The following is a 72,089-nucleotide window of genomic DNA, read 5'->3' on the forward strand; positions in this document are numbered from 1 at the left end:
AAAGAATTTATGGTAGAATGTTATAGAATACTGCCAACTCAATGCTACCAAGTGAGTTTTGTGAAAGTAAAAATAAAAAGAGTGGATAATGAAAGAGATATATGAATATGGAGATTGGTTTGGGAATGGGGGTAGTCAATAGATAATGTTTTTTTGTTTTTGTTTTTTTTTTAAGTGGTATCAACCACATATGAAAGTCTAAACATACTAGTTGTGGTTAAGGACTAGTGCATGTATTATAATTGCTATATCTTCCTTGTTTCATGCTAGTAATTAGCTTCTAGGGTGTGTTCTTGCACAATATTTCTCAATCTCATTACAATCCAAAAAATATGATTAAAAATAGAGATTTGTGAAGGTTTTACAATTTGTATATAGTTAGTCCTCTAGCTAGAAAAAAAATGACCAATTTGACTTAATAAAAAACAATCAAAATAGACAACGGTCAGTTAGTACCTCTACAATGCACAATAGGTCACATTTAGGTTATAAGCAAAATTGACCCTACCAAAATGGGAGAACTATTCATATTCACATAGTCACTTCGATGGTTTAACTTATCATCTCCATAGTGATAGGCCATTGGAATATTCTTACCCAAAGAATGAAATAAGACTAAAATTAGAATATTCATAATGCAGCTACATCATTGGGTGTTATTAGTAGAAAAATGCCATCAAAATTTTTTTAGTGTTTGCCAAGCTGGAGTGTTACATGCATGGAACCAAATGGGAGGTCCATTGGCCACTACACTCTTCTCAATTCTTTAAGAAAATGTGATTTGAAGATCCCTGAAGAGGATGGAACCCGGCCAAAGTCTTCGAAGCCAAGTCTGGCTAAACATTAACATCAATATCGACTATATATGTTAGTTATACAAAGTGAAGAAGGGAATTTAGCAGTTAGTGTGGCAATGCTTGATGGTCAATCTTGTAGAGAAGTTTAGTCACTCTTAATAGTTTGAGACTCACTAGCGACCTATAGTAGCCATTACTAGCTATGAGAATTTAGTGTTGGGTATGAGGTTGAAGAGATACAGTGATCATGAATCAATCACCCAAGTGAGATAGAGAGCATCTTTAAGTAGTTAAACATAAAAATACAATAGCAAGACTATTTCTTGGTTGATTACGTCTCTAAGATCTTCACTGACCTACTTGGTATGATTATGAAAATCGCTTGCATGCATTGTTCACTTCAATCTTGCAATTCTACTGAGCTCATAGCTTGTGAAGCACATCCTTCTATATAAGATATCATGCAAGAATAAGAAGTGCATTGAGGGTAGTTTTGCCTTTGTCATGCTTGTGAAGCTTCTTGTTGGGAAACACCTTCAACGGGGAGCCCTTGAGAGCCAGATGACCCATCTAAGAGAGCTCAATCACACGACTTACGTCTTGATTTGTCGTGAGTTGCACGAATGCCATTCTCGACCTACTAGCATCACGCTCTGTGGGCACAACCGGCACTATGCAACAGCATCCCTCCTAATTTTGACTCTAAAAATTTGACTAGCTCATCCGTCGAGTTGAGTGGGGGTAAATGAACCACGTAGATTTTCAAGTCATTGCGCATGGAGGATTTGATAACCTCAAGCTGTCCCTCAATTAGTTGTTGCAAGAAGCTTTAAAACCCACGTTCCACGAAGTTTGAGTTATGCATCATTTGTGTGTGTGTGTGTGTGTGTGTGTGTGTGTAGCGGTTGGTGTGGCGCTAGCTAGCTCGCTAGAGAGAGAGAGAGAGAGAGAGAGAGAGAGAGAGAGAGAGAGAGAGAGAGAGAGAGAGAGAGAGAGAGAGAGAGAGAGAGAGAGAGAGAGAGAGAGAGAGAGAGTTGAATTGCGTTGGCTACAAGTCACCAATCACAGACGAGGTAGAGGTGTTGGAGGTTGTTTAGAGTATTGTTAGAGAGAAGAGAAAGGAATATTGCTCATGCACAGATTAGGAAATTGAGAGAAAGAGTCAAAAAGAGAGAGCCTCTGTTCTTTTTCCCCCTTTTGCATGCCGCTACACCAGTAGTTTATGCATGCAAATTATTGGCTAAGGATGTTCATCATAGCGTGCAGTTGACGATGGTGGCTTGTGTGTGTGTGGCTGCTAGGTGTGTGAGCGTGTGGCCGAGAGATTGAAAAATTGCAATGTGCATTATTTTCTAGCTGCTCTGGCATGACAAGGGAGTTGAGTGGGCACGTTGCGCTAACTTAAGCTAAAAACAAGCGGGTAGAAAATCATAATAAAAATAAAGCGACCATGTCGTGGATTGAATGTGAGTTGTGCCAATGGCCACAATTGACTTGAGGGCGGCTGAGGTGGTCTATAAGTGGAGGTGCAAACTATATTCCAAAAGGAGCGGTAGTGGGTAGTTGGCATTAGTGTGTATGTGGTGGATAATGCTCAAGCATGCAAGCCACCGAAAGAGGTGAGAGTCAAAAGCGTTGGCGCGATTCCAAATCTACATGGAGGGTTACGTAATTGAAGAGAACTGCTTTGCGGTGAATTGGGGACAAAGTGGATTGCATGGTGCATGGTTCCTTATCTGCCCGGCGGCATGTAAACATGCACTGATGTGCACTACCATGTAGAGGTGGGTTGATGGGTGGGGGCAAAAGCGAGAGGGTTGGAAGCATGCATGAAGGGAGGGAAAGAGTGAGGGAGAAAGTCAGACTGCGACTCGAATCTGCGCTAAGTGAAGCGGAAAGGAGTGATATGCGTTAAAAAAATATATAAAGTTGTAATGGAAATGGCCTATGAACTTTGAGAGTAGCGGAAGTAAGAGAATTAGAGTGAGCATTTTTGTGAGATTACTTTGAGAACATAGAGGGTGAACTTAATTGATGGTAGCAACATGAACATAGTACTTATTTAACTTGGCATGAACAATACTTTTGCAAGAGAGAGAGTATTAGAGAACATGTCAATAGTCGAGGACCGGATTTACTTGGAGCTGGTCCCCCCTCCAAAAGGAGTTTGTATTATAGATTCTCCCATCAAGGGAGACTTGTTACAATACAATCTTTGTGTTCCTTGTGACCTTGGTGATGCTATGAAGATGGAAAGCTTCATGCATCACGAGCATAACATAAACTTTGCAAAAAGCATTAACTATCCCAAGCCTCAGTCCCAAGGCCTCAAACACCTTCGAAGGTGGAGAGAGCTAGCAGGGAATGAGGGTAGGGAAGAGGAAGAAGAATCATTCATAGGAGAAAGAAATAGTTCCTCACTTATGATCACTCTTCTTGCTTAGCATAACATAATAGCATAGTAATGAAGATGAAGAAGATGGCAAGCTTAAGCATTGAAGCATGGCTCTTGGTTGGATTTGCATTCCATAGCCGAGAGTGTTGGTGTAGGCTCTCCATTTCTCAACAAGCTTGGAGAAGCCTGATGGAGCTCTTGCACTTTGCACTCCACACAATGAGATAATGTGTGTGTGTGTGTGTGTGTGGGAGAGTATACCCCCCCTCTCATGCTTGGTCCACACCTCTCTCTCTCTCTCTCTCTCTCTCTCTCTCTCTCTCTCTCTCTCTCTCTCGCGTATTATTTAATTATTTCATTTGGGCATGTGTCCTCTTTTTCTTCTTTGAGAGAAACAACTTAATTATTTATTTTTATGTATCTAAATTCTCATTGAAGCCCTTTAAAGCCTATCCAATAGCATTCAAGCACAACATGAGGGTCACATGTGGAGGATCATTTGAACATGCGTCTTTTATGCTTATTAAGTCATTTGGTTTGAATTGAATACTTCAAGCACTTAGTCAATCAAACATGGAAAAGTTGATGCCTCTTGAGATTTTGTCTTTGAATTGAACACTTCAAGAACCTTAGTCATTTAAGCATGCGAGAAGCACCTCAAGCTTTTGGGCAAGGTTCCCACTAACACTTAGCAAGCCGACAAGCACCTCATGCTTGGGTAGGATTTCCACCTCAAAGTTAGTCCTAGCTTGCCTAAGATCAAAGGACTTTCTAACACTAAATTTTGGATGTCTTTAATGAAGATAACCCTAAGGTCTTTAAGCTCCATTAGGTAGCATTGCTCTTTAACATACCATCTCACATTTGGACCCCTTTAACCTTGGCTCCGTGTTGAGACAGATCCATAAGCACATGTCTATATTCTAACCCTTGGTTTCGTTTATTCTCCCACATTAAATGATCAGTTTAATATGAGAAAATCGGTTGGGTTGGTTAGATATTAGATTTTATGACATTACCTCTCTCTTGAAATCATAGTCATCCTCGGCTTTGAAGTAGAAGAGATAAACTTTTAGTCATTAGTCTATGTTTCTTAGCGGGTGGAGGATCCCTTTTTACCCTATGAAATCATTCCAGAATGGATGACTAATCCATTTGGTGCTCGAGAGACTTAGCTGCCGCAAGCATGTCTGCTCTTTAGTCCATATCATACTTTCAAAGTAGAGTGACAAGTTCTACTTGGTGTTTGGGAGACGTCATCACCACAAACATGATCCTAAGCATGCATACTTCTTAAATTTTGTGCACAATAAAAGAAAGAGAATGAGCCTTATAAGACAAAAACATTGTTCATTTAAAATGTATTTTCATTTGCTTACTCTAGTGTAGCATTGTAAGCATTGACAAGGTTCATAGTATCCTTAAGCTAGGTTCCTTGCATCCATCTAGCATCTTTAAAAGGATAATTCTTAAATTTAACAAGATATCATTGGATAATCTTACCGTTTCTTAGTATCTTGTCTTTGTGTTGAAGAATCGATTCGGGTTGCAACACCTCTTCTTGATCTTTGATCTCTGGCGGGTCCTCAATTATTGGTTCTTTTGGTGGTTCTCCTTTGTAAGGCTTGAGTAAGCTCACATGGTTAGCATTGTGAATGAGCCAATGATTGGGCAAATTTAACTAATAAGCCATCTCATTGATTGGCTTAAGAATTTTAAAAGAAAGGACCATAGCATCTTTTTGCTAGTTTAGCATAACACTCTTGGTGGCTCGTAGGATTCTTGCTCGTAGTATGCCTTAGATGAGCCTTGAGAAACTTTAGCAAGATCACCCAATCATTTTTCTTAAAGGCTAAGGCTCTTATGTGCTTATTTGTAGCAACCCTTTTTGCCTTTTCTGTGAGATGGATATAACCTTTTTAATCTTTGGAAAAGATTCTTGTAAGTCTTGGCTATATTCATCCAGCAGTGAAGATCTTCCCATGTATTTTAAGTGGTAAGGGACTTTTAGATCTTCCCTCTTTAACCCCGAAAGGCGCTTTTCCCATAGAAGTATGTACAATGTTATTGTACGCATACTCTATAAGAGGTAGGTACTTCTCTCATTGAGAACATTGATCTACTTCCATGACATAGGCTTTTAGTAGATTCAAGAATCGTTAGATTAGTTATTTCACTTTGGTCATCCGTTTATGGATGATAGGCTGCAAGAGAAATTTAATCTACTTCCTAGATTCTTAAAGAGGCCCTTCTAGAAATTACTGGTCATTCTAGGATCTTTGTTCGACACTATGGATGTTGGCAAGCTATGATACTTGAAAATTTGAGATCTAGAGAGAGTCGCCTTTTGATGTGCCTTAATAGTCTTTTTGACAGGCATAAAGTGTGTTTTCTTGCTAAGCCTATCGACTAAAACAATCCAAGTTGCTTCCCTCGATCAAATTTAAATTTTTGGTATACCACGCATTTTGAAACATACTCTTGTATGTTTACTTTTCATGGTAGACCAACAGAAATACATTTCTACTCCTCGAAGGGTAGAATATGGAATCCCTCTTTGCCCCGGATAAGAAGAAGCATGGGATTCATACTTGACTTTCTTATTGTATTGGTGAGTAACACATAGCCTATTTCCATTTGAAAGATAACCATCCTCCAAGGTGAATGGTTCTTTTTTTTCTTCCCTAATGCAAAAGCTGTAATTACCTACTTAAAGTCTTGGTCAGTAGCAAACTCATCTATCATAAAAGATAGATCATTGTGAGTTGCTATAGATACCACATTTACCCTTGGCCGTTGTGAAAGTGCATCGACTACTTGATTGTGCTTGCCAGCAATGCGCGCAATATGAAATTTAAAATATTGCGAAAGAAAATTTTCCCACCTCATTTGTTTGTCAGAGAGCTTGGTTTGCATCATGAGGCTTTGTGATCCATTCGGAGAATGAATGGAGCGCCCAAGAGATAGTGCTTCCATGTGTCTAGGGCATGTAGAACACTAAAAGCTCTTTTTTGTATATTCCCAAGACCCATTCATCGATATTGAGCCTTCGGCTCTCATATGCTATGGCATGCCCTTCTTGAAGCAAAACTGCTCCAAGGCAATCACCACAAGCATCACATTGGACCTCAAATGGATTTTGAGGGATCCGAACGCATGAGGACTGGTTGAGAGGTAAGCTTCTCTTTGAGCTTGTCAAAAGTATTTTGTTCTTTAGCAGTCCATGAGTACTTAACATTTTTCTTTGTTAAGTCATGCAATGGTCCTGTTATTTGAGAGAATTTTGCTATGAAGCATCTATAGTATGCAGACACACCAATAAAGCTTCTTAGCTTATGTAGATTCCTTGGATTAGGACATGATTTTATTTTGTTCTTTAGCAGTCCATGAGTACTTAACATTTTTCTTTGTCAAGTCATGCAATGGTCCTGTTATTTGAGAGAATTTTGCTATGAAGCATCTATAGTATGCAGACACACCAATAAAGCTTCTTAGCTTATGTAGATTCCTTGGATTAGGACATGATTTTATTACCTCCAACTTTGGTGGATTCATACATATACCATCTTGAAAGATAATGTGACCTAAATATTGAATCTGTTGTAGAAAAAAATTTCACTTTTCTTTTGATTATTGAGAAGCTTACTCTCTCTCACAACTTGAAAGATTACTTGGAGGTGTCACTTGTACTCCTTAAGAGAATTTGAGTGGCCTGAAGATTTTTGTCCACCATGAGTTTGACTATGGCTGGAGCATTTGTCAGGCCAAAACTTGTAACTTATCAAATAGATCTTCTACCCACAGCACGGATTTTTTTTTTTAATTTATAGTGATCCTATTTAGTGCTCTTTAGTTGACACACATGTGATATGTGCCATCTTTATTTTGCACTAAAAGTATTGGTGAACATAATGGAGAGGAGCTAGGCCTCACCATCCCTTTTTCCACCAATTCATGCACTTGCATCATGATCTCCTCTTGTTGAGCTTGTGAAACTCAATAAGGAGGTTTATTAGGCGGTGCGCTTCCTAGTAGAAGCTCTATTGCATGGTCATCGTCCCCTCGTTTCGGAGATAGCTCACTAGGGATGTCATCAATGAAAACATCTTGGAATCCATTTAAGACATTAGACAACTTTAATTCCTCTTGATTCCCTTTATTGCTACTTGTGAAAACATTAGAATCATTTACAGATTCTCTAACAAAAATCATATACGCAAAAAGCAAGCGTATTTACCAGGGATATGGTGTTCCCTGACTCATTAGCTTCTATATACATGCTCTTTTTCCTGTAGGTGAAGTAGATTCTCCTTTCAGGGAACTTCATGTTGGCAGCATGCGGTTGAACCATGGTGACCCTAGGATAACATCCTCATGTTGGAGAGGAGAGATAAAAAAAAGTCTTCTTTGTCGACATAGCTTTGGACATGAAGCCTCAACTTCCCAATCAAGGAAGTAACGGAGGCTTGCTATCCCTTGAAAGCTCCATTGGCAGTTACAGTATCTCCCATCTTGAAAGCTTGAATGCCCAACTTAGTGGCCAACTCCGTTGATATGAAGTTTTGAGTAGATCCAAGGTCAAAGAGAATAAGGGCATCATGCTCCCTTACTTTTCCCCAAGCATAGGAGAGGTATGAGCCTTTGCAATGAGTATCCTCTTTTGGAGCTTCAACCATGGAAGCTCGAGGAGTGTCATTGAGTACATTTTGAGCACTGCTCTTTCCTTTAGCTTCATTTTGATCCTTGTTTTCCATGGGCTTGAAATTTTTTCTCGCCCCTTGTTGGAAATTGATCCTTGAAGCAACCATAGTATGGTGGATGACTTCGCTGATAGTGCTAGGCCGTTGTGAGTTGACATACTTGGCCATTTATTCAGGTAATCTCGCACAAAATTGTTGCTTTTGTTCGACAAAGTCTATCTTTTGGAAGACACTAGCCTTGAGATGTAAATCCCAAAACTTGTCCACATATTTGTAAATAGACTCATGTGAGAGAAGCTTCAAACTGTGCCATTCGGTAAGTACTTTTTCCTTTGCATCGCTTGCAAGGAATTGCTTCATGATGGAAACTCGTAGAGTGGATTGTATTATGCTATTCTTGATATTTGTGGGGCTCTCCGCGCTCCTGTTTGTAGCAGGTTGTTATCAAGAGGTTCTTCAAGAAGACAAGCCTTTGTAGGGTAGTAATGGAGTTTTTAACACCATGGAAGCATTTGAAGTTGAAAAGATCAATAGGGTTACTGAAGATGATTGTATAGGTAAAGTTATATATATGGTAACTGATGAAGTGCAGGAGATTGTGGAACCAACACAAGATATGCATGAGAATACCAATGAGTTTATGTTTGATGCTAGAGTTTCCAAGATTTTATGGAATGAGGATACTGCACTATGTTTCAGACAAAGCTTTAGTCTATTGTGGGACTCATCAGTGCTATGTACTCTCAATGGTGTTTGATTCAATAGATACCACAAATCTTGAAAAGGAGGTTGAATATGGATGGTTGCTTTTTGCTATACAATATGGTTGCTCATTGTTTAAACCACGAATTGCATACTTGCACCAGGGATACTTGATATTAATTGATATACATAATGCATGGATATGTGGATATTACAATGCTCCAATGTTTGGGAAGTTCCTTCTTATTCCATTTGGTATGGGAGGGCTAGATGTTATCTATGGATTTGGTCAGGACATATCTATATGCTATGTCACAAGGGATATATGTGGTATAGATTACTTATATTTTAGTCATTATATTTTCCTTATTGTAGATGAATATATCCTTGTGAAGGCATAGATTCAAAGGTTTTTCAAAGCATAATTAAAGAGGGAAAATGATTGGGAGGGAGTATGTGTAAACCTTCAATTTCAGATAACAGTTGGCAAATGCCAAAGGATGTGAGGGTTCAAGGGGGGTATATGTCATGTTGCTACGCTTCCATGATAGAAAATGGGGATAAAGGATGCAGACTAGGTCAATTTGAAGAGCATGGAAAAATTGGTGTTCTCGGCACTACTTTGGTCATTATGTGGGCCAAGTATAGAGAATAGCATTGCTTTGGTCTATAACTATGTTAAGTACGAGATACTTTGAAGGTACAGACATTTCTTGAAGGGCACCCCATTTGGAGTGGTATCACTTGGATTTTCTTGATTTGGGTACAAGCCGGATGCAAAGGGAAGGCCATTCTTCATGTGTGATCCCCTACATCTTAGCTTGAGGGCATGTGGCCTTAATGAGGATCCTTGAGGGCATGTGATTGCCGGTCAAGGGCTTTTGGTAGAACATGTTGTGCCTCGCAATGCTTTGGATTGATATATATGCCCAAGGAAACAAGAATAAGTTCTTGGTGAGCTTTTCATCCGAAATGTCATCACATGGAATGCCTTGATTACAGAACCAAAGGAGTTGTTGAAGAAACATGTTATGCTAAGTGATGCTTTGATTGAAATGTAAGCCAAACCAGAGCTTTCGTTAAAACATGGAGATAGAAAGCATCACAAGGGTGGGAACCAAGGCTAAGCTAGGTTTTTTTAATAGATAAATTTCATTATATTGGAAAATAATGAGAATGAGCACAATGTTATTTGGGGGGGTTCACCTCTTAGACATGTAAGTTACCACATGAGTTTAAATTAATGGATTTTTTACTTGCCAACATTTTAAAGTTTTAACATGATTATATTAACAGAAGGAGTCCTTAATAGATTCTAGAGAAAAACCCGTAAGTTTTTGAAGAAAAAGGGGTCATTTTATTACCTTGAGCATGTAAGTAAAGTTTTTTTAATACCCTTTGAACGCACGTTATATAAATAGTTTCTTAAAGGTGCACCCCCCAAGACCGTTATCAGCATGTGTTGCATGAGGGTTGCCAGTTGGGTGAGCAGCCACCATGCATGATGAATGAAATTCCTTGACCTGGTTGTAGAAATTTTAGCTCTCTTAGCAGGGTTGCACTCCTTGCATTGTTGATCACGCTTCTTATGCGCCTAGTAGCCCCGCACAAATTCTAGGTGTTGTGACACGTTCATGAATGCACATGGTTCCCATTATAGTACCCTTTGTAAATGCAAGTATCCGTGACTCAATATTGTTGAAGGGATCACACTCAGCTTCCAACATTGTCTCTGTAGATATGGTATTGGCTTGAGCTGCCATGGAGGTAAAAAGCAAGAGAGAGAGAGAGCCACAAAATTTGAATTCCACCCACGTCAATCTGTTACGGGATGTTTCAAAAAAGAAGACTAAATTAAAAAACCTCCGAGAATTTTGCGTTTGATTTTTCTCCATTATTTTCCTTTTGCCCTATTTTACTTTAGTCTTGTTCTACTCGGGAAACCACCAAGCTTAGGTGGTGTCAAGGACAAAAATTTGTACCACCATCCCTTGCTTTCATCCATTCCCTGCATCTCAAGATGCTAGCAATTTTTTGCTAGTAGGTAGGCATTAATTGCAATCTACTCAAAGCAATGATGAGGGTGGATGTCACGCCAATGGACTTTTTGCTCTTCAATATTTTTTTTTTCCACTTAGCACCCACAATCTTGTTTGAGGGCCTATCTTGGCACTCATTTGAGCTGTTTTCTTTCCACTCTCTTGATTCCCACGTAGATTCCCATGTGGTTAGTCATTCCTCGATGGCTCGTATGAAGCAGACTGCTAGGAAGGTTTACCAAGGTGAAGGATTGTCTAGTAAGGCTCAATCTGATGTTGGTCAAGCATCAACGTCACGTGTTCCAGGAAAGAGTTTGCCTCATTTACGCGTGACCATGAGAAACAGGAGATATGAACAAAATTGAAGTGTTTTATTGGACCTTAGAAAGTTCCAAAATCATATTTTCCAATCTATACCAAAGCTACTTTTTCAAAGATTTCTTCGTGAAATATGCGACCAAAACAACCTTAATTTAAAATGGTCTCGCAGTGAGATGAGTTGCCTCAACAAAGAGACGGATGATTTTTTTTCAAGCTAGTTAAAGACAGCTATGTTACGATAGCTCACGCCCACAAATCAACACTCATGCCATGGGATTTGAACTCCCTTCTCTTCTCAAGTTTACCTATGACAAAACATTGGTGCATGTTGGGTATATCTGACAAAAAGATGGACAACATTTTGAGGATTCCGTCACTAGGAAAGGTCAAGGTGGTTGATACTTCTTCAGATATCCATCATTATAGCACCCGTCTATATATGGAACGTGAATTTCAAAGACAAGAGGTAGAGTGGGAACTGGACTTGTATGCAGAGGAAAAACCACAAATGATGACCTCCATGAGCAACAATTGGTAGTGGTGCAACACGGAAGCTAATGTCGATGCCCTAGAGTGTCTTCACCCACATTTTCACATTGCAATTGTGGTATGGGGATGCATCCTCTATTTTGGTTTTGGACCCCATGAGATCAAAATTTGGGGGATGCTGATAGGGAGCTACGGACTCAATTATTAACTGTTCGAGGATAGATTGGATAGTAAAGCATCTTACTTTTCTATCAGACATGAACCAAGGTAGGACCTTCTCATTCCCAACTTGAGTCACCAAGAGTTTCTTTCCGAGCCTGTTTGCAACCTCTAGTTTTATATGCAGGTGGGCTCTCGATGCTGCTGTGTTTGGACCAAAAGCATCAGTATAAGAAGCCGTAGAGTAGTATAGTGGGCGGATGTACTGTGGATCATTGGCCATGGCCTTTAATCTTGCAGAGATGTCCATAGTGGCAGCTTCAACCTTCATGCCCTCTAGTTTCTTTTCTGCATTAAAATGGAGATTGCTTTAGCTGGGATTGGTCACACTCACAAGAAGATTTAGAAATTTTCTAATGTAGGAAAATGGAGTCTTTTTCAGTGTTTTTCATACAATGCATAACATCATGAGCTTCTGCTTGAGAGGCACCACATACCTAGCTAGGCACGATTGGGGGCAGGGGACCACCCCCCCCCCCCCCCCCCCCCCACCGGGCCGGCGGTCCCCTGCCCCCAATCGTACCTAGCTAGGTATGTGGTGCCTCCCTCCCAGAAGCTCATGATGTTGAGGTAAGTCACAGTGTGAGAATTATTGTGAGAATCTGTCCAAAACTTCTTGTGACTATGAATAATTATGAGTCAATAACCGGTGCAATAGTATAGCTGTTTGCCTTATTGGAAACTATGCAAGTCTTTTCCCAACTATGCCGATTTTGGCAATATAGCTACTTGTGCACATTATAGATAGCATCAGACACCGCAAGGAGATTAGTTGAGTTGATAAAGGTTACACAAACACAAACACAGATTAGTTTTAGCCCCATGCATGTCAGAATGGTTTCAAAAAATGGAAAGAAGGGATCTCTGATCGGTGGAGAGAGCACACCTTAATGCGCCTTCATCCATTCTTCGTAATTCTTCATGAGATTGGTCTCAAAAATAATTGGATTGGAGTTCTTGTTAACAAGATTCGCTTCTTTTTTTTAGCAAAACTCACAATTGTGAGTGGATTCTATTGAGCAGCTCAAAAAATTACAAGGTTTTGTCATGCTCATGTTAAGCCATGACATCATCCAAGGATCATAATTACAATGAGGGCATCCACCCCTACCACCCCGCCTCATTCTGATATCTTTTATTTACCGATGGCCAAGATTTGCCCCCATCCTAGGCATTTCATCTGCTAACAACAAGGCACAAGTAGTCCTAGACCAATCCTCCGAGTGCTGCTTGCACCCGAGTGCCCATATTAGCACTTTGCTTTCTTGTATAATTTCTGCGAAGCTTGCCACCTCAAATCCTCCTTCAAACACTCTGCGATTCCTTGTCTGCCATACATTGTGAAAGAAGAAGTATCTGACGATCTGAGTGCTGAAGTGGAGTGCAGGACTACCTGAATTTTTTCCTCCAAGGCATAGGTCAGTCTTGAAAAAGCTAATTTTCCATGTTCTCTGGACCCACTTGCATACTTTCCTTGCGAGGCCTTTTATAGCTGGACATTCCATGAATAGGTGGGCCAGATCTTCACTAGCTAACCTGCACCCCAAGCATCGATCTGACCCAATCCCGCCCTGGGGGATTCACCATGGAAAACTTACCGCACCACGTAAGTGTAGGGGAGGGGGTTTTTTTTACAAGTGAAGTAAGTGTATAAGTTAGGGGCACGCCCCCAATAATTTATCTCCCAAGCTTAAAAATAAGGGAGGGGGTATCATATTTGTTGGGGGGGGGGGGGGGAGTGAGAAAAGGGAAAAATGAGAGGACGTTTTTGTGTTTCAAAATCATGTCTTCCCAAAAGAGTCTTCCCTTGAACTCGTGAGTCAATAGCTACAAAGATACATGCAAGATCTAACATTGCTTTATATCAACTGCTTGTTTTGTGATTATAGTTCATTTGTTGAGGGATGAAAGCTATAAAAGTTTGCATAGATGCAAATTTACACAGAGACCTAACACAACTTTATAACCATGTTTTTTGAGTAATTTAGATGGTTCATAATTGGACGAGGATAGCCAGAGTGCAGGCTGATCGAACACATAGTTTGAAACTCAAACTAAGACACATTAAGGGTACATCTAGTTATCATAAGAAGTGGTTCCTTAGTACGTTGCCATTCACTATGCTACACACTCTTTGACTAGTTTTACTTATTAGTTAGATCATCTGAGACCTAAGTTTTACATGTAAGATAGGGGTATGATAGTTTTTTTCATTGATTGTCATATAAGCGTAGAAAGGGGGGTGATATTCCCTAATATGAGTCGTATATAGGGATTTTATCAAGGTTGTCCGCTCGCAGGTGGCGTCCCATTTTATATATAGAGTGAATCCCGCGGGAATCCCTCTCTCCTGAATCTTCACCCCCGTTCGGTAAAGCACCTTAAACAACCTTCCATAAGAAAACCTTTATGTACTGCGGAACCTTTGGCTTCCAAATGTTCTCCATTACATGCTCCCACCTTTCCTCCGGCCATTGCTTTTTCCATATCTTGTTAAGGGGGCTAGACCAATTCTTCTTTTGCATCATTGTCTAATAAATGCTTTTAGTATGGTGTTTCCACAATAAACTACTTTTGGGCCATTTCCAGGCATTCCAGTCCAACTCCGAATCACAGATTGGCATCACTAGATTGTCAAGCTCTTTCATCACTTTGTGGACAAGCAAGACCTCCAAGCTATGACGGTGGTACGGGGCAACCATAAGGTCAATGGTTTTCCAACTCTTGTTGCCACTGTCCCAGAAGTGCTCAAGCCGGTTCAGACCCTTGTTATTCAGCTTCATGGCTGTCTTAATCCAATAGGGAGTTTGTGGCGGATCTACAACTTTGGAGAGCCAGGGGGACCAATGTAGGATGGAGTTCTTGAAGTATCTGGCTTCTTCCCCCCACTTTAAGACTCATGCTGCTCTATTGTATTTTCTTACCAATTCTCCTGAACTGCCCCCCAGTCTTAAGGTAGACCATGCCGGGGCTAATAGTTTGTCATGAATCTCCACCCCTCTCCACTTTCCACCCTTTGAGCCAAGTTTAGCTGCTTCTATCATATCTCTGATCATGAGAGCCCAAACTTGGTCCTGTTTAGCCAAGGAAACAACAAATTTGGCGCAACAAGCTTCACTTATGTCCTGAATGGTTCGTCACGTCCGAGCTGCTTGTCGCAACACTATGATTAATTTGGATTACTTTGTGTGTTGAAACTTGAAGGAGATTCTTGGCTTCGCGAATTTCCAAGGGGCTGTACTCTGATGGATGACGGGGACATTGTGATTGACTATCCCGATTCCCACCAATTCCCACGAGAGAGAGAGAGAGAGAGAGAGAGAGAGAGAGAGAGAGAGAGAGAGAGAGAGAGAGAGAGAGAGAGAGAGAGAGAGAGAGAGAGAGTATATCTATCGCTCATTATGCATGTGGGCCTAGAGGGGAGAGACAACATGCATGTGTTCCACATTGAAAAACATGATTTTGGAATATTTGGAAATTAAATTGGAATACTTTTGTGTATATGTATGTGTGTGTTTAGCGCTAGGACTAATTTTTGAAGGCTTCGACGCCCTTCGGAGGCACTTTTACCCTTCAATGAAGGGCAAAAATATTTTTACCCTTCAAAAAAAGGATAGAATATTGAAAAATCTTTGAGTAGCCCTTCTAATATTTACTTTAGTATAGCTTAACAAAGGCTAGCTAAACATTTACCCTTCAAATATATGATAAGGGTCACCCTTCCAAAACGAGCCTTGTTTAGAGCCCCTCCAACCACAGTGTTGAGCACAAGCACTCTTTGCACTACAAGAGAGAGTTCATTTGAATGAGCTCTTGTCTTTGCCTACTGGCTACGATTGATAAGAGAAGAAAACCAAATCCGAAATATCTCTGAAGTAGTTCCTTGATTGGCAGGTGTGAGTTACTTTTTGCAAATGCAAGCACAGCTCTGCAAGTATTTGCTATTTTTTTGGGGTGGGATGCAGTGCATACTCAAACCCCTGTAACTTGCAGCCATGATTACGTGTGACAATGAGATTTGCAGAGCTTTAGCCCCTCTAGCCCCACGTAAGCGGTAGGTGAGACGAGGCTCTTAGAGAGGGGAGAAAAGGCGAAGGGGGGGGGGGGGGGGGACACTCACCACTATATTCCAGAGGTCTTAAATTGAACCCCAAGCAATGGGATGGACGACGTTGAAGTGGGCACTATGATTCGTTTGATGGGTTCAAGTTTAGTTTTGTCTTGTTACTTGTATCAGTGCTCATCGCATAGGTATCTCGTGATGATCTACATAGCTTCACGATGCATGAAGCTAGTATCAATCATCACACGAATGACAATTCCAATTGTGAAAGCTCCCATTGTAGCTGATAGGTTCTCGACACTAAGGGGTCGTACATATGTGCCAGGGCAATGGTAGGACCAGGGAGAATGCATAGTCAAGGGGTTTCCTAAAAAGGGGGCCATGTGGATTATATAGGAATATGGCAGAGTGAAGATGAGCATGCGGTACTCCCTCTGGTCTCACACTGGTATCAGAGCAGTGAATATTTTGGGGAAGGAGGAGAGGTTGTGGATGTTGTTGAATGGGAAGTGCATGATCTCTCTCTCTCTCTCTCTCTCTCTCTCTCTCTCTCTCTCTCTCTCTCTCTCTCTCTCTCTCTCTCTCTCTCTCTCTCTCTCTCTCTCTCTCTCTCTCTCTCTCTCTCTCTCTCTCTCTCGTCTTCAAGCTTCTAGGCGTACTCCAATCGACCGTGGAAATTGACCCTAGACCATGGTGGAGCGGTGCAAAATGGTCAAGAGATAGCTTGATGAGGTCGCCCTGGGGAGGGGATGAAAGTTGGCTTGTGTCGCTCTGGTCAAAGTGTGTGTGTGTGTGTGTGTGTGTGTACGTCCTCAGACACTGCCACCATGGACGAGCTTCACCTTTCCACATTATTTTTTTAGGGGTTGGGAAACCCAAGGTACCCAAAGGGTCTCCAAGGGGCCAGTCCCACTAAAGGCACCCTCTTGCAATCTCACCTCTTGAATGCTTTGAAGCTTCAATAAGCATGTGAACACCCGTAGATGCCTTAAGCTACAACAAGAGAAAAAAAAACCCAAGAATTTTAGAAATTATGTTTGTTCTCAAGGAATTTGCATGCAAGGCATGCATGCCTCTTGGTTGAAGCAGCTAGAAAGCTTTCAAAAGTTTCACCCACACCAACAAAGGGTAGTAAGCCGAATAAAGTGAGTCTTTTGGAATTTAGCTCGGCAGAGAGATTGTCCAAGCTTAGTTTCTTTGCATCGCTAGCAAGGTAGTTTAGTATGTTACTGGAGGTACATACAAGGGTATGCATCATGGTGCTGGCACAATAGGTTAATGACCCGCTAATGACTATACGCAAGGATTTTCAAGGTGACAGGCACCAAGGTTGGAGTTATTGAATTTCTTTATTTTTTAGACTATATTTTGAGTTTTTTTTTGTAGCAATATGACCCACGCTTGCCACACTTAGCGGGGTTATTTATACAAGATGCTTACCATCATTGCCCATGCTAGTTTGGGCAAAGACATTCAAGAGTCTTCTGAAGATTGATTTCCCTTTGTGCCTTCACTTGGACTTACATGCTTTCATGGAAAGCTTTGCTTCTATGTCTATGGTGTGGGAAAGTCGACGAGGGTAAGAACAGGAAGGCCTAGATCCTTACACACATACTTAGGCCAAGGAAAATGCATGAAGTGCCCATCCAAGGTGCCATGAAATGTTATTTGTCCATCCATCTCAACAGAGTAGTGTCCATAAGGAAGGGGCCTAGGGCTACAATTCTTCAAGGGTTGTTTAGCTGATTATTTCTGTCAAAGGCAAGGCTAGGGATGTAGACAATGGGAACAAATTCTAGTCGAGAGTCACATCAACAACGGAGACCGATAAATACTGAGCCCAATTACTGCGGTAATTGCACAATGGAAAGTCTTTTAGAGGCCTAGTTCGACACCTATAAATAGGGCCCATTACTCATTTGATGAGCTCTATTGTATTGCCCATAGTCTAGAGTCACTCTTGAAGCTAGTCATTCTCTTCTACACATTTGGCATTAAGCTCAAATCATTTTGGCTCATGCTATTGTACTTATTACCAGTTGTACTCATCTGAATATACAATCCTATTTGAGTTGCAGTATCAGTCTCACATTTCCATTTCATTACCATTTCAATTCAGCCTTTGTCTTTGTATGATCTATTGTTTGAAGTCTGCTTGCTTGATCTGGTTTAACTGATTCTACTAATCCAACATGGAATAGTTGTTAAAAGTGACGATACTCATTCCATTTTGGCGATCACAATGGTGAGCTAAATTGCTCTTGATAGAGAATCTCTATCTCCCATTTGGATTTTGGAGTTAGCTTAAGTCATTAATGCCACCTGGACAAGTCGGCCATGGTCAAAATCCAAAAAACAAATTCATGGAGAATCCAGATCGGGTTAACACCATTCTAGAAGAGTCGAAGTGGGGCTCTAACACTGATACCGATCCTGGAAATGATACCGATATCAACCTAGACCAACAGGATACGGAGGAGAGGGACCACACTTAGCACTCTCACCAATCTAGGAGGAGACATTCAAAGAGAGCAAAGAGGCGATCTCGTTCCAATGGATCTCAGAACAAGGATAAGGGCTAGATATAAAAATCTCTCTTTGTACTCAACTCATGTGTCAGTTGTATCCATGTGCTCTTGGTATCTACCTAAATCAAATCCTGACATATGAGTCAAGACTTGATCTCTGTCCATGTGAGAGATAGGGAGGGTGCATGCAAGGAATACTGGAATGGAGGAAGTCTATCCATGTTGAAGCCATGCAACTGGAACCATGATGTCATCTACCCATACTAGCATGTTGAGTCCCCTTATAGCGCTAGCTGTAGAGACGATTCAAGAGCTAGCCGAGCATATTTGTCTCTAGGAGGTCCCATAATGAAATGAAATGTTATATTAAATTTCTTCAAAAGGCCAAAATGACCTATGAGACCAAACTGATACAATCTTGGTGGATTTAATCCAATGTCTGGGTACAAAAATGAAGTGAAGTAAAATGAAAGACTAAAATCATCATCATCATCAGTACCCTAGGATGCCAGGCATCGGGCGTTTTCGAAAAAGTACTGCATCAGCTAAAGTGCTTCGCCAATGTCCACCTCTGTAAATAGTCATACTAGGCATCTCACATGTCGTGCTAGAATAGTCTTGATCCTCTGATGAAGCCTCCGTCGATATTGTGATCGCCTCGCATGTAGACGTGGGAATCTAGCTCTTCCGAGCTCAATGGCTCTGTCAACTAATATACCTCTGGTATAAGTGTGCTCTAAAGTCTGATGTGAAATATGCTTATTTGGATGATGAGTCCTTACTCTAAAGTAGATGTGAGTTTTAGAATTGACACCCTTGCTGTTATTCAGTCACTTTACCTCAGAGCAAGTCCTAGTGGTGGGCACCTCCGAGTGCGACCATCAGAGTCCTATATGATATCCCATCCCGCTGCTCCCCTCACTGATTATAGAAGCCCTCACCTCACAGTGTCTGTCTTGGGGCGTCAATTCTCAGGAGTGATAGTGGATGGTGGATCTGGCATCAGCCTTATGCCCAAGTTCACTATGTTAGTTGTAGGTCTACAACCTACTCGCCTTGCTCCTTTCACAATTACATTGGCCAACCAGTGGAAAACAGTCTACCCACTGGGCATAGTGTTTATGCAGGTACAAGACTTTACCTTTAACTAGGATTTTGTTGTGGTTTGTCTTCCCTCGGTTGAGGGCGGATTTCTCTTTCTCATCGGTAGACCATGGCTGCGACACACTAAATCACTTCATGATTGGGGAAATGATGCCATGTAGATGCATATATCCTAGTTCCCCAATGCAGCCCATTCGCCTAGAAGGAGGCATGGATCCTGTCATACAACAAAGTTCTTTGTCCCTAGAGACCAGCCTTGAATTGGAACAACCTACTCCACCTGACGGGTCAGACGAAGATTTGTTGGAGTGGTTGGACGCTACCAAATCTATGCCTTGTTATGAGTCTCTATTCAATCTTTTCCTAAGGGTACACCCTCTTCCAATGTTTCCACGGTAAATCAACCCAATGAGCCACCTGAGTTAGCTCAAAGGGTGGAGGTCATAGCACCTACTCACCATGCACCCTTGGTGGAAGCCTTTGGATTGGGTGAGCCTACAAAGATTCATAGTAGCGGAAACATATCTCCTCTACAGGAGTTCACCCCCCTCGCATCATCAGCCCCATTGGTGAATAAGCTTTGCTTTGTGTCTAATGAATTCCCCTTCACCGAGATTCCTCAAGGCGGGATACAACAAAAAAATGTCGATTTCAAGATTCATGAGTTCACTACTCATGATGTCTCTCTACTCCTTGACGCAACAACCTCTTCACCTACAAGGAATTCTTTAGCAGTTCCAACTCGAGACCCAGTAAAAGGAAGACACTTCTGCAACCTTGTACACACCCCGTGCTCCTCGACAAGATGCAGAGTAGATTTCTATGGTATGTGTCATAAAAGATAAGGTTAGCCTCATTCAAGGTTAGAGAAGCATCCATCAATACTGATTTTGGAAGAGACTGGTGTGTAAAACCAGTGGGAAGACCAGTGGGTATATTGCTAGGTGGACCTTCTGTAAGGAATCAGACTACCACAAAATTCAGCTTTGAATGGGAGGCTATCTGTGCAAGTGCATGTGTACCCATCCCATCCCTCCCACCTCACCCCTATCTACCCCTTACTCGCCCCTACCCTCCTCCCCTGGCCCCTACCCACCCCCTCTCTCTCCCTGGCCCCTACCCACTTCCTACTTGCCCCTACCCAACCCACCTCGCCCCTATCTACCCCTCCTTGCCCCTACCCACCCCCTCTCTCTCCCTCGCCCCTACCCACCCCCTACTTGCCCCTACCCAGCCCACATTGCCCCTACCCTCCCCCTACTCACCACTACCCTCACCCCCTACCCACCCCATCTCTCCCTCACTCGCCCCTATCCAACCCCTTCTCCTTGCTCTCGCCCCTACCCTCCCTAGCCTAGGCCCTACCCTTTCCCTCTCTCTTCCCCTTACCTCATTGCAATGCCTCAACCTACCTCGTTCTTGAGTGTCGCTAAGCAAATTTTTTGGATTTTATGCAGTAAAGGTGGCCACCAAAAAATTATAGCACTAGCAATGTTGCTTCACGGCAGCTTTTGGAATGTGACAACTCTAGTGTCTTGCTTTCTCATGTAGAAAGATTCACATTATTGCCTTGTCCTTTGTGACGAACAGTCTTGGTAGCCACCTGACCTCGTCTTTTAAGTGCAATTACCCTAGCTTTTGTGACTTTCTGGGATTTTGTTTAGGCATGGGCCTTCTTCAGTTTTTTGCCCCCTACCTTCTGTACGGTTTATCTCATTGTGGTAGAGTTCATCATATTCTGCATTGGTCTCTTCCTCCTCGAGATTCAGTTTCTTTGTTCAACCTCAACCTCTTCAAACGAATTGAGCTGTATTTTCCTGTTAGTTTCAGAGTTTGACTCACTGAGACGGTGAGTGGTTTTGTGGCGGGCAACCTGTATAGCAGGGCTACAGTTTCACAGGCACTGGACAGACAGTTAGTTGCAATTGGGCTTGAGTTCACACTGGGCAGACTCTCACCTTGGCAGTGGCATGTGGCAAGTGTTACGGATGGTGGTCCAGTGGACACCGTGGCCAGACCACCACCACCTCATTTGGGAGATATGCTTAGCTGGACTGGGATATCTGTCAGCTATTTGTGGCTCTTTAGGAGATACATATGAATGGTTGGTTCCAGTCGTGGCTACAAATCATCATCTACTTTTGGGTGGTTAGTGGTCTAGAGTCTATCATCTTGAGCTGTACACAACACGTCTGCACCATCCCTGCACAGTTAAGCCTCGACACTCAGCTCCAGCCCAGGAATAGGAAATACCAGCATAGTTGCATGACAAAGCGCATATTTGGATGTGTGGAGCGTCCTAATCAAGGAGCCTGAGGAAGGAAAATTGCATCCTAGAGAACGTAGTAAAGGATAAGGACTACATTCGAGAACCATTCCCAAAAGATTTATTTGAACCTTTTGGTTGGGAAAAAATACTGCCTACTCTAGATGTGTGCGTAAACGAAATAACGCCCACGAAGTTTTGTGATGAGAATGGCTATGCATAACTCCCTATTTTATGATAAAGGTGTTGAAGGAAGCTAATGAACATTGTGAGTATGAAAGTGGAATAGGTGAAACAAACAATGTCATGAAGCATGGTGCAAAAGCACAAATGAAGGAAGAAGAGCAGCCACAAGAATCTGTCATCATTGACATACTTGAAGAATTGACAACAGTTGTTTCAAAGACGGATCTAGAAAAAGCGCAACTAAAAGCAGATGAAGAAGAAACGTTTCCAAGTTCCACATTAGATGTTCAACAAACTCAAGATCAAGAGAAGAATATGGAGAAGACAAAAGATCGAGTGTCTCCAACCGTGGTCAAAGTAAGCATACGGAGAAACAAAACTCAAAATCTCATGCTCAGTTGTGATAGATCCTTAAAATACAAAGAATATGATGTCTTATGAAACGTGGATAATGATGGGAAAGCCGCCAATCACTGAGCTAGAGGAGATAGTTTACACAAGTTCTAAAACAGTAAGTCCTAGCTTTGGAGTGGCAAAATCCATACTCAAGTTGAGTACTGGGGAGTTCAAGGACACTTTTGACATAACCGATTCCCATCACATCAAAGAGAGTCTAGTCCTAACAGAAAGCTAGAAGAGAATCTTCTTTCAACAACAAAAAAATCTTCAATAACAACAACGACAAGAGTCCCAAAAGCATCTCAAATCCATGCAGAGAAGAAGCAACCAATAATCATAAACAAATGTAAAGCTAAAGAAAACACTGAAGTAGATCAGCCTCGCAAGTCAACTTTACCTTCGATAATGCAATGGAAACCTAAGGAAAAATTTTATCAACCAAAGTTTCCATCACGACAAAGCCTCTAGAAGACAAAGAGAATCAACCAAGTGTTAATGTCCAAAGAGCACATCAAAATCAAAGATCCAACTAGGATACTGGAAGTGACAAGTTCAACCTCAACAACCAAAGGTGATCGGGTGGGTAGCATCAAATGAGTCAATCACTGCGCACATTGAGGTATGAGTGGAGAAGGATCTACATCAAAAAAACGTGGAAGCTATTGCGACGTCCTTTGATGTCACATGTGCTACATTTGTTTCTTGAAGCACCCATCAACTCCATCTTTCATACATGATCCTAGAAAGCACCTACATTGACAGAGCACTTTCAATGCTAAAGACCAGCCTACAAAGTTGAAGACAACCCTAGCAACAAGATTGCACATGGTCATGTCAAGGGAGAACACGAGCTAGGAAGAGAGGAATGTTGACAGACAAAGTAAATGGGCGCCCACCTGGCCGGACACCACATTTTATTGTCGAGCTAGCGTAGCTATACTGTGTGTAAATCCTGATTCCAGAGTAGCTTATCAATTCTCCGAGTTGTAATTTTATCATGATATGTGTAAAGGTCCATGTGAGTCGGCCACTGGCCATTTAGAAAGCCCTATCTATAAAAGGTAACGAGGTTAATGTGAAAGGGAGGTTTATTTTTGGGAGAAGAAAGAGCTCTGTTGTACATAAGCTCAAGTGACTGCGAAGCTCCAACTTGTAATCAACTTTTTTAATGATTGGGTAATCCGATTTCAATTTCGAAACTTGCATTGTGTTCCTCTCTCTTTGCTCTTTCATTCAAGTGTAAGCATTGTCAGATTTGTAGTGGTTCGTGACTACACATCTAAGAGCCTAATCTTTAGATTTGAGTGCTTAAATCATTGGTTTTTTGACGATTTGACCATAGGATAGTGTTCCTAGACCTTAGGGCGACCTTTGGAGATAATTCTATTGCAGTATTTAGGACCTTTGATCATGATGAATTGTGATTTTTGTACCTTACTGGATTGCGACCAGACTTGGTAGGATGTGTCCCTAGACCTCTTAGACCTCCTTCTAAATTTCGTTGCATGTCGAGTCCGTTCGAGTGCCGAAATGGCGTGATGACCTACAACAATGAGAAAGGACATAGGCAGATTTCCTATGATTGACTTGTTGTGATTCTCTTGTTGAGTTGATGTGTTTGCTTGTTAGGTTCACTTCTTGAGGACTGACAACCTCAAAGAGTCTCCATGCCCCATCCAAGTCACTTCCCTAAGTATTGACATTATGTTAGTGCTAGATAGCTATGCTACAAACGTCCGTCGCAGTGACCCGCTAACACGCGGCCAACTGGAAAACAATATCATATTGACAAGCCATTAGGGAATGATTATTCTTCACACTTGGCTACCATTAGCCTCTTGTGTGTAGAATAGAGTGCATGCATTGTTTTTCTTTGCATTTCTTGAACCTCCTTCTCTATTCCATGCATGTGCACTTGTAGTAAAGGGCGCATGTAGGTGGAATACCCATTTGCATGTGTGTTGAGAGTGATAGGTTGAGGTGAAGAGGGAAGGAAGCCCATGCAATAACTTCTCTTCTACCTTTTTCTTGCACCTTTCTTGCACACAAAGTCATGTTCCTCATTTTCATGGATAAAGATCTCTCAGTCAATTGAGGTGTTGATATGCCCTAGCCTGGTCATTACTATCCTTGGATTGAAAATTCAAGTTCTTCTTAATCTTGTGCATTTTGCTATGCTACAATTACATAGCAGCTATGGCACCAACCTTTGTCCTGTGTTTATTGCAGCTATGGTGATGGTGATCAACAATGACATAGTAAAATTAGTCATGGTGATAAGCAAAGTTGCGATGCTAACGATGTACAAAGTACGACTGGATGGCTAGGAGCATGTGGGTGGATGACTCAAGCCAATAGTCATAGGATAGAGCAATCAATAGTCCGAGCAAGAGGGGGACTCCAAAGCCATAACTGTACTTGTTTATGGTCTTGGTGATGATGAATCATTCTCATTACTCTTAAGAGAGTTTGTACTGTTGAGAGTGTCCCACACAAAAATATGTGGTCCATGGAGCTCTGAGTATGATCTCGCTCTTGAAAGTCGTGCACCAAGTGAGGTGCAAGTGCCACCATGTATACCACCTATTAACTAGTAACTCTTGGGAGTTGGGATCCTTTGGCATTCAACAAAATATACAAATAGATATGTAGGACTTTCTTCGATTCTCTATATGGCCAAAAATACTTAAACAAAGGATGTGGCTGTCCCCTATTGTTTAGAAAGAGTTAATCAAACAATTAAGTTACATTATGACGACATCCCTAGGACCAGAATAAGAATAGGAAACTAGAATAACCTTTCTACCACACTAAGTTGGTTGTCTCCTATGGGGTATTAGGTCTCAAGTCCATGAAGAGAAGCCCCTTTGGCAAGCCAAAAGCTTTACACTTCTGAAGGAGATAATGGGATATATGCGGCGAGAAGTGTCTTTTGCTGACAGTGAAGAGGCGTGGTCCATGGAGATACTTAAAAACACAGAAAATGTACGAGGCATGGCCAAGCAGCAGCAGGAGGGGAAAACATATATCGTCTTTTTGGATCAGCGGTGGCTATGGACTCTGCTGCCATTGTGCCCACTTCGTCCTTATGCTCGCTCAAGCACCAGCAGTTTCCTTCCACCTCGTACACCCCTACGGTTGCTCTTCACACCAGCTCGGCTTCTCCTTGTGGGCGATCCCTCACCAGACGCTTGTTTCTCCATAGCCTGGGTCTGAAAGATGGCTTGATCGGTGCTCGCATGTTGCCATTACCTGCCATGCCAGCGAGGTTGCAGCGGCGGCGGTGGCTCACCCCTGTTTTGGCATCTTCTGCTGCCGCATCCTCTGTACCATCCCCTAGCTCTGATTCCCCCGCTCCGTCTCCACCCATCAGTGACATTGTTTGGCCCGCAGCAGGTATATATTTCCGCATTGTAAGATTTCTGGGTCTTGTTGGTAGATGCGATTTGGCAGATTCTGAGTAAGAACCATACATGATGTTCGTTGGCTAGTGAGCAAACATAATGCATTTGCGCGCACACGAATAGAAAAAGACAGATTTGTGTATGTTGATTCTAATGATTTCACTCACACACACAGATTTGTTTAGACGCTTATGTTAATTCATTCATAGAATATGAGAGAAAGAGGGAGTTGTGGAAGCTCATTGCATGGTGACTTTGTGGCATTAGTTTCACCAGTGCACTTTGTGAATTCTGCTGACATTTATTTGTAAGATACGCAATGGTAGTCTTCTTCCCAATGAACCCTGTGAAATTTCACCCGACGGTCTTCATGCACATATGTATACGAAACGTGTATGCTTGTGCACTGATGGTGTCCGTTATCCTGCTGAAGTTTTTTATTTGTGTGGAAATGCAGGTGCCTTCGTGGCAATGCTGGGCATGTCCTATCTCGACAAGTTGGTAGAACCCATGGGACTCATGTTCACAATCGCACCGTTTGGAGCGGTGTGTGCTGTGCTCTTTGCCACTCCCACCACACCAGCTGCACAGGTTTGCCTACTTCCGTGCAAAAAAATCTACAGTTTGATTAGGAAAACTGAACATACTTGCAATGGACTGCTGAAGTGAAGGACATTCTATACCATATATCAAGGGGGCAGAGATGCCCTCCCTCCCCCCCCCCGGTCTCTCCACACAAAAAGAGAGAGTGCCGCCTCCAGACTTGTTAGTATAGTTTTTGAAGCTGCATGACAGAGAGCTTTACTTGCACTAAATATTGTATGAAAAGCACCTCAGTAACCTAATCTCACTGGTTTTACAGGAATGGTGAAATTATAGGGAAAAATGGTCTATCAGTATATTTAGAAATCTGATAGTATAATACAACTTATATACTTGTTTTTAGTATGCTATGTTCTATACCTGCTATTTGGCATGGGGAACTCATGATGCCAAATTCAGTGGTCGAACTCGCAGCCTTGTGGTCTCCCTTTGTTTGACTGAATCGTCTGGACTATCTGCTGAATCAGCACCTGTTTCTTTGTCGCCTTCTCTCTCTCTCTCTCTCTCTCTCTCTCTCTCTCTCTGTTTCCTTGTGCTGATGGTATTCTTTTCTGTGTATTTGCAGAAATATAATATGTTTGTAGCGCATGTAGGATGTGCAGCAATGGGGATTGCCGCTCTAGCTCTTTTTGGACCAGGCTGGCTAGCCCGGGGAACAGCCTTAGCGGCTTCTATTGCATTCATGCAGTTGACAGGCTCCATGCACCCTCCTGGTAATGTATTCTTGTTTGGTCAGCTTATTTGCTTGAAAATTGAAAGCAGGCACTGGAAGTATATGAAAGAAGTGAAAGCTTCAGTAACCAAGGAACAAGTTACTTGCTGTGGCATTTGTCTGGTAAAAGCAACGTTTCAATCGAAACCAGAAAAAGTATGATATTAGAGTTTAGACGTTGCTCTATAGGAATGATTTTTTCAAGAGTAGAGCAAGTAGCAGGAGTTAAGAGAGAAAGCATGAGGAGCCACTTTTGCATCATTTGACTCCCAAGTGTCGAAAGCTTTTTAATGTCCTTGCTCCCATTTGCGTGGCAACCATGGTCTCATGAATGAGAGAGAGCATGAGGATGGCTACTTTTCCGTCATGTGACACCAAGAGTTGGAGCTTTCTAAGGTTAAGAGAGAGAGCATGAGGATGGCCACATATGTGTCATTTGACACTTAAGAGTCGGAGCTTACTAACGACCTTGTTTCCATTCATGTGGCAACCGTGGTCTCATGAAAGGTCTTCTTAGGATCCCCTCATAATGAGTAATTCTTACCAATGTCTACAATCGCAAAAGTACCTACTCATTGCCGATTCTGCAGCTTGCGACAACCTATGAGTTCGAGGTGTCCCAAAGATTGCTTTGTGATCTGTGACAAGGTGGTCCCTTGTTCCCAGACCTTATGACATCATTTGCGAATTGTAATGTGGATGAGCTCTGTGTTATGATTTGTTTATGTACTTTGGGATATAACTAAAGCCTGTGATGAGTTTCAAGCATTGCATTTGATTCCTGAGCTAACCAAACTGGGTTTATTTTGTCAGCTGCGGGGCTTCCACTTCTTTTCATTGACGTTCCAAAATTTCATCAGCTGCAGTTGTGGTATCTAATTTTCCCGAGTGCAGTGGGCTGCATTCTACTCTGCTTACTGGTAAGTCGTGTCGTATTAATGGGAAGGCTAGGTGACCAACTTCTTTCTAGTCAAAGGTACAGCTCACAATTGTTGATGAAGCATTGTTTTGGTGGCGGTAATGTTTTGCAGCAAGAGGTGGTTCTGTTTTTGCGGAGATCATGCAAATTTTGAGTGCATCCTTCTATGGAACTACCGTGGTAGGGTCTTAAATACACGGGCTTCATCCGTTGAAGGCTACTGTACCTCAGCAGATTTGACTCGAGCTATCTTCTTTTAATCGGGGTTTGTAGATACGTGCTGAGATTGTTGGGCAGTGGGCAGACTTTGTGCAGATTTTTGTGTTCTCTTCCTGGCCATGTATGAGGGCATTCTGTTTTTGGACTGGGTAATATGCACATTTTCTATGCTTGTAATCAACCGGGTGCTTGAGGCCCTCAGGTTGTGGTGTGGGTGGGTATACATGAGAGAGAGAGAGAGAGAGAGAGAGAGAGAGAGAGAGCTTTCTTGACCTCCTTAAGCAGCCAAACTCGGCCTAGGGGACAGGGCAAGGTACATGGGTGTCTGTCCTCTAGCTATCCTGTCACAAACGGGAGCGCAGAACAATATACAATACATTCGGATAAATAGGATTTATCACTTATTACTCCAGCCAGAGGATATAGAGAGAAATAAATAGAGAGAGAGATAGAGAGTGAGAAGATCGACACAGTACTGGGACTAGAAGATGGGCTGGTCCCCCCCCCCGTAGTAGTATCTTTATTACTGAGGAGAAGTCTATACAAGCACTTGAACCGAACGTATTACCACATTCGTTCTAGAATAAAACTTGATGGTTCTCGGAAGCCACGGCTTCCGACTCCCGAGGCTAAACCCTATTCCAAGGAACTTTCGGTCCTTGTTCCAATTCCTCAAGAATCAAGGTCCTCGCCTCTGGATCTCACCTTCCTTCCAGACTCAGGGCATGGCATCCCTGTAACTCTCTTGCCAGAATTCTCTTCCCGCAGAACAACTCTGTTTTCTCGGACACGAAGTCCTTACTTGGGAATCCCAATTTCCATATCACAACTTGAGAGACTACCTCTCTCCGATCCATGGATCTACTTCCCAAACCCGGGTACGAAACCCTTGGATTGATTTGGCTCTAGTTCCTTAGAGCGCTTTTCTCATGCAGAGGCTCATGCCTTCCTCTGCTCCTACTCCCTCACGAAGAGGAAGTACACTTGCAATCAAATACTCAAAGATGAGAACATGAAAATCGTTACCTTCAAAGTCTAGACGCTCGAAACGAAACTCGATTCTCAAAAAGCAATTCCTCGGAAGAGATCTCTCCATAGAAAATCCTCTTCTCCAATCCTACACACAAAAGAGGTGTGTTCTCGGGTTTCTTCTCGTAAACCAGTCCCGTCTATGATGTTTATGGGCTGAAAACAGAGAAAAACAGCAACTTGTCGCGATGGAAATACGCTTCGTAGGCACTTCTTCGCGAGGGAACTCGCGCAATGGGTCTTGGCGACATCTGGTACACTTGGGGCAGCCACGGGCATCACCGGCAACGCCTTCTTTTCGGCTGAAATTTGTAGCAGCATCTCCTCCTTGCAAAGATTGGTCCTCCCCTCTGAGTGAGGGCATGTGATGCTTTTATAGCTTCTAGCCACGAGCACAAATAGTTGCTCGTGTAGAGATCGCGGTCGTTTTTTTTTTAATATAAATTTTTTTTTTCATGTTCTGCTAGAAAAAGAGAGAAAACGTTGGCTGATCTGTTGCCTTATCTATCAGATGGTTGTCCACTTATTAAGTGGGCGGTCGGCGTATTTTAAAAGTAGTCTAAACCTATCCAAAAACTCAACAAAACCTTATAAGTTAAAAACAATGCTTTCACAGCACTTCCCAGGCGTCCTTGGATGCAATCACATGCACAATTGCAATGCAAACATAAACTTCCTCGCGGGAAAGCATTTGCTTTCTCGAAAAGCAAGCTCGTTGTCTCAGAAATGGTCTGTTTTTCCTCAAAGTTTCTGTTGAACCCATCTTCATTCAAGTGCTTGTTTTTCCTTGTGCACAATTCTAACACAGTTCGGAATTTCCTCCCGACTATAGATATTCTCTTTCCGATGCACCCGTCACCCACCTTGTGACACATCTGGAATACCCATCACCTAATCCTTTCCTACTGAACTGACAATACAATCTTCCTCACGATGCTCTGTCACCCATCCTATGATGCATCAAAGATGTCCGTTCCCGGATGGTCGGATACTTCTTTACGATGCTCTCTGTCACCCATTCGATGTGACGCATCAGAAGTACCTGTTCCTGGTGGCTTTACAGATATTCTCGTTCTCAATGCTTCCATCATTACTTTGAACAACGTACTAGGAATACTCTATACTCGGATGTCTCCAGTGAGAAAAACCCTCACTTAAAATTTCAAAAATTCATTTAGAATTATTTTTCCTGTTGTTCCAAGCGAGAAAACCCTCACTTATAAATCCAATAATTCATTTAGAATTATTTTCTTGTCAAATAAAGCCAGTTTAGCAACTTCCCTCTCACTTATAAACAGTTGTCCTCAACTGTAGAGGTTCAACTGAATTGCCGGGGAGAAACCGGAAAGATTTCAAATCTTGCTCAATGGTGAGTTGAGCTAGTTCCTTCTCAAAAGAGAACTTTTAAAATTAATTTTAACAGAAATTCAAAAATTCAATACTCACCTTACCGGTTCATGTCCTTCCTCTGGTACCTCGAGGATATCCTTCACCAATTATCAAACTTACGAGCCATGTAAGAACTCGTCATTCGCGTCTTTCCAACAGATCGGAAGTTACCTCATCCGAGATTCAGTTAACTCAATTCCACCTTCTCAATCTTGAGAAGAATAATCCTCCTAGAAATCAATCTAGGTATCTGTCTTTGCCTTCCTCTTCCCTACCCTCATTCCCCGCTAGCTCTCTCCACCTTCGAAGGTGTTTGAGGTCTTGTGCTTGGGATAGTTAAAGATTTCTTCAAAGTTTATGTTATGCTTGTGATGCATGAAGCTTTCCATCTTCATTGCATCACCTAGGTCACAAGGAACACAAAGATTGTATTGTTGCAAGTCTCTCTTAATGGGAGAAATCATAATAAAAATGCCTATTGGAGGGGGGGCTGGCTCCACATAAATCCGATCCTCAACTATTGTCATGTTCTCTAAATTCTCTCTCTTGAAAAAGTATTGCTCATGCCAAGTTAACTAATTTTTATGTTTATGTTGCTATCTTCAATTATGCTCACCCGTTATGCTCACAAAGTAATTTCTCAAAAGTACTCATTAATTTACGCTACTCTCAAGTTAATAGGTCAATTCCATTACATTGGTAGAAGAGCATTTGGTTTCTCTTTTTTTGGTTAAGAAGAGAGGTCCTTAAGTAGCCTATAATGGTTGATGTTGTTAATTATATTAGGGTAAGTGAAATTGAGATCTATTATTGGTTTTGTTGAGACCACTATGTGGGATATGGTGCACACCTTGGGAGCTTTGGACTTAATAATGGAGTCTTTTTAGACTTGCATACGGCTTTATCATTATTGAGACATAAGAAGTTCGAAAGGAGCTAGCCCTCGGCAACTCTGCTATGTTAGACCTACTCCACTACTCTCTATAATTAACCAGTTTGAGCCGTGGGTGTAGATAGTTAAGAGCCAATTTTCAAAGGCTAAGAGGAGTGGAACTAAGGTTTTGAATTGCCAAAGCATACAATAAGTACATACATAAATTTTGTTAACATGGCTGACAATAATCAAGAGAGTAGAATGAACATTGATAGCTTTGGTTTTGCACATGAAGGTGATAATGATGATGCTCCCATGTTCGTGAATTATCTCGTTACTAGGTTGCAACAAGCTATGGGCAACCCTACTTTGCAAGCGGAAGTTACTCAGCAACTTCGTGCTTATGGAACATCCCTTCCTCTCCAAGAGGAGAGAGAGTTTAGGAGGCCTCTTGAAGAGACCCCCAAAAGAAGACTCTCTCCCATTCAAGAAGAGGAATCCAAAGAGCAAGAAAGCAATGAAACTCTAAGTTTCCCTGAAGATGTGGCTCCACGAAGACGACGGTCTAGATGATTGCCCACTTCTCCCAAGAGGAAAAGATCAACACACAGTCCTTCTCCTCGTCATTCCAAAAGAGAAGAGAGGAAACAAAGGAAGAAAAGGGCTAGAAAGAGGTCACCCTCTTCTAGTTCTTCTTCACCTTCCTCTTCTTCTGATGAAATCTATGGCTATTCTCCCATAGAATACAGGAGGGGAGGACATCGCAAATCATACCCTACATGTAGAAGGTCCCAAAAGCTAAAGAAGTTCAAGGAGGGAGGAAAGAGTATCTCTTTTCTCACCTATGATGGCACCTTTGGTGCTACACACAAAGTGTTGGCCTTCATCTTGGCCTTCATCCAACAATTTCATGCGGTCTTTGGAGACGAGGGCTTCATGGAGTCCTCCAAGCTACTCCATGTAGCTATGCACTTTCAAAAATCAGCTCATCAATGGTGGGCTAGTCTTCGTGGCAATGACGAAGCCCCAAAGACATGGAGAACTCTACAAGTCTCCATAATGAAGCAATTCCTTTGCAAGTGATGCAAAGGACAAAGTGCTTACCGAGTGCTGCAGCTTGAAGCTTCTCTCTCATGAGTCTATCCACAAGTATGTAGACAATTTTTGGGATTTACATCTCAAGGCTACTGTCTTTCAAAAGATATACTTTACCGAGCAAAGGTAGCAATTCTGTCTGGGATTACCTGAAGAGATGGCCAAATACATCAACTCTCAATGGCCTAGTTCTATTAGCGAAGTTATCCATCACACCGTGGTTGCTTCACGCATCCATTTCCATCAAGGAGACGGAATGTCAAGCCCATGGAAAACAAAGACAAAAATGATGCAAAGGGGAAAACCAATGCTCAAAATTCTTCCCAAGGCACTACCAACAACAACAACAACAATCGGTCCAAGGAGAAGGGAGTTTATAAAGGCAACAAAAAACTCTCTCCTAAAGAGCTTGAAGCTTTTTGCAAGGACCATAAGTGTTTCAAGTGTGGGGAGCAAGGACATGGCTATCGTTCTTGCCCCAAAAATACTGCTCACAGTGAGACTCCTAGGGCTTCTACCATCAAAACTCCAAAAGAGGATGCTCATTGCAAAGGATCATCACTTTCCTATGCTTGGGGAAGGGTAAGAAAGCATGATGCCTTCATCTTGTTTGACCTTGGATCTACTCACAACTTCATATCAACGGAGTTGTCCACCAAGTTGGGCATATAAGCTTTCGAGATGGGAGATATGGTAATGTCTCACACAGCTTTCAAGGGACAGCAAGCCTCCGTTACTCTCTTGATTGGGAAGTTGAGGCTTCATGTCCAAAGCTATATCGAGAAAGAAGAATTTTTCATCTCTCCTCTCCAACATGAGGATGCTACCCTAGGGGCGCTATGGTTTGATTGCATGGCTGCCAATGTGAAGTTCCCTAAAAGGAGAATCTACTTCACCTACAGGGGAAAGAACATGTATATAGATGCTAGTGGAGTGTGGTTGCACTATTCCACTTGTAAATCCTCCTACTTTTGAAAAGTCAATGAAGAGCTCAGTTTCTGCGTACATGATTTTTGTCAAAGAGTCTCTAAAAGATCTTAATGTTTCATCAAATGTAAATGGTAGGAATCAAGAAGAGTTAGACTTGTCTAATTTTCTAAAATAATTCCAAGATGTGTTCATCGATGATATCCCTATGGAATTACCTCCAAAATGACGGGATGATGACAATTGTATTGAGCTCCTTCCAAGAAGCTCACCGCCTAACAAGCCGCCTTATCGAGTCTCTCAAGCTCAACAAGAGGAGATCATGAGGCAAGTACAGGAATTGGTAGACAAAGGGATGGTGAGGCCTAGTTCCTCTCCCTTTTGTTCTCCAATCCTTTTAGTGCAAAAGAAATATGGTACATACCGTATGTGTGTGGACTATCGAGCACTAAACCATATCACTAGCAAAAACAGATTTCTTGTGCCTCAGGTAGAAGGTCTGTTTGATAAGCTACAAGGCTCTACCTACTTCAGTAGGATTGACCTTAAAAGTGGCTATCATCAAATAAGGATAGTGGATGAAGATATCCTAAAGACCGTGTTTCGCACAACGTTTTGTCTTTATGAATATCTAGTCATGCCTTTTGGCTTGACAAATGCACCAGCTACATTCAATCGTCTAAAGAAGGAAATTTTTAGACCTTATCGCAAATTCACTGGAGTGGTCTTTAATGATATCATCATCTACTCCAAGTCTTTGGAGGAACATAAGCAACATCTCCAAGTGATTTTTCAAGCATTGAGGGAGAACAAGCTTTTTCTCAACCAAAAGAAAAGCGAGTTTCTCCTTCAAGAGATTCAATACCTAGGTCATATTATCTCTCAAGATGGTATCCGTATGGATCCATCAAAGTTAGAGGTAATAAAAGAATGGCCTAACCCAAGGAATCTACATGAGCTAAGAAGCTTTATTGGTATGTGCGCACACTATAGACGCTTCATAGCAAAATTCTCTCAAGTAGCAGGACCACTACACGACTTGACTAAGAAGAACGTTAAGTATGTATGGATTGCTAAAGAGCAGAATGATTTTGATAAGCTCAAAGAGAATCTTACTTCTCAACCAATCCTCATGCTTCTAGATCTCTCAAATCCATTTGAGGTCCAATGTAATGCTTGCGGTGATTGCCTTGGAGCAGTTTTGCTTCAAGAAGGGCATGCCATAGCATATGAGATCCGAAGGCTCAATACGGATGAACGAGTCTTGGGCATTTATGAGAAAGTGATTTTAGCTGTTCTACATGCCCTAGACACATGGAAGCACTACCTATTGGGGACTCCATTTGTTTTACAAACTGACCACCAAAGTCTCAAGTATTTCATGACGCAAACCAAGATTTCTGACAAACAAATGAGGTGGGAAAATTTTCTTTTGCAATTTAATTTCCATATTTCTCACATTGCTAGTAAGCACAATCAAGTGTCCGATGCACGTTCACAACGACCAAAAGTTAATGCGGTGTCTATAGATACTCACAATGATCTATCCTCTATGATAGATGAGTATGCTATTGACCCTGACTTTAGAGACATAATGTCAGCCCTTTCTTTGGGGAAGAAAGAGGAACCATTTACCTTGCAAGATGGTTATCTTCTCCACGGAAATAGGCTATGTGTTACCCATTCCCTTCGTGAGAAAGTTATGGATGAATCCCATGCTCCTCCCTATGTGGGGCATAGAGGTATTCAACCCACTCTTCGAGAAGTAGAGACGTATTTCTATTGGCCTACCATGAAAGTGGACATACAAGGGTATGTTTCAAAATGTGTAGTATGTTGAAAGACCAAATATAATAGAGGGAAGCAACTTGGATTACTCCAGCCATTGCATATCCCAAATTCACCATGGGAGAGTATACCCATGAATTTCATCTTTGGATTGCCCAAGTCTATCCATGGGAATACAGGAATATGGACAATACTCAACAGGTTTAGCAAGCAAGCACAATTTATTCCTGTCAAAAAGACTATTAAGGCACACCAAATGGCAACTCTCTTCATATCACATATTTTCAAACACCATGGATCACCAACATCCATTGTGTCAGATAGAGATCCTAGAACGACCAGTAAGTTTTGGAAAGGTCTCTTTGAAAATTTAGGAACAAGATTGAATTTCTCTGCGGCCTATCATCCACAAACGGATGGCCAAAGTGAGATAGCCAATATTATGATACTCAATCTAAAGACTTATGTTAGCGAAGTAGATCAACGCTCACAATGGGAAAAGTACTTACCTCTTGTAGAGTATGCCTACAATAATATTGTACATACTTCTACGAGAAAAGCACCTTTTGAGATCATTGAGGGAAGACCTAAAATCCCCTTGCTACTCAAGTACATTGAAAGATCTTCGCCGTGGATGAGTATAGCTGTGACCTACAAGAATCTTTTCAAAAGATTAAGGAGGCTATATCCATCTCTCAACAAAGGCAAAAAGCTGCTGTTGACAAGCACAGAAGGGACTTAACATTCAAAGAAAATGGTTGGGTCTTGCTTAAGTTTCCTAAAGCTCAATTAAGGCAAACCATGGGCAAAAATCCTATGGACCATCAAAAGTATTATGCTAAGCTAGCATAAAGATACTATGGTCCTTTCCAAATTTTCAAGCCTATCAATGAGATGGCCTACCAACTCAAGTTTCCCAACCATTGGCTCATACACAATGATTTTCATGTGATCCTACTTAAGCCCTAGAAAGGAGAGCCCCCAAGTGAACCAATTATTGAAGACCCTCCCGAAGTTGAAGACCAAGAAGAGGTGATACAACCCGAAGCTATCCTTCGGCATGAAGGCAAGGTACTACGACATGGTAAGATTATCCTTCGGCATGAAGGCAAGGTACTATGACATGGTAAGATTATCCGACCAAGAAGAGGTGCTACAACCCGAAGCTATCCTTCGGCATGAAGGCAAGGTACTATGACATGGTAAGATTATCCGACGGTATCTTATTAAGCTCAAAAATTATCCTTTTGAAGATGCTAGATGGATGCAAGGAATAGTATGAACCTCATCAATGCTTACAATGCTGCATTAGAGTAAGCACATTTACAAATTTCTTTTAAATGACCCATGTTTTTGTCTTATAAGATTAGTTCTCTTTTTAATTGTGCACAAATTTAAATAGTATGCATGCTTAGAATCATGTTTTTGATGACGATGTCTCTCAAACACCAAGTAGAATTTGTCACTCTACTTTGGGATAATGAAATGGACTAAAGAGTAGACATGCTTGCGGCAGCTATGTCTCCCAAGCACCAAATGGATAAGTCATCCATCTTTGAAAGATGTCATAGGGTAAAAAGGGATCCTCTACCCACTAAGTAAGATTGACTAATGACTAAGGCTTTATCTCTTCTACCTCATAGTCGAGGATGACTATGATTTCAAGAGAGAGGTAATGTCATAAAATCTAATATCTTAACAACCCAAATGATTTTCTCATATTAAACTAATCATTTAATGTGGAAGAATAAACAAGGATAAGGGTTAAGCGATAGTCGTGTGCTTATAGATCTATCTCAACACGGGGCCAATGGAAAAGGGGCCCAAATGAGAGATGGTCTATCAAAGAGAAAGGCTAACCAATGGAGCATAAGACCTTAGGGTTAACTTCATTGAAGAACTCCAATAGTTAGTGTAAAAGTCCTTTGACCTTAGGTAAGCTAGGGCTGAGCTTGAGGTGGGAACCCGGCCCAAGCTCCGGACCAAGCTTAACATGCTTGAGGTGCTTGATGACTGAGGTGCTTTATGATTGAGATGCTTGAGGTGCTGGACATGCTTGAGATGCTAGGGATGTACTTGAGGTGAGAACCCAGCCCAAGCTTGAAGTGCTTAAGGGCCAAGATTGTAGTGGGAATTGGGCCTAGGCTTGAGGGGCTTGAGGTGTCAAAAGTCAAACTTTTCAATCCCTACAAGGAGGGGGCGAGCCCTACAGGAGGGGGAATGAGAGAGAACACACACACACACACACACACACACACACACACACACACACACACACACACACACACACACACTCACACAAGGCATGCCTAGTACAAAGAAAGCAAAGGGCACACTTGTCAAGTTCCTCCTCATGTTGCCCTCATCGTGTGCCTGAAGCCTATTGGTTGGCCACCCAAGGGGCCCAATGATAATTTGGGAGATTTAATTAATTGTCTTTGCATTTATCTAGTCCTATCTCTCAAAGGGGAAAGGGGGACACTTGTCCCAAGGCTACCCTTCTTGCTTGTAATGCCTCCTGCTTGTGTTTGGCTAGGCCTGGAGGGGTCCAATGAGCTTCAAGCATGAGCTACAAGGGGGGTCAACCAAAGAAAGCTAGGGGGTTGCTTAGGGGTATACTCTCCCACACACACTCTCATTATGCATTGTGCAAAGTACAAGAGCTCCCTCTCCTTCTCCAAGCAAGTAGAGGTTGAGAGCCTACACCAACGCTCTTGGCTATGGAGTGCAAATCCAACCAAGAGCCATGCTTCAATGCTTAATCTTTCCATCTTCTCCATCTTCATTACTATGCTATTATGTATGCTAGCAAGAAGAGTTATGATAAGTGAAGAACTAATTCTTTCTCCTATGAAATGTTTCTTCTTCCTCTTCCCTACCCTCGTTCCCCACTAGCTCTCTCCACCTTCGAAGGTGTTTGAGGTCTTGGGATTGAGGCTTGGGATAGTAAAAGATCTTCAAAGTTTATGTTATGCTTGTGATGCATGAAGCTTTCCATATTCATTGCATCACCTATGTCACAAGGAACACAGAGATTGTATTGTAACAAGTCTCTCTTAATGGGAGAAATCATAATACAAATGCCTATTGGAGGGGGGACTGCTGGCTCCACATAAATTCGGTTCTCAATTGTTGTCATGTTCTTTAAATTGTCTCTCTTGCAAAAGTATTGCTCATGCCAAGTTAAATATTGTTATGTTTATGTTGCTATCTTCAATTATGTTCACCTGCTATGCTCACAAAGTAATTTCTCAAAAGTACTCTCATTAATTTCTGCTACTCTCAAGTTAATAGGCCAATTCCACTACAATCACTATCTCAAACTCCATCAATACAGATAGTCAATGGCAACAATAGACAATCTACAAAGGTTCTTATGCAACCAAAAAGGAGGAAAAGATCGTCAACAACAAATCTATTTCGTTCAGGATGAAAATGACGAGTGGTAGATTTCAAAGTGGAGGTGGGCAAGAAAACTATTAAGGAGGTTTTGGTACATCATGTCTATAGTCACTCTAATGTGATTGCTAATGGCGGAGATGTCTCATTGGCTTATCATCCTCGATGCAACTGTAAATGTGTTCATAGCCTTCCATCTCTATTCTTTCTTTCAGACCTTGCTGTTCTCTTAATTTCTTTTTTCTTTTTGAAGAGGTAGAACAATATTAACAGAGGTAGATCAAGTTCTCATAAGTTCTAAATTCTATTTAGTAGTTAGACTAGGTGGTCTATTACATTTTTGTTTCAATTGCAAATGTCTATCCATCATATGAGGAATGGGATCCAATTGAGTGTATTATAGTCTCATCTCTGTAATCCACATTGACATTGGTGTTTTACAGTATGATGGAAGAACTAGCAAGAGTCTTGCAGATGAGGGACTTTTCTTCAACGAGCACTTCTACCAGCTCAACCAAAAAAATAAAAAGGTACTCTGGTTAAACTCCCTCTCCCTACCAATTGGAGTTGTATTGACTGGCCAGTCCTGGACACCACAGTGTGTGAAGCTCTCAAAAGCAAGCTATTTAGGGATGTGCAGAGATCCCTACGAAATTTAGTGACCACAAAATTGATAAAGATTGCTATTTTTTTTCCTATAAGTTTAATTGTGGAACTATTTCACACCTGCCACATATGTGCTGCAAAGACAATGTTGGTATGTAAATCTCTAGATGCTTGCTTCTGTGACAAGATTTTTCATAGAGGGTGGTATGTTGAAGAGGTGGACGTCATACATTGCGAGGTTGCACTGAACACTTTGGTGGCCAAGTACATGATCGGCACACAATCCCTTCTCATCTCCTTCTGGTACCAGCGCTCTCAAATTGTTACAGGATACTCTAAGTTTAGTCCTATTGATCAAGAGTTGGCAGGCCTGGAGAACAATGGTGTCATAAATGTGAAGGTATTCGACAAATAGCTCAACCTTGTGACAGTGGTCACAAAAGAGAGTAATGCAACCTTCTGCAGCTTTGACATGACATCGTGGACGAGACCGCAGAGAATGAGCCCTCGCAGTTCTATTTCTTAATTGGTGGATGCAAAGTAATGCAACAAAGGGAAAAAGAGATTGTCTTTAGAGAACTAGTTGTCCGAGTCCAAATCATGCCAATGTAACTTGAATGAATTCCATTGGGCATAACTTCTTCTTTACTTGAAATCTATATTCATGAATTCCATTCCAATGTTTCTTGCAGTTTAAATCTTTTGTTTCAATTGTGAGATGATTCTGACAATTTGGTTATATCTTTATTTCAATTGTAAGATGAAACTGTCTCACTACCTCTTTCCCTTTGTTAGGTGGAAGTGTGATTACTGTATATTTTGAACACGTATGCAAAGTTTGATGGATAATCTCTCTCTCTCTCTCTCTCTATCTCTCTCTCTCTCTCTCTCTCTCTCTCTCTCTTTCTCTCTCTCTCTCTCTCTCTCTCTCTCACACACACACACACACACACACACACACACACACACACACACACACACATTTCCATGGCACCACATTGAGAAGTAAAAAGAATCATATTAATGTACATAGTTAGCATTTTAGAGAGTATTTGTAAGTACAAATTCTGAAAGAGTCAATAGGTTGAAATAAAAATTCCAAAGATAAGAGATCAAAATGTCCTCTAGATAAAAGTCATGCTCATGACCTTCAAATGAGGGTGGGGAGAGAGTGGTGCCCGGTGGATTTAGCAAGCCCTTATGGGATGTGCCATCTATCAACAAAGTGTTGATATCATCATATGGGACATGGATTTGAAAAAAAGGTTTATAGTATAGGAATACATATGGTTTGGTAGGGTGGTAGTGGCCGTCAATGAAAACACACTCCTGCGAATACAAAAAACCAAATTGCGAACGTTCGATTCCCGCTACGTTGCAAACCATATTTACAAGGGGATTGATGTTTCTCTACAACATAGAGAACCATATCGCAACTCGAAACCTTGGAAGTAGAAACTGTATAAGTTTTTTGGTTCCCAAATGCACAATGGCTTTGCGATTGCCTATCCCAAAGATGCACAGGTTGACAAGTTCTACGAGGAGATCATAAGGCTCCCGAGACAACAACAATCCATTGACGTCCAAAATAATTAGTCTCGGCAAACATTTTGTAAAACAAATAAGTGGTTAGACAATAGGTTGACTTTCATATTCTTTTACATTGGTTATTACCAGAACAATCATGTCAATGTCTAGCAAAGGTCCATACGGGTTTGCCTCCGTGGAGGTTTTCTTGTCCAGTGTTGACATCCTCGAGCTTCTTCTCACCATTCCTTATTCTTCTGATGTTTGAGACTCTTGTGTCTCCAGTGTTGAGGGCTCCGTTGCACCTGAATTAGCTTGTCATAAAATCTAATATCTAACAAACCCAAATGATTTTCTCATATTAAATTGATTACTTAATGTGGGAGAATAAACGGGAACAAGTGTTAAGATATAGATATGTGCTTATAGATCTATCTCAACACGGGGCCAATAGTAAAGGGGCCCAAATGGGAGATGGTCTATCAAGAGAAAGGCTAACCAATGGAGCATAAGATCTTAGGGTTAGCTTCATTGAAGACCTCCAATAATGTGTGTAAAAGTCCTTTGACCTTAGGTAAGCTAGGGCTGAGCTTGAGGTGGGAACCCGGCCCAAGCTTGAGGTGCTTGTCGTGCTTGAGGTGCTTGTCCTGCTTGAGGTGCTTGACTGGCTCCATGCTTGAGGTGCTTGACTTGGTGCATGATTAAGGTGCTTGAGGTGCCTTGAGAAGCTTGCCTGAGATGCTTGTGGGAACACCCCCTACTTCAAGTGCTTAGTCATGCTTGATGACTAAGGGGCTTGCTCATCCAAAGTCAAAAAGATCCCTACAAGGAGGGGGGCGAGCCTACAAGGGGGGGGGATGAGAGAGAACACACACACACACACAAGGGAAGCCCCAGCTTGAAGAGGCAGCAAGGACACTTGTCAAGTTCCTCCCCATGTTGCCCTCATGGTGTGCTTGAAGCCTATTGGTTGGCCACCCAAGGGGTCCAATGATATTTTAGGATATTTAATTAATTGATTTTGCATTTATCAAGTACTCTCTCTCAAAGGGGAAAGGGGGACACTTGTCCCAAGGCTACCCATGTTGCTAGTAATGGCTCTTGCTTGTGATTGGCTAGGCCTGGAGGGGTCCAATGAGCTTCAAGCATGAGCTACAAGGGGGGGTCGACCCAAGCAAGCTAGGGGGGTGCTTAGGGGGTATACTCACCCCCACACACTCACAAACACTCTCATTGTGTACTATGCAAAGTGCAAGAGCTCCCTCTCCTTCTCCAAGCAAGTAGAGGTTGAGAGCCTACACCAACACTCTTGGCTATGGAGTGCAAATCCAACCAAGAGCCATGCTTCAATGCTTAATCTTGCCATCTCCTTCTTCTTCATTACTATGCTATTATGTATGCTAGCAACAAGAGTATGATAAGTGAGGAACTAATTCTTTCTCCTACGAAATGTTTCTTCTTCCTCTTCCCTACCCTCATTCCCTGCTAGCTCTCTCCACCTTCGAAGGTGTTTGAGGTCTTGGGACTGAGGCTTGGGATAGTTAAAGCTTTCTTCAAGTTTATGCTATGTTTGTGATGCATGAAGCCTTCCATCTTCATGGCATCACCTAGGTCACAAGGAACACAAATACTGTATTGTAACAAGTCTCTCTTTATGGGAGAAATCATAATACAAATGCCTATTGGAGGGGGGACCGGATCCACATAAATCCGGTCCTCAACTGTTGCCATGTTCTCTAAACTCTCTCTCTTGCAAAAGTATTGTCTATGCCAAGTTAACTAATTGCTATGATTATGTTGCTATCTTCAATTATGTCAACCCGCTATGCTCACAAAATGATTTCTTGAAAGTACTCTCATTAAATTCCGCTACTCTCAAATTGAATAGGCAAATTCCATTACATTGGTATCAGAGCATTTGGTTTCTCTTTTCTTGCTTAAGAAGAGAGGTCCTTAAGTAGCCTATAAATGGTTGATGTTGTTAATTATAATAGAGTAAGTGGAACTGGGATCTAATATCGGTTTTGTTAAACCCACTATGTGGGGGATGGTGCACACCTCGGGAGCTTTGGACTTAATAATGGAGTCTTTCTAGACTTGCCTACGGCTTTACCATTATTGAGCCATAAGAATTCCGAAAGGAGCTAACCCTTGGCAACTCTGCTATGTTAGACCTACTCCTCTACTCTCTATAATTAACCACTTTGAGCCGTGGGTGTAGATACTTAAGAGCCGATTTTCAAAGGCTAAGAGGAGTGGCAACTAAGGTTTTGTATTGCCAAAGCATACATTAAGTATAAACATAAATTTTGTTAACATGGCTGACATTAATCAAGAGAGTAGAATGAACATTGATAGCTTTGATTTTTCACATGAAGGTGCTAATGGTGATGCTCCCATGTTTGTGAATTATCTCGTCACTAGGTTGCAACAAGCTATGGGCAACCCTGTCTTGCAAGCCGAAGTTACTCAACAACTTCGTGCTTATGGAATTTCCCTTCCTCTCCCAGAGGAGAGAGAGCTTAGGAGGCCTCTTGAAGAGACCCCCAAAAGAAGACTCTCTCCCATTCGAGAGGAGGAATCCAAAGAGAAAGAAAGCAATGACAGTCTAAGTTCTTCTGAAGATGTGGCTCCACGAAGACGGCGGTCTAGACGATCGCCTACTCCTCCCAAGAGGAAAAGAGCAACCTATAGTCCTTCTCCTCATCACTCTGAAAGGCAAGAGAGGAAACAAAGGAAGAAAAGGGCTAGGAAGAGGTCACCCTCTTCTCCTTCTTCTTCACCTTCCTCCTCTTCCGATGAAAGTTATGGCTATTCTCCTGGAGAATACAAGAGGGGAGGACATCGCAAATCATTTCCTGCATGGCGAAGGTCACAAAAGCTAAAGAAGTTCAAGGAGGGAGGAAAGAGTATCTCTTTTCTCACCTACGATGGCACCTTTGGTGCTACCGACAAAGTGTTGGCCTTCATCCAGCAATTTGATGCGGCCTTTGGGGACGAGGGCTTCACAGAGTCCTCCAAGCTACGCCATGTAGTTATGCACTTCCAAAAATCATCTCGTCAATGGTGGGCTAGCCTTCGTGGCAATGGAGAAGCCCCAAAGACATGGAAAACTCTACGAGTTTCCATCATGAAGCAATTTCTTCCAAGTGATACTAAAGATAAAGTTCTTACCGAATGGCGCGGCTTGAAGCTTCTGTCTCATGAGTCTATCAACAAGTATGTAGACAAGTTTTGGGATTTACATCTCAAAGCTACTGTCTTTCAAAAGATAAACTTTGCCGAGCAAAGACGGCAATTTTGTGCGGGATTACCTGAAGAGATGGCCGAATACATCAATTCTCAACGGCCCGGTACTATTACCGAGGTAATCCACCACACCATGGTTGCTTCACGCATCAATTTCCATCAAGGGGCTAGACGTAATGTCAAGCCCATGGAAAACAAAGATAAAAATGATACAAAGGGGAAATCCAATGCTCAAAATAATTCCCAAGGCACTTCCAACAACAACAATAACAACAACAACAATCGGTCCAAGGAGAAGGAACTTTACAAAGGTAAAAACAAACTCTCTCCTGAAGAGCTTGAAGCTTTTCGCAAGGACCATAAGTGTTTCAAGTGTGGGGAGCAAGGACACGGCTATCGTTCTTGCCCCAAGAAGAATACTCGCAATGAGACTCCTAGGGCTTCCACCATCGAAGCTCCAAAAGAGGATTCTCATTGCAAAGGATCATCACTCTCCTATGCTTGGGGAAAGGTAAGAGAGCATGATGCCTTCATCTTGTTTGACCCTGGCTCTACTCTCAACTTCATATCAATAGAGTTGGCCACCAAGTTGGGCATTCAAGCTTTTGAGATGGGAGATATAGTAACAGCTGATGCAGCTTTCAAGGGACAACAAGCCTCCGTTACTCCCTTGATTGGGAAGTTGAGGCTTCATGTCCAAAGCTATGTTGACAAAGAAGACTTCTTCATCTCTCCTCTCCAACATCAGGATGTTATCCTAGGGGCACCATGGTTTGATCGCATGGCTGCCAACATGAAGTTCCCTGAAAGGAGAATTTACTTCACCTACAGGGGAAAGAACATGTATATAGATGCTAGTGAGCGTGGTCGCACTATTCCACTTGTAAATCCTCTCTCTTTTGATAAATCAATGAAGAGCTCAGTTTCTGCGTACATGATTTATGTCAAAGAGTCTCTAAAAGCTAATAATGTTTCATCAAATGAAAATGATAGGAATCAAGAAGAGTTAGACTTGTCTACTTTTTTGAAAGGATTCCAAGATGTGTTCATCGATGATATCCCTATGGACCTACCTCCAAAACGAGGGGATGATGACCATCGTATTGAGCTCCTTCCAGGAAGCTCACCGCCTAACAAACCTCCTTATCGAGTCTCACAAGCTCAACAAGAGGAGATTATGAGGCAAGTACAGGAATTGGTAGACAAAGGGATTGTGAGGCCTAGTTCCTTTCCCTTTTGTTCTCCAATCCTTTTAGTGCAAAAGAAAGATGGTACATACCGTATGTGTGTGGACTATCGAGCACTAAACCATATCACTATCAAAAACAGATTTCCCGTGCCTCGAGTAGAAGATCTGTTTGATAAGCTACAAGGCTCTACCTACTTCAGTAGGATTGACCTTAAGAGTGGCTATCATCAAATAAGGATAGTGGATGAATATATCCTAAAGACCGCGTTTCGCACAACATTTGGTCTTTATGAATATCTAGTCATGCCTTTTGGATTGACTAATGCACCAGCTACTTTCAATCGTCTCATGGAGAAAATTTTTAGACCATATCGTAAATTCACTGGAGTGTTCTTTGATGATATCATCATCTACTCCAAGTCTTTGGAGGAACATAAGCAACATCTCCAAGTGATTTTTCAAGCCTTGAGGGAGAACAAACTTTTTCTCAACCAAAAGAAAAGTGAATTCTTCCTTCAAGAGATTCAATATCTAGGTCATATTATCTCTCACGATGGTATTCGTATGGATCCATCAAAGTTAGAGGTAATAAAATCATGGCCTAAACCAAGGAATCTACATGAGCTAAGAAGCTTTATTGGTATGTGTGCATACTATAGACGCTTCATAGCAAAATTCTCTCAAGTAGCAGGACCACTACACGACTTAACAAAGAAGAACGTTAAATTTGTATGGACTGCTAAGGAGCAAAATGCTTTTGAAAAACTCAAAGAGAAGCTTACTTCCCAACCAGTCCTCGTGCTTCCAGATCTCTCAAAGCCATTTGAGGTCCAATGTGATGCTTGTGGTGATTGCCTTGGAGCGGTTTTGCTTCAAGAAGGGCATGCCATAGCATATGAGAGCCGAAGGCTCAATAGTGATGAACGAGTCTTGGGCATTTATGAGAAAGAGATTTTAGCTGTTCTACATGCCCTAGAAACATGGAAGCACTACCTATTGGGGACTCCATTTATCCTACGAACTGACCACCAAAGTCTCAAGTATTTCATGACACAAACCAAGCTTTCCGACAAACAAATGAGGTGGGCAAATTTTCTTTCGCAATTTAATTTCCATATTGCTCACATAGCTGGTAAGCACAATCAAGTTGCCGATGCACTTTCACGACGACCAAAAGTTAATGCGGTGTCTATAGCTACTCACAATGATCTATCCTCTATGATAGATGAGTATGCTACTGACCCTGACTTTAGAGACATAATGTCAGCCCTTGCTTTGGGGAAGAAAGAGGAACCATTCACCTTGCAGGATGGTTATCTTCTCCACGAAAATAGGCTATGTGTTACCCATTCCCTTCGTGAGAAGGTTATGTATGAATCCCATGCTCCTCCACATGCAGGGCATAGAGGTATTCAAACTAATCTCCGAGGAGTAGAGACATATTTCTATTGGCCTACCATGAAAGTGGACATACAAGAGTATGTTTCAAAATGTGTAGTATGCCAAAAGACCAAGTATGATAGAGGGAAGCAACCTGGATTACTCCAGCCATTGCCTATTCCAAATTCACCATGGGAGAGTATATCCATGGGTTTCATATTTGGATTACCCAAGTCTATCCATGGGAATATAGGAATATGGACAATAGTCGACAGGTTTAGCAAGCAAGCACATTTTATTCCTGTCAAAAAGACTATTAAGGCACATCAAATGGCAACTCTCTTCATATCTCAGATTTTCAAGCACCATGGATTACCCACATCCATCGTGTCAGATAGAGATCCTAGAATGACCAGTAATTTCTGGAAAGGTCTCTTTGAAAATCTAGGAACAAGATTGAATTTCTCTTCGGCCTATCACCCACAAACGGATGGCCAAAGTGAGATAGCCAATCTTACGATACTCGATCTACTCAAGACTTATGTTACCGAAGTAGATCAACGCTCACAATGGGAAAAGTATTTACCTCTAGTAGAGTATGCCTACAATAATACTGTACATACTTCTACGGGGAAATCACCTTTCGAGATCATAGAGGGGAGACCTAAAAGTCCCTTGCTACTCAAAGTACATGGGAAGATCTTCGCCGCCGATGAGTATAGCCGTGACCTACAAGAATCTTTTCAAAAGATTAGGGAGGCTATAGCCATCTCTCAACAAAGGCAAAAAGCTGCTGCTGATAAGCACAAAAGAGCCTTAATGTTCAAAGAAAATGATTGGGTCTTACTCAAGTTTCCTAAGGCTCGATTAAGGCAAACGACGGGGAAAAATCCTACGGGCCATCAAAAGTATTATGCTAAACTAGCAAAAAGATACTATGGTCCTTTCCAAATCTTGAAGCCTATCAATGAGACGGCTTATCAACTCAAATTGCCCAACCATTGGCTTATACACAATGCCTTTCATGTAAGCTTACTTAAGCCCTACAAAGGAGAGCCACCAATTGAACCAATTATTGAAGTCCCTCCCGAGGTCGAAGACCAAGAAGAGGTGCTACAACCCGAAGCTGTCCTTCGGCATGAAGACAAGGTACTACGACATGGTAAGATAATCCGACGGTATCTTATTAAGTTCAAAAAATTATCCTTTTGAAGATGCTAAATGGATGCAAGGAGTACAACTTAAGGATAGTATGAACCTTGTCAATGCTTACAATGCTACATTAGAGTAAGCAAATGTACAAATTTCTTTTAAATGACTCATGTTTTTGTCTTCTATGACTAATCCTCTTTTTAATTGTGCACAAATTTAACTAGTATGCATGCTTAGAATCATGTTTGTGATGACGACGTCTCTCAAACACCAAGTAGAATTTGTCACTCTACTTTGGGAGAATGAAATGGACTAAAGAGCAGACATGCTTGCGGCAGCTATGTCTCCCAAGCACCAAATGGATTAGTCATCCATCTTGGAAAGATGTCGTAGGGTAAAAAAGGGATCCTCTACCCGCTAAGTACGATTGACTAATGACTAAGGCTTTATCTCTTCTACCTCATAGTCAAGGACGACTATGATTTCAAGAGAGAGGTAATGTCATAAAATCTAATATATAACCAACCCAAATGATTTTCTCATATTAAATTGATCACTTAATGTGGGAGAATAAACGGGAACAAGTGTTAAGATATAGATATGTGCTTATAGATCTATCTCAACACGGGGCCAATAGTAAAGGGGCCCAAATGGGAGATGGTCTATCAAGAGAAAGGCTAACCAATGGAGCATAAGATCTTAGGGTTAGCTTCATTGAAGACCTCCAATAATGTGTGTAAAAGTCCTTTGACCTTAGGTAAGCTAGGGCTGAGCTTGAGGTGGGAACCCGGCCCAAGCTTGAGGTGCTTGTCGTGCTTGAGGTGCTTGTCCTGCTTGAGGTGCTTGACTGGCTCCATGCTTGAGGTGCTTGACTTGGTGCATGATTAAGGTGCTTGAGGTGCCTTCAGAAGCTTGTGGGAACACCCCCTACTTCAAGTGCTTAGTCATGCTTGATGACTAAGGGGCTTGCTCATCCAAAGTAAAAAAGATCCCTACAAGGAGGGGGGCGAGCCTACAAGGGGGGGGGGGATGAGAGAGAACACACACACACACACAAGGGAAGCCCCAGCTTGAAGAGGCAGCAAGGACACTTGTCAAGTTCCTCCCCATGTTGCCCTCATGGTGTGCTTGAAGCCTATTGGTTGGCCACCCAAGGGGTCCAATGATAATTTAGGATATTTAATTAATTGATTTTGCATTTATCAAGTCCTCTCTCTCAAAGGGGAAAGGGGGACACTTGTCCCAAGGCTACCCATGTTGCTAGTAATGGCTCCTGCTTGTGATTGGCTAGGCCTGGAGGGGTCCAATGAGCTTCAAGCATGAGCTACAAGGGGGGGTCGACCCAAGCAAGCTAGGGGGGTGCTTAGGGGGTATACTCACCCCCACACACTCACAAACACTCTCATTGTGTACTATGCAAAGTGCAAGAGCTCCCTCTCCTTCTCCAAGCAAGTAGAGGTTGAGAGCCTACACCAACACTCTTGGCTATGGAGTGCAAATCCAACCAAGAGCCATGCTTCAATGCTTAATCTTGCCATCTCCTTCTTCTTCATTACTATGCTATTATGTATGCTAGCAACAAGAGTATGATAAGTGAGGAACTAATTCTTTCTCCTACGGAATGTTTCTTCTTCCTCTTCCCTACCCTCATTCCCTGCTAGCTCTCTCCACCTTCGAAGGTGTTTGAGGTCTTGGGACTGAGGCTTGGGATAGTTAAAGCTTTCTTCAAGTTTATGTTATGTTTGTGATGCATGAAGCCTTCCATCTTCATAGCATCACCTAGGTCACAAGGAACACAAATACTGTATTGTAACAAGTCTCTCTTTATGGGATAAATCATAATACAAATGCCTATTGGAGGGGGGACCGGCTCCACATAAATCCGGTCCTCAACTGTTGCCATGTTCTCTAAACTCTCTCTCTTGCAAAAGTATTGTCTATGCCAAGTTAACTAATTGCTATGATTATGTTGCTATCTTCAATTATGTCAACCCGCTATGCTCACAAAATGATTTCTTGAAAGTACTCTCATTAAATTCCGCTACTCTCAAATTGAATAGGCAAATTCCATTACATTGGTATCAGAGCATTTGGTTTCTCTTTTCTTGCTTAAGAAGAGAGGTCCTTAAGTAGCCTATAAATGGTTGATTTTGTTAATTATAATAGAGTAAGTGGAACTGGGATCTAATATCGCTTTTGTTAAACCCACTATGTGGGGGATGGTGCACACCTCGGGAGCTTTGGACTTAATAATGGAGTCTTTCTAGACTTGCCTACGGCTTTACCATTATTGAGCCATAAGAAGTCCGAAAGGAGCTAACCCTTGGCAACTCTGCTATGTTAGACCTACTCCTCTACTCTCTATAATGTGCAACTCTGCAAGGCACTTCTCGAATGTGCCGATAGGGGTGTTTTTCATTCTAAGAAAGAAAAAAATCTGAGAATCCAAGATATATATTCTTGGATGACTTTGTGCAGGTAGCTGGCTCTTGATCGAACTACAAGACAATTACTAGTTGTTAGTCTCTAGCCTCAAGGCTAAATAAAAATATGTTGAAGCTGGTGGAAGCATCTTACTTTAGGAAGATATATACAATTGAATATGTGATTTGAGCACCTGGATCCCGCAATATATTGATATCCATAAAATCTAATGCAAGTCTTCTTATACCATCTTCTAGTAACTACTATTAATCCTTCCTCCATAGATGATAAAATTTTGTTTTTGCTGACATCAATTTTGTGTGTAACAATGTGGTAGTTGTTAATCTCTTCTTCTATAGCATTTGCAACCTTTTCCTTCTCTTTCAGTTTTTTCATCTCCTCTGCACGTCGACTTTTTTGCTCAGCCCTGGCCTTGGTATTCACATCATGAGTGACTTCTACAATCTTCACTGCCTCTGGCTTTAATCGAGAAATAAGAAAAAATTCCTTCCTTTTACTGTCTATAAATTCATTGGGCTGGAGCAGCTTATCATATCTCCACCTTACTCTTTTCAAAGTTTCACTGTCCTTGTCCATAATCGTTACCTTGTGTGCATGTGCTGCAACAACTATTATGTCATTGAAATATTCTAGCAAAAAACCTTATGCTGCCTCTTGTAGTGCCAACAGTGCAACACGTTTCTACCTCATGGTCCGAAAACATGCTTCCTCACATATTGACCAGACTAGTCTTTGGAATGGAAGCTTCTAGAAGCTCAATAAATTTCTGAGCCTTCTTGATTTCCTTGAACAACTTGATGTGCCTTTGTAGCCTCTTTATCGTTGGAGCTTTTAAGATTTTCATGGGCTTTCCTAGTCTCTTTTTTTTACTAGCAAATCTTCCTTTTGCTTTAGCAGCCAAACTTGGTCCTTTGCCTGCCTTTCTCGCAATCGCCTTTGTTCTTTCCATTTACCTGTAAACCAATCTCTCTCTCTCTCTCTCTCTCTCTCTCTCTCTCTCTCTCTCTCTCTCTCTCTCTCTCTCTCTCTCTCTCTCTCTCTCTCAAAGTAGCATTATGGTGCGTGGGTGCGATTTTGTGAAAGATAGATTGATATCCGTGGGCCATTGTGCACACTAGTCCAATTCATTGTGCCATAACATTATAATTCTTCTTTATTACACACATGGACACAAACACACACACCCACTCTCTCTATCTCTGTCTCTTCCTTTTTGTACCCTAGCTCTACTTCTCCTCCATGGTTTCATTCCCATATCTGTCTATCTATCTGCGACAAAGTGGAATTATGGTGCGCGTATGACGTTTATCTAATAATAGAATCATCTCTGCGTGCCATTGTGCAAACTCGACAAAATATGGGTAGTCATTTTGGCTTATGTAGTAGTCTCAATAACATACCATTTCTAGTTTAGCATACACACACACACACACACACACACACACACACACACACACACACACACACACACACACAAACACAAAACACTACACTCTCTCTCTCTCTCTCTCCCATTTCCCTGCTCTTAATCTACTTTCCTCTCTATGTCTCTCTCTCATACCTGCAGGTATATGTAGAATTTGGGTTGCTCTGATGGAGAGTAGGACCCCCAGCGTTGTCACCTTGTGCGATTCTCTTTTGAGTTGTGCTTTCTTTCTCTCTCTCTCTCTCTCTCTCAGTTCCCCCCCCCTTCTCTCTCTCTCTCTCTCTCTCTCTCTCTCTCACCCGCGATGAAGTAAGCAGGCTGTATCTTCTTCTTCTTCTTCTCCTTCTCCTCCTCCTCCTCCTCCTCCTCCTCCTCTCTCTCTCTCTCTCTCTCTCTCTCTCTCTCTCTCTCTCTCTCTCTCTCTCTCTCTCTCTCTCTCTCTCTCTCTCTCTCTCTCTCTCTCTCTCTCAGGTGCTACAATAAGCATGCCAACGGATATTGTACAACCCATTAGGTGTGAAAGTGACCTCTCAATCAAAATTATAGGATGCATTAAATGCCCACTAGTTAATTTTAGTCGTTTGACACGTGTAAAGCATGTTGTTATTTTCCATGCATGGTGGCAACGGTACTATGAACGATTAATTATGAGAGAGAGAGAGAGAGAGAGAGAGAGAGAGAGAGAGAGAGAGAGAGAGGAGATACACTTAGGTAGAGGTCACAGAGAGAGAGAGAGAGAGAGAGAGAGAGAGAGAGAGAGAGAGAGAGAGAGAGAGAGAGAGAGGGGGGGAGATACACTTAGGTAGAGGTCACAGAGAGAGAGAGAGAGAGAGAGAGAGAGAGAGAGAGAGAGAGAGGGAGATAGATAGATAGATTTAAGTATCATCCATGGAGGTCAGCTATGACCCATGAGAACAAAACAAAAACATTACATATGTTCTTTCGGGGTGGAAGCGTTAGATACATATTAGTTAGGGACTGATACAAATTGGTGAATCTGATACAATGTCTGAATACAAAAAAAGAGACACTAATTTGAATCTAGAAGTGTTACTAGCTAGAACTATGTTGGCTATGTGTGATCACTGATACAATGGGTGCCCAATACAAGAGAGAGATAAGATGTGTGATGAATTTTCCCTCATCTGTACTTTGGATGTCAAGATAGTATGGCTCGAATCATCTATTGTAGTCTCCATCGATGCTATGAAGCAGCAAGCTCCTCTCCTCAATTGTGGGCATCTCAATCTCCCTAGCTCCAATGCCTAGTTAATGCGAGTACCGCGGGTGTGAGTATGAACTGAGCTTTCTAGTGGTGGTTGCTACTTTATCTGTCCAGTGTCTGGTGTGAAGAAATCAATCATCCATCATTGGGATTGTCCTCAATAAACCGCAATTTTAACGCATGGAACCATTTTCATTGCAACACTAGCGTTTTCTCAGCCCCTTGCGTTAGCATTTTCATCCATCAAAACGCAAGTATCCAACTTCAACCTTGATTAATGTTTTCAATCTTGTCATGCCGTCATCACCTTGTCCTCGAAGCACATCATCAGCGATTAGTTTTCAGCCCATAGGACCTCAACATCTTCAATTTTTAGCCCTTAGTACAACCATCTTTTTTCAATTTTCCATCATCATCGTCATTGACGACAACATATCAGCCCTTAGCCTCACTGTAGTCGTAGACCATGAGAGGGGAGGCAGCCAGCCCGGCTTGAATAATCTCATGTGGCACCTCTCCATGCATCTCCATCCAACGGTATTGCCCCCTCTCCCATGGTGGTTCATTGAGGGTCCCCAAATTTGAACCCCGTAAAGCATAGATGAAGCCACTAGAGTGTCAAAAAGCCACAACTTTGTTACTAAATCTTGAAACTGAACTTCTGAACACAATGAACTAGAGAGAGAGAGAGAGAGAGAGAGAGAGAGAGAGAGAGAGAGAGAGAGAGAGAGAGAGAGAGAGAGAGCAGAAACAACAACCATCTGAAAAATTGGTCACCTGCAAAAGGAAGCAAGGGCAAAAATAATCCAAATGGTCGCCATCAGTGTGGTCAGTACAAAGGTCTCCTCATAGTCTACACCGGGTTTTTGAGAAAAGCCTTTGGCAACTACTCTTTCCTTGTGCTAGTCCAAAGAACCGTCAGATTTGTACTTGGTCTTGCAAATGCATTTGACACCAATCACTATCCGCTTGGCATGCCATGGAACGAACACCCAAGTGTTGTTCTTTTTGATGGAGTTCAATTATTTATGTATAGCCAACTTCCACTTTGGGTGTGAGTTCGCTTCCTCAACGTTAAGAGGATGTTTGTCCTTGATCATTGTAGACATCAAAGCATAGTTCACCTATAACAAAGTTCCATGTGTCTCAACAATATGAAGTTGCTGATAGTGTCGTGTAGTACTGGCTTCACACCAATCGGGATCTAAGTTTGTTTAATCTCACAAAGTCTCCAATATCCACTTCGGGAACTTGTCTGACTTGCTCCCCATGGGAAGAGCTACTGGTATATCGGATTCTACCTCAATACTATGATGAGAACCACTATCATCAAGAGGCAAATCAAAGTCAGGGTCTCCAAGTATCGGCAAGTCCGGAGTCATTGTGGAAGACTTGGGAGTGGAAGCCCCCTTTGAAGGTAAAATCACGTCAAAGATAATATCACAACATCCCTCTTCTCGCGATCATAGAGTTGATATCCCTCGGAGAGAGAGTTGTAGCTGACGACAAATCTATCCACTACAGAGAAATCAGTCCCAAAAGAGTGAAAAACGCCAAAAAAACAACAAACCGCCTCTTTTATCGTGAAAATTCAGCACCGCAATCTCTCCCAAATCATTGATGTGATTCAAGAGCACACCGTGGCTCTGATATCATGTCAAAGGTGCAGCAAAAAAGGGTGAATTGGATGAGGAACTCGTCTACAATCGCGAAGCAAAACACCTCTACGTGATGGGAAACCAATAGATATTGTATCTATCGTGATGGATCTCCTCGCCGTCAAGGTCCTAGCACGTACCACCCATGGAACGAGCATGAGCACACACCATAGGATGTGGCACACGGTAAAGGATGTGCACACATTGTGGAAGGGGAATGATAGCAAGGGAGAGAGGTAGCACTAGCAAAAAATGCCAGCAAGAGAGCGATTGATGTGGTGAGACAAAAGGCTAGAGAGAGGAAAAACAATGGAACATGCAAAACGCTAGCACATCCGAAAATGCTAGAGAGAGAGAAATGCCCCAAGTGCTAATAAATATGTAAACTCACTGAAAGTGACCTATGACACATATCTAGTAGGGTTTTTATCTCTTGCATTTGCATGTGATTGTTGTCTAAAAGATGAAATAATGCAAATCTTGAGTAGCGCATCATTGATCAATATTTTTGGCTCGAAGGTGTTGTACATAGGCCCACATGTTGCTATAAATGGATACCCAAAAGTACAAATCCGGGTGCATAAACTCCAAGTAGGGATATTAGAAATTCAAATAACTTCATAATATACATTCATGGAGAAATTCAAACAACTTTGAAAATATACATTCATAGAAGAATTATTACTTTATCACAACTAAATCCAATCTCTCTCTACTCATCAGTGATGTCTTCTCTCTCCGAAATCCCATCTCTGATACATTTAGATAACCATGAAAGAATGGATGAAGGTTTAGTCTTGGTAGATTTGCTAGTTCTTCGTGGGTTGCAAGCTTCTTGGTACTCTTCGACAAATCTTTCAATACACTCTGAGTTGTAAATAACAAACGCGGATATATTCAAGCAAATATTTCAATACACTGTGAGTTTGTAAATAACAAACGCGGATATATTCAAGCGTTCTGTCATTGTGAGCATACGAGGAATGCCCTTGCCATATAGCACCTCATCTGCCAACGTACGAGACTCTTCCATTGTCCATCTCCGAGGAGTGGCTATGTCAACACGCTCAAGGTACTCTAAAAGGTAGTACATGAACTCTCCAAACACCCATCCCTCATTGGATCCTTTGGTCATTCTCTTTGGCGAATAAACCCCTCTTTAAAACTCCCATAATGTTTCAGCTGGAAAACATCCAACGAGTGCTAACAACACCTCCAATATCTATCTCATTGATGAGATGAATGAGTATGTCGACTTGGATATCAAACAAGGACATTGGTAACTCTTTCTCTTCTAAACAAAGGACTCAATGCATTCCCATTTCTTTTGTGGCATTGACCTTTTATCAATCTCCCTAGACATGATCCATCTATAAAAGAATAGAAGTTTAATGTGTGAAATGTTTATTAAAAGTACATATACAAACATCCACAAATCGTACACGCATCTTTCTAGCTTCCCTAAACGAAAAATAACATTAGTAAACAAGGGGGAGAACATGCCAATGTGCCACCACTCGTTAAGAAACCATCAGTAACAAAGGGGAGAACATGCTACGTATATCAATTTATAGTCAAATTAGTATCTCGTAGTTGGAGGAAGGAGTTGTTTACGATTAAAAAAATATTGGGTTACCTTGGTGAAATTATGCCAATCATGTGTCTTCAAGTTCAAAAGACTCGTAATAAAAGGCCATTTGTATACTCGTAAGGACATATTGGTTCGATGTTTGAGCTTCTCAAAATAGCAGACTCCCTCTAATGCATATATAGTCATCTCTTTCGCACCCCCACTATGCAATTACTGCATGTTGAGGCGAGGACAGCAAGGAGGTGTGTCAACTCGATTGCATGATATTAAATACCATGGCTCAGATTGTCATGGCCTACAATATGGTACTAATACGGTATAGCTGTAGCTTGACAACAAGCAACAGGGACCTCTAATCAATGTAGGCACGTCAAAGGGAACTCCAATTGTGCCTCTTACCATTTGTAGATATAGCCACGATGCGGACCAGCTTGCAAGGCTTTGTGAAGCAGGGTTGATGGCCCATAAACCGATGTATGCAGGTGGGAACACAATCAAGAGGAGGGGGATTAGCATACTACATGCAATGTGCACACTAATATCGCCTAATTGCTTCAAAATGGTACCGATGATTGAAGAGTGTTGCTTGCATAAAATGGATATGAGCGATTGGCAATCTGTGAAGGCAATGTAGATGCGGTTTGAACATAATTATGTGATGCTTGACATGAGAGAATATAAATAAATAGATAGATAAATTATTTTCAATGTTATGGTATACCCAGATTTTGTTATTGCATTAATACATGGCTGTCTAATTCAATTAGATGGGGCATTTAAAGATTCTCTTTTTTCATTCTCCTCTCTCTCTCTCTACACACTCTATTTTACCCTCTCTTTTGTAGAGAGAGAGATGGCCTACAAACTAAGTTACGGGGGCTTCCCTTCTGTTGTTTTTTTTTTCTGTAGGTTCTTCATCTCCTTAGAATGTATTGTGTCAAAATTTTATTAAGATAGGCTTCGTTTGATCGTATGGGTTGCATATTGTACACATACATACACGTCCTAGAAAGAGACTACGTCCTATGTGGCCCAGCCTATTGGTAGGTTGGCTAAACTAGTCACTATGCTTCGATATAAGAATTTTAGAGACAATCTAAAGATCAGAACTCACAAATCTACTTGATGAGTTTGGAACTTGGTCTATTCAAGAGGGAACTCATGATGGGGAATTTAGAGAGGAGAGGTGAGCAATCCCAAGAGACCTCAAAGATCTATCCAACGAGTCTTAAGCTATAGACAAAGAATTGGATGTGCCACTTACAAGGATGTCCAGAGGGAGTTAGATAAGGGGAATCTGGACTTTTTCCAATGGAGGCATCCTTTTTGGAGGGACAATCACTTTGTTTAATGTCGTCATATGTGCATTTTTTTTGGGTAAAGGAAATTATTTAAGCCTATATATGAGACAAATATCAAATTGCACCTATTTTTGACATGGTCTCATCAAAGAGCGTGAGTGAGAGAGAGAAAATCATTATATTTGTATGCATTTAGAGCCGAGTCCCCCACGACATTAGTGATTTTAGTGGTTTTAATCGAACTTGCTTAAATAGTTGTCACACTTCCAATTTTTCAATTTAGTAAGATTAAGGAAGAAACCTCCTAAAAGATAGTAATGCACATAATATCGGCTCTTTTCTTTGTATTAGGAGTACGTGAAGATTTCTAACCAATGAAAATTCAACCTTTTGTCCCTATTTTCCAGACTGGAGTGTACACGATCTCAATCATCTAATTTTAGCCTTTCCAACTTGGTAAATATAAATCCTGGTTTACAGTGTGACCATTTCACACTTTGGATAGTGCCATCATCCTACTAATTTCACTAGTCACAAGGGGGACTCGGCTCTTAGTGCTCAATTAGTAGTGCAAGAGGTGGAGTGGGAGATCTGAGAGTGTGTGCATGTGTCTCTCTCACTAAATCTCTTCCTCCTCTCTTCTTTTTTTTCCATAAAAGGCGCTGTGATTGAATATTAGAGATGAAGCAAGATTACATTTTTCTGGTGACCCAGAGGAAGACAACAAACACAAAAAATTACATGGAGAGAGGTACTGCCTTTTCCTTTACCGTTGTTAGTAATAATTACAAACATTTCCATCTTAGCCGATTCTTTTACAAAAAATCATTAGTCACCAACTACTTCCACTAGGTAGAGAGCTGAGCACTTCCTGGAGGTGCGCTATGAGACATAGTCCATTGAAATGTTTCCTTCTTAGCTTTTTTCCTCAATCCTGCAATTGTCAATCATTCTCTGAAGGTGCGTATACGAGCCGTCTTAGCAATACCTCCTGTTGCTTATTCATGTTAGGACTGTTGTAGAATCCCATGCAATCATTTAGAACTTTTCGATTAGCTTCGTAGATTTTACATTGATCTAGCTTGAGTTGGTTGACCTGCACGGAAAAATGTGCAAACAGTATCCTCAGACTTTTAGTCTGGTAAGCATTGTTAAATATGCTCTCGTTCCTTTCACTCCAGATTAGCTAGAAAAATTCTCCTCTGATCGTGTTCCAAATAACTGAGAATACTCAAATTGAATCACCAAGCAGCAATTGTTTCCAGTTGGGGGTGGAGCCCAGAGCTCCAGTTAAGGGGAATAGTATAGTAGCACTAGTAGGACAATTCATGAAGAGGTGGGGGATGTCTTCTTTAGCTCACAAGCATCTTTGGTAGAAACTTGCACCCATTCCAAAAGCCCTCATTCTGTAGCCTATCCAGATTGCTTTGTGGAGGATGAGCCACAGAAGTACTAAGTGTTTTGCTGGGATCCCTCTGTTCCAAATGTTCTGGAACTTGAAGGCCCATTGTTTCTTTGATAGGTTGACATTCCATCCCTTATTGAGGGTAGTGTGCAAGGGGAAGATTCAGTGGGTTGTGAAGTGTGCTGCCACTTGCCCAATAAAGAGCTTTGGGGGATGCATCCAAAGAGGATGAGAGGGTCCACCACTCCTGACCTTTGGGGAAGAAGGATTTCCTTGTGTCTAGTAGCGTTAGCTCCCAGGGTTGCAGTTGGTGGTGTCTAAGGAGTTCAGTGAGTGAGCCATCTTGCTTCTGCAGCATGCCACAGGTTCTTCCAAGAGGTCATGTGGATTCATCTTGTAGTCCGAGCCTGGTCTTGGGAGAGAGGGGAGATAAGGTGAAAAGACCACCATAATGATTCCTATGCTCTGATGACAAGGATGTGCTTAGATTCCCAATTTACCCTCAAGCTGGGTCTATACCTATTCCACGCCTTACAAAGCAATTTGAGGAGATCTAAACCTTTTGATGCTACCTCGAAAGGGCCAAAGAACAGAGTAACCCATGGGATGTTGGAGACACCATGAACTCCTTTTAGTTGGAACTTGTCCAGGTGTTGGAATAGCAGAGAGGCCCATTCTTCTTCCGATTGTTCGAGGGCTCTAAGGACGAGCTTTACATCTAACTTGTCAGCCCAATCATTTATATTGATTAGTCCAAGCCCACCTTGTTCCTTAGGGAGGCAACAAAAGTCCCACTTGACTTTGGCTATTCCTTTCTTGAGGGGGTCACCTGTCCAAAGAAAGTTCCTGCAGATCCCAATGAAGTCTTTTATGATAATCGCGGGGTCTCCAGCAGGAGAGGAAGTATAGTATGTAACTTGTGATGAAGTGCTTGATGACTACCACCCTTCCTGCTATATTAGCTTGGAAGCCCATCCATTGGTTTAGTTTGGCTGCGAATTGTTAACCCTCATGGCTCAAGGACACCCTATCACCTATGATGGACGTTGTATTATTTACTTGGTAGTCAGGTACCAGGCTTGTCGGTCCAATAGGAAAAGGGTAATAGTGATTGCCGATGAGAGGTGCACTCTAACTGGAACATTCAAGGGATTAGTTGGCTAAACATGGGTGCCCAAGTGTGAATGGGGCGAGCTCATATAAAAGTCAACTAAACCTAAAATTCACTCATTGTTTCATTTGTGCAATTGAAGAGTGCTCTTGCTCCATCTCCATCTTCTTCTTCTTCATCTCCTTGTGTGTGTGTGTATGCGAGATAGAGATAGAGATAGAGAGAGAGAGAGAGAGAGAGAGAGAGAGAGAGAGAGAGAGAGAGCAATCGAGCATTGCGACGACGGCACGGCGGCGGCGAAGTGGTTGAGCGCGGCGCAAAGGCGGCTCCTTCTTCTTCGCAGCGAGGAATCCTCCATGACAACAAGCGTAGAGCAGTGAGTGACACACCAAGGCCATATTTGAGCTTATTAGTTTAGGCTTGTTGTGTGCTTGGAGCCATTTCTGGCTCGCACATAGTGTATCGGCAAGTTCCTTGCATTGACACGTGCGACATACGCGCACATTTTTGGCGCCGCTGTCGGGGAATGCCATAAACTAAGCTTGAATGGCACTTTGTACTTCTTTTGTGGTGCAATTTCAATTGTAGGAAAGGTAGGGAAGGAAGGTGTGCGTTGAGAAGAAGGATTTTGTGTTGCTAATGTGTATTTCTTTGTTAATGAAGTTTTGAAAGGTTACTGTGTTTTCTGTGTGTAAGGTATTAGTATTAAGGTTTTTAGTTCTGTGTAATGTAAAGTACAGTAAGTAGGAAGTAGATCTGTGAGAGCTAATGAAGTCTATTAGTGTGTAATGGTAGGTGTATTAGTTGTGAGTAGGTAGGTAGAGTGTGTATGCGCTCGCGCGCAGGCCGCGGCGACCTTATCCCCAAAAAAATAAAAAAATAAAATAAAAATTTTAAAGGTAGGACCAGGATCGAAAATATCTCCCAGACCCAAGCCCAAGCTCACGCTGAGGCTTAGGCCTCAGTCGCCCTTTAAAATTACGTATTTTAGCTTCACACATAGCTAAAAATCGACTTTTTTGAGGACCAACGTAGCTTCAGGTGACCGAATGTTGTGCTGTAAAGCACACCGCGACCCTTTGAGTGATACACTCATTTTGAGCTATCACACACTTTAATAAAAAATCGATCATTAAAAAACATTAAAAAATATTTTAAAAAAAAGAGTGAAAACGGATGCCTCAAAAAGTAAGCGGTTAACCTTCGAAGATATTCGCCGACGCTTGTAGGGTGCCAAAGGCACATGCATCTGTGGTCTGGTCGTGTGCTAGAGATGAAGCAACTAGAGAGAATTTCGTTTGACGCGAGTTCTCAATATCAACCTACCTTAGGTTCTGGGCTCTCGGCGGGGACCCAAGGTAGTACAAACCAAGACCCGAACATAGCGGCTAGTGACTCTTCCTCTGACTACGACGTCATGGAGGGTTTCCTAATGCCTAATCCCGATAGCTCAAGCCAAGACATGCATGCCATGGGCCCGCAGTCCGGGCCGGACGTGCGTAGCTGCATGAAGGACACTTTTCGTAGAGCCACTTTCTCCGAACATGGAGCTAATGATGTAAATGAGGGGGGTGGGAATGTAAATTCTCCATGCATAACCAACGTAGACCCTATACCCTTAAAGAATGTGCACGTGAATATTTCACTCACTGCACCTCCTGACTCTTCAGAGCTAATTCCCTCCGAGGTCATATTACCCAATGGTAGAAGCCTTGCCGAAGTGCAAAAGGTTGAGCGGTATATCCTTGCAGCGAGGGAAAAGGAAATCGAGAGGTTATTCAAGGCGGAGCAACGAAGAGAGTTAAAAGCGAAAGACCGTACGTCAATATCCTTGCTAAGAGAGCAATCCGGTGCTCCTGACTTAGCAACCGCTAAGGGTCAACCCCTAGAAAGCAACATTGCATCTAGCTCAAAGGACACCCCTAGCACCTCAATCCTAGATAGAGCGTTCTTAAGTGAGAACTAGGAGTATGAACTACAAACGAAAACTCTAACCAACCTATACACAGGTCACACCTATCACGTGGGTTGGTTAGATGTCCTACAATCCACATTGGGTCCTACTAGTGTGGAGGATCAACAACAAAGAGTTTGTGAGGTCATCCATAGGGTCATTGAGTTAGAGAGACAGAACAAGGGGATCCACATGCATTCAACGGGTCTCATGAGATTCTTGGATACAGGGAAGGCTAAACAACCGACATTATTGCAAATGGAGACTCCCTCTGTAAGTCCAATGGATCCTCCATATGTTGTTTCGCCAGGGGTCTCAGTGATCTGATCCCACAAGTGATAGCTTTACCTTTCCAAGTCTAGCTCATCTTTCCCTTGATGACACCACGGCTACCATGCCTACCCCAATGATGGGCATGCCGAGAAACACGCCATGGACCTCATTTGTTAGTAAAGCACCACTACATGGTAGATCAATGCTTGCAACAGTACCTACAAGTGTGTACCAATTGTATGCACCTATGGGTCATCGCACTTATGTAGTCCCTACCCCTCCCATTGTTTCAACAACCTATGCTCCACAACCACAACACCCAAGTTCTCATTTCCATGGGACTATACCGGCTAGCATTAGCATGTCACATCCGAAGTCTGCTATGCCTAGGGTCACACATATGAACTTTGGGCCACCACATGGCACAACATCGTACCCAACGTGGAACCCAAGGGCTTCCTATGCGCCAAGCCCAATGCAATTACCTACTCCACATGTAGTGTGTGTAGCACCTTCACCCACGGTGCCTGCTCACTTAGGTGACTTGGAAAAATTTGCTCAAGCTATTGGTTGATCTATTGCTGAGAATATGCGTAACGCCTGATAGAGAGCCTAGAAGTAAGGAAGTACAAATAGCCAAGCTCACACAAACATTTAGTGGAGATGGGGATGTGAGAAAGCATATCGAAGTGTTTGAACAAATTTGCGATTCTCTAGGAGAACACAATGACCTACATAAGAGTAATGCTTTAAGCCTAACCTTAAGTGGGAAGGCTGGGGATTGGTATAGAATCCTAAGGGTGGAAGAAAAAACGATTTACCCTACTCTTAGGAGACTATTCTTGAAAGAATACATACGAGAGGGAGTGCTTTGGGTGTAGCCTCTCAGCTCCAGAAATCCCAACGAGAGGAAGGCGAGTCGGTGAGAGACTTTATTAGTCGCTTGAAGCATTTGAATTCTCGTTGTAATCCAAATGAGCGCTTCAACAATAACCCATTGCTTGATAGATTCATTAGGGGGTTACGACATGAGGATATCTACAATGGCCTAGTCATTAGAGGTATCACCACTTGGAAAGCAGTCACCACCAATGCGATCCAATTGGAGGATAATTTAATGATTCAAGGAGAAAGAGTGTCTATTGAGCATCTGTTGAGCATAAATCTATTAGCTTGCAAGCATCAGGGCATCAACCAATGATCCTAAAGCCTAAAGGAGCCAAAGATATCTGAGATGACTTTAGCAGATCTCACCAAGGCTATTCAAGAGAGTCTTAGAGACAATCGTGTTTCGCAAAACAATCATATGTATCCAAGAAGGGAGAAACAATGGTGCTCAGTATGCTATGGACCATATAGTACCAGTGAATGCCCTACTTTTAGAGTAAAATTCAATGGGAATTGCAATGCCTGTGGAAGGTATGGTCATCAAGCTAAGGATTGCATAGTATTTAAGTGCGCGATGGCCAATAGACCAAGCTTAGCATGGAGAGATACACCTCCAGTGCCTGCATTGATGCCGAACCCCCTCTTGAATAAACAACACAACACATGGTCCCTAGGGCCCAAAATGTTGTTCAAACAACCCCCTTACCACCACCACTGCTAGGACCGCAATCACCACATCCGAGAATCACTTATGTGAATCAAGTGGGTTGTGAGTCATCTATTGCTTGTTTGGAAGGTTGTGAGGAAGATATAGGTCCTAATATTGCCTATAAGATGGATGTGCTTGAAGAAACTCCACAATACTACATGGAAGACTATTGGGGAGAAGTCAAACCTATCTATCAAGTAGCTACTCTTGCTGCAAGAGGCCAAAATATCAATTACACTGCTAAGAGACCATCTCTTCTCAATGCTATGAGTGTGGAGGTCCACATTGTGTAGCCGAGTGTCCTATTAGGCTACAAAAGAACTCCACACTAATGCAAACCAATCAAGCGAGCATGTCTACAATGCCGATACTCATGTGTAATCGACGTTGCATAGATCATTTGATTGCCCAATGTCCAAATAATCCAAATGCACCAAAGATCACGCCATTAAACTTGATTGAAGTTACCGAGGAGCCATCACAAAGTACACCTGTGGTACTAGTAAACGTACTCACACGATCAATGCTCCAAAAATAAAATTATATTCTTGAGGAAAGAGACACGGCATCAATTGCCCAGTCTCAAAAAAAGAAGAAAACATGAAGGAAGAGATCGCAAAAAGCAGCGAAGTCATACCCGAGCTCAAAGACCAACATAGGGACAGGTGACGACCCTGTATATATGGACGACGCTGAAGAGGATTCGGATTCAGGTGAAACCATGGAGACCAAAACGACGACTAAGATAGAAACCAACAAGGAAGATCTTCATGAGCCACAATGGCAGGGATCCAAGAAGAAGATAGGAACTTATTCAAACCCTACAGAGGAGATTGAGCGAGTCAAGAAATTAAGGAGTTTGGTAGAAGATACCCAAAGGGATCTAGAACCAGCACCTAGGCGCATCCAGATTATAGACACCGTGTTCCCTACGCAACAACAACCTCACCAAGTCCATAGACCCTTAGCCATACCTAGTGTCATCCAAGAAGAAAGTGACTTAAAGTCATGGGAAAATGGGCGTACTCACTTCTTGATGGAAAGAATGTTTACAGAGGGACTACGTGATCCTATAGAAGAAATGGAGATCCCATCTTCCCCACGTCAAGGGTCTGAAGCCCAAAAGGTGCCCTTAAACATTGCCAAATTGATGGATTTCATGTCTTCAGAAGTCAGAATCACCATCATGTCCAAACTATATAAAGACCCTGAGCTAGTCTCAGCTCTTCGAGCCTTCGTCAATGGAGAACTGAAGTTTGGGCTACCACAATTTGCACAGATGGAGGGAGCTCGGGAGATGCCAATAGAGGAGGAACACTTAGATCCACAACCCAACGTAGATGAGAACCTCGTTATAGAAATACCTATTAACAAGTTGGGACAATACTTTGAGGGTGATGAATCCAATGCGACCATACCAATCACTAGTAAGGGATTAACTGTGAAGGGAATCCTTGATGGTGGCGCTGGGGTTAGCATTGTGGCTAAAAATTGTTGGGAAACTATGGGAAGACCTCACCTTGTGACCACAACCATAGTCGTGAAGATGGCCAAGGGTCTATTGTTAAACCTATTGGAATGCTAGAAGATCTCAAGATCAAGGTCTTTGGACATAAAATAAGGATTATCTTCATTGTTATGGATTTCTCCAAACACACTATGGCATCGGAGATGATCTTAGGATGTCTTTTCATGAGGGAAGAAAAAATGATGCATGACTGGTCTAAAAACCATGTCTACTTGCAGTTCCAAGATTCTTTCATTCGAGTGGATCTTGTGATGTCTGGTCGAGCACATCCTCTAAAAAAAGGTTTATAATTTGATCATAGATCTGACACCATAGTTCACTCGGCCCCATTGCAGTATTGTTACACGTGTAAAGCGGACACTGATGTTGGGGAAGATTCTCGTTATATGGATGTACTACCTTGGATGACTGAGTCAGACAATGTGGATTGGGTCCACCTAGCGGCAACCATAGACACTTGGGGAAACAGGGACGACGTGGGTAACACCTGAGGGGGATGAAATGCACGTACCCTTAAATATGCTTCAAGCAATGCATATAGCTTCTGACAAGACTCATCCTAATACAATGAAGAAAACAGACACGTGGGTCCCTAAAGCTTGTTTAGCCCTCATTCTGCAGCCTATCCAGACTGCTTTGTGGAGGATAAGCCACAGAATGACTAAGTGTTTTGCTGGGATCCCTCTGTTCCAAATGTTCTGGAACTTGAAGGCCCATTGTTTCTTTGATAGGTTGACATTCCATCCCTTATTGAGGGTAGTGTGCAAGGGGACCTATAGATTGGGAGGAAGATTCGGTGGGTGGTGAAGTGTGCTGCCACTTTCCCAATAAAGAGCTTTGGGGGATGCATCCAAAGAGGATGAGAGGGTCCACCACTCCTAACCTTTGGGGAAGAAGGATTTCCTTGTGTCTAGTAGCGTTAGCTCCCAGGGTTGCAGTTGGTGGTGTCTAAGGAGTTCAGTGAGTGAGCCATCTTGCTTCTGCAGCATGCCACAGGTTCTTCCAAGAGGTCATGTGGATTCATCTTGTAGTCCGAGCCTGGTCTTGGGAGAGAGGGGGGATAAGGTGAAAAGACCACCATAATGATTCCTATGCTCTGACGACAAGGATGTGCTTAGATTCCCAATTTACCCTCAGGCTGGGTCTATACCTATTCCATGCCTTCAAAAGCAATTTGAGGAGATCCGAACCTTTGCTGCTACCTCGAAAGGGCCAAAGAACAGAGTAACCCATGGGATGTTGGAGACTCCATGAACTCCTTTTAGTTGGAACTTGTCCAGGTGTTGGAATAGCAGAGAGGCACATTCTTCTTCCGATTGTCCGAGGGCTCTAAGGACGAGCTTTACAGCTAACTTGTCAGCCCAGTCATTTATATTGGTTAGTCCAAGCCCACCTTGTTCCTTAGGGAGGCAACAAAAGTCCCACTTGACTTTGGCTATTCCTTTCTTGAGAGGGTCACCTGTCCAAAGAAAGTTCCTGCAGATCCCAATGAAGTCTTTTTTGATCATCGGGGGGTCTCCAGCAGGAGAGGAAGTATAGTACGTAACTTGTGATGAAGTGCTTGATGACTACCACCCTTCCTGCTATATTAGCTTGGAAGCCCATCCATTGGTTTAATTTGGCTGCGAATTGTTAACCCTCATGGCTCATGGACACCCTCTCACCTACGATGGACATTGTATTATTTACTTGGTAGAGTCAGGTACCGGGCTTGTCGGTCCAATAGGAAAAGGGTAAGAGTGATCACCGATGAGAAGTGCACTCTAATTGGAACATTCAAGGGATTAATTGGCTAAGCATGGGTGCCCAAGTGTGAATGGGGCGAGCTCATATAAAAGTCAACTAAACCTAAAATTCACTCATTCTCTCATTTGTGCAATTGAAGAGTGCTCTTTCTCCATCTCCATCTTCTTCTTTTTCATCTCCTTGTGTGTGTGTGTGTGTATGAGAGAGAGAGAGAGAGCGAGAGAGCGAGAGAGAGAGAGAGAGAGAGAGAGAGAGAGAGAGAGAGAGCGATCGAGCATTGCGACGATGGCACGGCGGCGGCGAAGTGGTTGAGCGCGGTGCAACGGTGGCTCCTTCTTCTTCGCGGCGAGGAATCCTCCACGACAACAAGCGTAGAGCGGTGAGTGACACACCAACGCCATCTTTGAGCTTACTAGTTTAGGCTTGTTGTGTTCTTGGAGCTATTTGTGGCTCGCACACAGTGTATTGGCAATTTCTTTGCATTGACACGTGCGACATACACGCACATTTTTGGCGCCGCTGTCGGGGAATGCCATACACTAAGTTTGAATGGAACTTTGTACTTCTTTGTGGTGCAATTTCAATTGTAGAAAAGGTAGGGAAGGAAGGTTTGTGTTGAGAAGAAGGATTTCGTGTTGCTAATGTGTATTTCTTTGTCAATGAAGTTTTGAAAGGTTACTGTGTTTTCTGTGTGTAAGGTATTAGTATTAAGGTTTTTAGTTCTGTGTAATGTAAAGTACAGTAAGTAGGATGTAGATCTGTGAGAGCTAATGAAGTCTATTAGTGTGTAATGGTAGGTGTATTAGTTGTAAGTAGGTAGGTAGAGTGTGTATGCGCTCGCGCGTAGGCCGCGGCGACCTTATCCCAAAAAAAATAAAAAATAAAATTAAAATAATTTAAAGGTAGGACCGGGATCGAGAATATCTCCCAGACCCAAGCCCAAGCTCACGCTCAGGCTCAGGCCTCAGTCGCCCTTTAAAATTACGTATTTTAGCTTCACACGTAGCTAAAAATCGACTTTTTTGAGAACCAATGGAGCTTCAGGTGACCGAATGTTGTGCTGTAAAGCACACCGCGACCCTCTGAGTGATAAGCTCGTTTTGAGCTATCACACACTTTAATAAAAAATCGATCATTAAAAAACATTAGAAAATATTTAAAAAAAAGAGTGAAAACGGATCCCGAAAAAAGTAAGCGGTTAACCTTCGAAGTTATTCGTCGATGCTTGTAGGGTGCCAAAGGCACATGCATCTGCGCTCTGGTCGTGTGCTAGAGACGGAGCAACTAGAGAGAATTTCGTCTGACGCGAGTTCTCAGTATCCACCTACCTTAGGTTCCGGGCTCTCGGCGGGGACCGAAGGTGGTACAAACCAAGACCCGAACATAGCGGCTAGTGACTCTTCCTCTGACTACGACGTCATGGAGGGTTTCCTAATGCCTAATCCCGATAGCTCAAGCCAAGACATGCATGCCATGGGCCCGCAGTCCGGGCCGGACGTGCTTAGCTGCCTGAAGGAAACTTTTAGTAGAGCCACTCTCTCCGAACATGGAGGTAATGATGTAAATGAGGGGGGCGGGTAAGTAAATTCTCGATTCATGACCAACGTAGACCCTATACCCTTAAGGAATGTGCACGTGAATACTTCATTCACTGCACCTCCTGACTCTTTAGAGCTAATTCCCTCCGAGGTCATATTACCCGATGGTAGAAGCCTTGCCGAAGTGCAAGAGGTTGAGCGGTATATCCTTGCAGCGAGGGAAAAGGAAATCGAGAGGTTATGCAAGGCGGAGCAACGAAGAGAGTTAAAAGCGAAAGACCGTACGTCAATATCCTTGCTAAGAGAGCAATCCAGTGCTCCTAACATAGCAACCGCTAAGGGTCAACCCCTAGAAAGCAACATTGCATCTAGCTCAGAGGACACCCCTAGCACCTCAATCCTAGATAGAGCGTTCTTAAGTGAGAACTGGGAGTATGAACTACAAACGAAAACTCTAACCAACCTATACACAGGTCACACCTATCACGTGGGTTGGTTAGATGTCCTACAATCCACATTGGGTCCTACTAGTGTGGAGGATCAACAACAAAGAGTTTGTGAGGTCATCCATAGGGTCATTGAGTTAGAGACACAGAACAAGGGGATCCACATGCATTCAACGGGTCTCATGAGATTCTTGGATACAGGGAAGGCTAAACAACCGACAAAATTGCAAATGGAGACTCACTCGGTAAGTCCAATGGATCCTCCATATGTTGTTTTGCCAGGGGTCTCAGTGATATGATCCCACAAGTGATAGCTTTACCTTTCCAGTCTAGCTCATCTTTCCCTTGATGATGAGTGGCATAAAATGGTAACCAACTTTTTGCAACATTTTTTCAGCCTACTCAACGTCCTCTTCCTCATATGTGTATATATTTTTCTACGCTATTAAGTTATTTAGAGTAAATTCCCCCTCTTCATTTAACCTTTGTGGCGATACATACATTGTACTCTTCCCAAAAATGTCACCTTAGTCATATATTTATATTACCACCCTTTTCTTTTTTTCTTTGTAAATAAAAGTAAGCATATAATAACCAACTATCTTCCCCCAAATTTTGTTACCTCTTGTGAATTAGTAGTAGAAAAATAATATATCCATCTTCCATCCCATATAGATAAATTACCATGGAAAATCAACTCTCCACTTGTCTTTACCAAAGATTATGGTCCATCTCTACAAGTCTTCTATGCCCCCTACATAGGTGGCCCAATATCTCTTAAGAATATACATATAGTTTTTCTCCTCTCAAAAACACTCAAATTGTATATTCTTTTCACAAGCAAATAATATTGGGCCCTCCGCATCATACCCTTTTGAAAAAGCATGATTCCCCTTGGATGCATACAAGCAAAGGGCCCATACAAGAAGACTTGGAAGCAAAAGGTTCCCTAGCCTAGTGTGGACCTTCCAAACCGAATTCCTTGGTGCATGGGCATGAAGAATAGTCCAAATTCATATCAAACATGTTGAGAAGGTCAAATTTGCCTTTTGAAGCATGTCATTCCGAGCTACAGGTAAAAAAATAGTGTAAATCTGTCAGATTCGCAGCAAAAGGGAACTGTAAATCAAGTAAATCAAGAGGGTGAGATCTTATTTTTTCCCTACTCATCTTCTAGAAGAGCAATGAGTGTTCAAGGTCACTTGATGGGACCAACCTAAAGATGCTTTCTAAATGCCAAGACAAACAAGTTGAGATACCCCGCAGGAGCCACCCGTAGGGCCTCATGGTGGGGCCCACCTACATTATGCACCCCTATGGAGCCTTCACGGTCTAAAATGATATTTTTGGTGAATAAATAGTCCCTTTTATGTCCAATATTCAATGAGTGGTCAAAGGACACTTAATTAGGGCTAATCACTCACCCTAATTAAGTGTAGCATAATCCCACTCCTGCACAACTATAAATAGCCCCCCTTGGAGAGACTCAAGGACAGACACCTATATTTTCAACTTCATGTTGTTCTTGATCAATAGTAGAGAAACTCCCAACTCTCCCTCTTTCACATCCTCCCTCCTAACCCTCCTCTTTGGAGGAAGTGCAACTCTATCCTCCACTCTTTCTATTCTACAATCTCTTACTACATCAACCCAATAAATCATTGTAGCACCTCAATAACTTGTAAATACATCATGATCTCTCTCATGGTTATTTTAATGATCATTAAATCATCTTCAAACAATCAAGTTTCGCAATTCGTGATGGTTAGCCAGCGTCTGTCTACCCCTTAAAAAGGTGTGCGAGAAATCAAGTAAGTGTTCTACTCTCAATTTACCATTGGTTTGTTTCTCCACAATTATTCAATTAGTTTAAAGAAAATTCTCACTCCAACTCTCTTTTGCTTCATTACATATGCATGTGGCTACCTCTCATGGTGATTTTATTTGTCACGGCATTGCATAGATGGAGATGAACTCTCTATGCAAAGTGTGTTAGTTTGATGTAGGTGATTCTCTTATGTGTTTGAGAGGGAGGTCTTGTGCGCATGATTTTTTTGATGAGTGCTTGAGAGAGGAGGAGTTTGGATGTATCATGGGTATTCTTATGGGGAGAAGGTGAATGCTATTCCACAAATTGCATATTTACATTTGATGCACGGCATTGGGTTGCATAATCGTTAATGGTGTCAAGTGTCCAAAGTGTACATAGAGTAAGGGTTCTCAAAGTGTGTTGCTTGAGTGGGTGAGTGCAAGTGTTATTTTGATTGGTTTCCTTCTCCACTCCCAAAAGAAGGTGGTACCCCAAGTAGTGTGTGTACCTCTTTACGAACATTTTGTGAGGGTAGGCCCATTGGTTTGGGTTTAGAGGCCCCATTTCAAAAAAGCTCGCCTTCATAAAGTGGTGCCCCCACTGAGGAACATATTTCCAAGTTACCTTCAAATTTTTTAGTGATGAACAATGGAGTTCCCATCTATCCATTTCATTTTGCACAACACATTAGAGTAAATGTTCACATAGATAGAAAAGTCTTTTTCCAACAACGCGTTGTTTTTATGTTTGGTGCAGAAAGACTTAGAGAAATACTGGCATCACCCAATCCAATTATACTTCCAATCATCAATTATGAAACTTCTTTTGATGTTCACATTTTCATTTTGTTTTAGAGGCAGGAACAAGGAGTGGTGAAGGGGTGCTCAAGGGCCATATGAAGGAACGAGGTCTTCAAACCAACAACGAGGAGTAGCACATGAATCACGATTAAAACAATGAACCTGTTAAGCCTATTGCTCGGCAATCCATTCATATAATCATTGCAACTAAGTTTAGGTTTCAATCTATCATAAGGAGGATATTTGTATCCACTCGCCTCAATGAAATCAATGCTTCAATTAATCCATTTATTCTACCTATGATAAAGTACGAATTAACAATGGATGTGTACATCTTCATTTTAATGTAATCAGATTTATAGTGTCAACAATCTTGTGCGGCCCGTAAGAAAAAAGTTTCTTAAAAAAAATATATTCAAAAAGTCTAAACAAAATGTCAAGTTCTTTTCCCACGTTCTATGCAAGAAGTGGGGAAGATGCGCAAGAGTTTCTTGACAACTTGGAGATGGCACATCTCATATCCGGGAGAGATGAAGAGGAAGTAAAGCTACGAGCCTTCCCGTTGG

General features: G+C 42.1%; 1 protein-coding gene across 1 annotated transcript; it reads left to right on the plus strand.

The window, feature by feature from the left end:
* The first annotated feature begins 25,120 nt into the window (after positions 1–25,120).
* Positions 25,121–28,276, plus strand: LOC147444048 (uncharacterized). Its single transcript, XM_086526787.1, has 5 exons — positions 25,121–25,604; positions 26,070–26,203; positions 26,781–26,928; positions 27,741–27,847; positions 27,959–28,276. Exons 1-5 carry the CDS (start codon positions 25,262–25,264, stop codon positions 27,998–28,000), a joined length of 774 nt encoding a protein of 257 aa, XP_086382913.1. The 5' UTR covers positions 25,121–25,261; the 3' UTR covers positions 28,001–28,276.
* Positions 28,277–72,089: the final 43,813 nt, after the last annotated feature.

This window comes from Adiantum capillus-veneris, chromosome 13 (genome assembly GCF_014529385.1).
Source record: "Adiantum capillus-veneris isolate H3 chromosome 13, ASM1452938v2, whole genome shotgun sequence".
Taxonomy (NCBI): Eukaryota; Viridiplantae; Streptophyta; class Polypodiopsida; order Polypodiales; family Pteridaceae; genus Adiantum; species Adiantum capillus-veneris.

Excerpts from the sequence above, each read along its gene's own strand:
- LOC147444048 (XM_086526787.1), top strand. The coding sequence starts at position 25,262 with ATGGACTCTGCTGCCATTGTGCCCACTTCGTCCTTATGCTCGCTCAAG. Across the intron at positions 25,605-26,069 it reads CATTGTTTGGCCCGCAGCAG|GTGCCTTCGTGGCAATGCTG; the intron begins GTATATATTTCC and ends GTGGAAATGCAG. Across the intron at positions 27,848-27,958 it reads GCATTCTACTCTGCTTACTG|CAAGAGGTGGTTCTGTTTTT; the intron begins GTAAGTCGTGTC and ends AATGTTTTGCAG.